The sequence below is a fragment of the Mchenga conophoros genome, linkage group LG22 (genome assembly GCF_057382185.1).
Source record: "Mchenga conophoros isolate Kocher_MC1m ecotype Shallow Benthic linkage group LG22, M_conophoros_male_GT1.1, whole genome shotgun sequence".
NCBI lineage: Eukaryota > Metazoa > Chordata > Actinopteri > Cichliformes > Cichlidae > Mchenga > Mchenga conophoros.
Window position 1 is genome coordinate 33,216,026 of NC_140546.1, and position 72,089 is coordinate 33,288,114.

At 41.1% G+C, this 72,089-nt stretch overlaps 2 protein-coding genes across 2 annotated transcripts; both read left to right on the forward strand.

The window, feature by feature from the left end:
- The first annotated feature begins 13,005 nt into the window (after positions 1-13,005).
- Positions 13,006-53,343, forward strand: fndc5b (fibronectin type III domain containing 5b). Its single transcript, XM_085261836.1, has 7 exons — positions 13,006-13,495; positions 17,112-17,230; positions 23,238-23,436; positions 31,850-31,939; positions 41,278-41,470; positions 44,886-45,236; positions 52,763-53,343. The coding sequence occupies exons 1-5, from the start codon at positions 13,420-13,422 to the stop codon at positions 41,415-41,417; spliced, it is 624 nt and encodes a 207-aa protein (XP_085117962.1). The 5' UTR covers positions 13,006-13,419; the 3' UTR covers positions 41,418-41,470; positions 44,886-45,236; positions 52,763-53,343.
- LOC146549762 (E3 SUMO-protein ligase ZBED1-like) lies at positions 38,654-40,742 on the forward strand. The gene is made up of 2 exons (XM_085261837.1): positions 38,654-39,887; positions 40,051-40,742. The coding sequence occupies exons 1-2, from the start codon at positions 38,821-38,823 to the stop codon at positions 40,724-40,726; spliced, it is 1,743 nt and encodes a 580-aa protein (XP_085117963.1). The 5' UTR covers positions 38,654-38,820; the 3' UTR covers positions 40,727-40,742.
- Positions 53,344-72,089: the final 18,746 nt, after the last annotated feature.

The window sequence follows — 72,089 nt, forward strand, 5'->3', positions numbered from 1 at the left end:
TACCTTTGAGTTAACATTGAAATACATCATCAATAGCCTCGAGAGTATATCCTCAACTAGAATATCTTATAAATAAAAAACATATATTTGATAAATACTGGTGTAATAAACATGAAGATTTTTAAGTCTCTAAAATAAAGGAGCAGACAGGGTATATATATTATGTATATATCGTTACTTTTTTACTTAGGATTTAAGTATAGTAATAAAATAAAGTAACACTGTCACAATACTAAATAATACTGTTGACTAGTATCTTTCCACCACAAAAATCATACTAAAAAAAATCATACTAGTATATTTTTACGTGTTATTCTAAATGTAATGAGCTGACTACACCTGTGTAAGGCACACATCGTTCTTAATGTAACACAGCACCTGTGAACCTTTTAATACCCTGCTTTCTTTTGCTGTTTGCAGCCAGTTGGTGCGCTTTTTGAGCTCGCCCCCTGCTGGTTACATTTCAGAAGTACAATTTTTACGTGATGGAAAACAGCGAGTAATTCTCTTCCATATTCAAAAATACATGAAAAGCTTCTGGGAAGAAAAGATGTGTGTCTGCATGTGTTCCAGATGACTTGTGACAGCATGCAGTTATCCAATCCTCCCACTTCTCACAGAGCCACTGTTGTGAATTAGTAATGACTCCAGCTGGAGTCCCAGAGCTGCTACCTTTTTGATGTCTTGCTGCCAAATACGGGAGTAGAAAGAAGGGGATTATTACGCAACCGCCGCTGACCTCTACATCTGGACGCGCTTCATCAGTGTACAGTGCAGCACTGCGTGGACTGAGGCTGCACTACTGGTCCTCTGTTTTGATCTTCTGTTAATACTCGATGCGTTTTTTGGCAAGGTGCCTTGAGGGTGGTGGCAGTGCCTCCAGGTGGTGTCACGCGGAGCTGCCGTGGGTTTAGGTTGAGCTAATGCACACACGTTCATTTCTGCTCAGCCACGCACTTACGCTGCCCACGTGTCATCTCTTTCGCTGTCCTGCGCTGTCATGAGTAACATCCTCACATTTTTTCTGTGTTATCTCCTCCTCAGGATCACCTCAGTGTTAAAAAAAAAACAACCCACAGATATATAGAGTCATAGCATACATATGCACTTAAATATAAACGCAGTGTAACACACGTGTAGATAAAAAGAAAAAAAAAGATAAGAAGGCAACTTATCTTGCTTTCTTATCTTTATTATCTATATGTGTGAATGTGTGTGTGAATGGGTGGATGACTGGATATGTAAAGCGCTTTGGGGTCCTTAGGGACTAGTAAAGCACTATATAAATACAGGCCATTTACCATTTATCTGACAACACATGAGGACATTAGCAAGAATTTATTGTGGGGTTTTGTTTGTTTTTTTTGATCCAGTTTTAATCTGAATCAGTGTGATGGCCTGTGTCTGATGCTCAGGACACCGCTTTAATAGTCCTTTAGATTAAATACGGTTTATGATGATTGCATGGAATTGCTGGACCTTCTTTACATGTTGTTTCCTTCTGTTTTTCACCCTTAAGCACCAACAAAACCCAACTTTAGAGGATTTTCTGGGTCCTGTTTCCATATTTTAAAATGCACATTAGAACTGCAGTGATCAGGTTACAATAGGAAGAATGTCAGCATAATGAGTTACTGCTAAATTTGCCACAGCAGTAAATATAGAATAATAAAAAATTATCTTAAAAAAACAAAACTATTGTTAACTTTCATTAAAATAGTTCTGTAGTTCACTAAGTTAACCGCCCCCTTGAATCTATTGTCTAACAATGTGGCTCAGGCATCAGCACATTTCTTTCTGACACTTAAAAGCTGCATAAAGCGCAGTTAAATACTCTGGATAAGACAGCTTAGTGACAAAGGGGACCCAGAAGTACTTTGATGTCATCCTTAATCTTTATGTTATACGAATGGTCTTGAGTTGGTAAAGCTGGATTTAGAATCACACATTTGTGTGGCTCCCAGGCTGTGCAGAGAAAAGGATTATGGGAATTCCGTCAATGCAGACACAGGAATGTGTTCATTCTTCTATAAAAAACACACACAAAAAACAGACAATGTATGTAAGCGAACACACACACACACACACACACACACACACACACACACACACACACACACACAAATGCAGAGCTACATATTTGGACATAGACAGAGTGACCCACCTCCTCTCTCTCCTCCCTTTGGATTTTATTACAGGTTAAAATTAGACTATTGGTAAACCTCAAAGTTCACTTTTTTCCCACTGCCATAGCCACACCACATACTTGTGCAAGAGGGTGAATTTCTAAGTTAAAACTACATGGGTACATGACACAGGCCAAGAAATTAGTACTATGTGCCTGATTTCACTCACAAAATGATGCTGATGTGAAAACTTGAGCAGTACCTCACAGGTAGCCACATAATTTGGCAAATCATTCCATTAAAATGCACCAAAAGGCACCAACCCCACAAAATGCAGCCGGCAGATACGTTTCAGTGATTTGAATTGGAGATGGTGAGTGATGGTGACATTAAACTGCAAATTGCTCTGTCAAGCAAAAGTTTCCCCAAAGACTAAATTTTTTATTAAACACCCTTTCTATTCTACCCGTTCTATTTTACTACACTGAGATTGCACTTTGTGTTTTCTGTTCATCGTGCAGTACTGTTGAAAATGTGCTTCTGTGCTTACATCTGTGATTCTATTAAGTTTACAATAGCTAACAAAAGAAATGAATTCTCCCTGATGCTGCTTTGCTTTGTTGGCAATGATACAAGGGCGAAAACCCCCAAAAAACTAATGCAGTCGTTGAGCCAAACCAGTTGTTTTAATTGTTAATTTTAGCTGACTGAGCACAACACATCCAACTGGGCATATTCACAGTTGAGTTACTGGTGGCTTGCACCTTTTGTCCATTTCCATCATTTGACCTAATGGTCAGCCCCACAGTGTGTTCAGCTGAAACCTAAAAACTCAAACGCTTTGTTTTGAAAAGTAAACTTCAGAGTTATGTCAGTAATTGTCGAGCTGCCGGCAATAATACGCAACCCCTGCAGATGAAGATGCAATGGTAATGATTTGTACTCCTGAGCAAGGAGAAATCATACAGATCGTATGATTTCTCCTTGCACCTTAATATGATGGACTGAAAAAGGCTCTCACATCAATACGCTGTTCCCAGCGGCTGCGACATTACTGAAATGCTAATGAAGGAAACGCTCGGTGAATAGTAGGATCATTAAACTGTGTGGAGAGGGAGGAACAGAGTGGAGAGGCAAGGAAAGGAGCCTGATGGTGGGGATGATGATGATGGTGATGATGATGGTGATGTATGGATGTTTCCTAGATATGAAGCCCCAATTTAAGCTGTATTTGCTCAGCTCAATCTGGCAAAGATGCTAAACGTGCCCCCACTCCACCCACCTAATGAGAGGACACTGGCAATAATGTTCAAGCCTGGAGCCAGAAGAGAGACAGAGAGGGAGAAAGAGCACGATGGCATGTGTGTTTGTCTCTCGGAGGAATCAGTGGTGCGTTAGAGATTGGAAAACGGGCCCGTGTAGTGAACAGATGAGAAAATCAAGATTGCTCAGTGTCAGTCTGTGCTGGTGCTCGAGTCTTAAGAGAGAAAGGTGGGGAGGAAGACGAAGGAGTGAGAGTCAGGATGGTGGGAAACTCCCATTCATCAAAAACTCTTCAAATAGTCGGGAATGAATGCTGGAATTGGTTTAAAAGCAGATATGACGACAGCAGAACCAGTACTGATGGATCCCTGGTTCTCGTCTGATAGACAGAGACACACAAACAGACACGCACACACACACACACACACACACACACACACGGTCTCTTACTGAAGTGTGCTGTCAGCATCAGTACCGCAGTTATTCATCAAAGGCTCTCCCCCCCTTCGTCTCACCTCGCCTTCTCTCCTCTTCTTTACACACTTTCACATACATGATGGTGCAAAAAGGGGGCGAGAGGACACCCGTCTCCAATAAGGTTAGCGTGAAAGAGCAAAATAGCATCAGACTGCAAGGTGTTACAGTAGTCAATTTCAAAGTCAGTGAACACGACTGTTTGCTAAGCCCTCCCTACCCCCAAAAAGAGTTATTTTACTGAATTAATATTACATACGTAAAATTGTGAGTGCACTGAAAACTCATCTCTGGCTGACTTTTAGTGTTTCTATATAAGCGAATGAGTTCAACCTTTGGAGGCATCAGTCACACAGACCTAAAGACTCCCTGGCAACCTCCAGCTCCCAGTTGACGACTGGTTGCTGATAGCTGCTAGGTGAAATCAGTTGCAAATAGGTTCTCCCCCAAAAGTCTCTTTGTTAATACATGGTTGCTGCACCTGAAATTTTATCCTAATTTCACTCTTATATTGAAGGATAAGGCCTAAGTCCATGGAGGACCACTATAGAAAACACGAATGCCTCGTTTTTACCAACCCCTAAAAAGGTTTTAGGGTATTCTTCCAAAAGAACTATGTCATCATTTGTGTAAGATGTTACAACCACAGACTGTTTATAAAGGATGTAGTTATCACCCATTTTTTATTAAAGTCTCACCTTGAAGACTGTGTTTTGAAACCGTAAGCAATGAGTGAGGGGAATCAGTTCGAGAAACAGTACACCCTGTCAATCACATGACAATAAAACCAAGAATAAACCAAAACAAGCATGCCCTGCTTTGTCAACTCAGACAATGAACACCATTTTGCATTAAATAACACCTGAAGTTCAGGTGAAGTTATTAAGACTATGAACTTATTAAGTAATGAAGGTACTACAAACTGGTTTCGCCTTTTAAATCTGGAAGCTACATACAGCAAACTTATACTTTGACACCTTTGTACCAGAGTGCAAACATGTTAACACACCAGTTTCCCTCAGAGCTCACCTGTTTTGTGTTTTGTTGAGGCTTAGGGGCATGCTTTGAATGACAGGTGTGCCAAAATAGGCTTCCTCTGATTCGAGCTAATTAACTGGATCGCGCCACAGTATTTGTGGTCATGGAGACTTTAAAAGCATTTGTAATGCAATTATCTGGCTAATACAATGGGCTGCTGTGTGGTACAAACTAGAGATGGACCGATCCGATATTACGTATCGGTATCGGTCCGATACTGACGTAAATTACTGGATCAGAGATCGGAGAGAAATAAAAAAATGTAATCTGACTCTGCTCATAACCGTAGCATGTCGGAGCAGTGTGCTCACATCATAGAGCGGCTGTGTGTATTTGAAGCCTGCTACCAAACCAGCATTTCATCTCTGAGAAGGTTATCCCAGAGATAAGTAAAGCAAGTGTGTAAGTTCATCTCTGAATGTTTGTAAAGCGTTCCTGCGTTAAGCTTAACAACCAATACCTGGAGCGACTGCCTCTTCTTGCTGCTACTTCAATCATGAAACTGCTTAATGATCAGCTGATCGGCTTTTCTGTCACGACTCCGTCTCTCTTGTTTGTTTATTGCCCACTTCGCGCCAGAAAGAGGAAACCAGCGGCTGAACAACAGCAGCACGTTTAAGCTTGATAAGCTGTTGTTAGAATTTATTTAATATTACTTTCTACACCAGGATCTTTTTCTATGCAGCTGACGGCTGGTAACTGTCCAGGGGCGGATCTAGCAAAGTTTAGCCAGGGGGGCCGATAGGGCATGAACAGGGAAGAGGGGGCACAAAGACATACTTTTCTTTCTTATTCTCATTTAAAATGTCTGGCTTTTAATCAATAATTATCTGAATCTTACACCCAAAGTCCATTACTGTATATAATAACTGTTAAGTCTAATATACCCTAGTAAGCTATATTACTTTTTCCTTTGGGAAGATACCATCTGTACAGTCTGCAGTTCTGTTGAAGGAAGATGTTGAATCTATTTAATTATTTTTCAAAAATAATTTCTTTCTGTGCATTTTTTTTCCACACTGCATCAAATTAAAGTTGATTACGTCGATTAAGCATCATGAGGTGGAGGTTTGGGGGGTGGTTCCCTATTTTTTATTTTTTTTTGCTGGGAGTTTGCAACCCTATTAGTTAGGTTGCTTAAGATTTCTGCTAAGTACTCTTTAAAATACCAGAATAGGAAGGATTGAGTAGGTTTACGTTTATTAGATTGATCAGTATTGCTGAACTATGAAATATTTTGGGTGCAGTGTATTTTTTACATACAGGTATAACAGAATAGCTTTAGTGTTGTTGTTTATTTAAACTTGAGTATGAACTTATACAAAATTCAGCAAGATATTAAAAAACAGTTTTATTGATTAAAAAACACTATATCGGATTCATATTGGTATCGGCACATATCCAAATTTATGATATCGGTATCGGACATAAAAAAGTGGTATCGTGCCATCTCTAGTACAAACCACCCAGGAGAGTGAAATTCTAGTAATTTATTAGTCCATTACTTAAGCTGCATCCATAAACTGTACACACTGATCCCTTCGACTGTTGTTATTTAAGCTGGTTAGTGTTAGCTGGTAACTTTGCCCTTTACCCTCTCATCCAGGTATGATCATTTCTGACTCCATTAAAACCACACATGGCTCACCTGGAGTCAGATTGTAGATTCCCAAAACAAGCAGCAGCATGGTGGCTTGTCCATCTTTTATATACAGTCTAGAACCAGCCACCTCACTATGCTCAACATTAACTTAGCTGTTGTGTTAAAGTGGGAAAAACTTATTATGCATACTGCCCCAGAATGCAAAGAAATCCAGAGCTTTGCAGGTCGGTAAGGGCTTTAGTGGGAAAGCCATTTGGCTTGAATAAATCTTTGATGGGGGATTAGAGGGTTGAAGATGCTGATATGAGAGTAGCTATATTTGCTAAAGAGGAATTCCAGGTTGGAGGGGGCTCCTGAGGGGTTCTCCCAGCAAAATGAGTTTAATTCCATAATAATTTCATTTGCCAGAGCATATCCCATTAGAGCCTGAATGAGGAAGGATGATTTAATAATAGACATCAACATTAGTGGTATTATATCCCTGGATACATAGCTAACTGTTCTACAGTTTAATACCAAACAATCAACTATAGTGTGATGTGAGGGTTCAGGGGCTAATTAGATCAGTCTACTGGGCCTAATCTCAGATTAACTGGAAGGCCAAGTTTAGCATTTTTTGAATATAGGGATCGGCAGACATGCAACATTTCAGTCCAGCTCCATTATAGTTACAGTTAAACCTTTGAGTTTGGAAACCCTGCACGAGTTGAAAGTGACTTTAACATGTCGACACAACGTGATCATGCTATCGCACACATGCATGAAATGTGACAGCACCCGAGCCAGCGGCTTCCTGTTAGGTAACACAGGGGCTTCCACCCTCAGCGCTGGGCATCTGTCCTTGCAGGAAGAGAGACATAAAGGGATGCTGAGAAAAGATGCTTACGTCAGGAGCAACCGTGGACTTCTCTTTCTCTCTTTCTTGCTCTCATATGCTTTCTAACTCATCGCGCTCTCTCCCCAGCTTTCCTTGGTTTCTCCTTCTAAGGAGGACAGCCTCTTTAGCTGATGCCGGCACTTCAATCGGAGCCACTTAAGAAAATAAGCTGTTGCCATCTTTGTGCTGCTGGTTGGTGCTACGGTCACATGCTGTAACACTCTCGGGAGGCAGGTGCAGAATTCCTCATAGGAACAGTTTCCTGTCCAAGAATGAACTAAAATGCAGGTTGTTTACCACAAAACAACTGAAGAATTGTATGTGCTCATTATATTTGGTGCATCTCATAATGTCAAGATAAAGCTATATTCACTGAAGTGTAAGCGGCTGACTGAAATTATGATATAATTTATAACTTAGACTAAGATTGTGGCTCAAGAGTTGGGAGTTCGCCTTGTAATCAGAAGGTTGCCGGTTCGAGCCCCGGCTCGGACAGTCTCGGTCAATGTGTCCTTGGGCAAGACACTTCACCCGTTGCCTACTGGTGGTGGTCAGAGGGCCCGGTGGCACCAGTGTCCGGCAACCTCGCCTCTGTCAGTGCGCCCCAGGGTGGCTGTGGCTACAATGTAGAGTGGGAGTGACCGTGTCCCAGTACTGAAAACCACAGTATTAATGAAAGTATTGCCCAAAGGTAATGTTTCCACCTCTCTGCTAGACTGTGAGAATGGCTTTCTTTGGTTCATACTCAGCATTTTCCAAAATACAGGGGGGTTGAGTTGATGCCAAAGACTTTTACTTTAGTTTCATCTGACCACAGCACTTCTCAGAATCATTTAAATGTTCTAACCCTAAGATTGGCCTGTACATGCGCTTTGCAGGTTCCGGAAGATTCCATTATTGCACAGGTACGATCTGATATTGTTGTGTTGGAGTTGTTTCTGGATCAACGGCGGTAATGTTGATCCAAGTTCAACATTTCAAGGAACTAATCACATTGTAGTGATGTCATAGTTTAGCATCTTGGAAACACCATCACACCAAACCATAACCCTAACCCCAGAACTCTAACCCTAACCGTAACCACGATCATATCTTAACCCCAACCCTAATTTTGACCCTAACAGCTCCTTTTTTGGATTTTCTTCCTGAGTGGACATCGGCAAGTATTCTTCTCTAAGTCGCAAAGCTATGACATCGTAACAATGCGACTGGTCAGATGAAATGTTGATCCAGGAACAACACCAAAACGAGAATATCAGATAGAGCACAGCGTATTGTGTTACCAGGGGTGTTCTTGGTAACAGTGGATCCAACTGCCACATGGATACACAGCCGATCTGTAGCTCCCTCAGATGCCTCCCTGGGTAATTTCACAGAAAATCCATTTCTAGCTTTTTTTTGGCTGAAGTATTATTATGATTGTCTCTCTATATTAAAATTAAACTGCCATAAAAATTTGAGAGACTGGTCATTTCTTTGTATGTGAACAAATTTACAAATTCAGCAGGGGATCAAATTATTATTTGCCCATGTGTATTTGAGAGTTTTTACGAAAGGATGCAGAGGATGAATACATGCATAGACTTATTCAAAACGGTTTCATAACATACAGCATGTAAATACCATACAAACACTCTATACATAACAGGTAGAAGTTTACCGCATAAAAACAGAATTCAGAAATATTACAAGGAAAAAATTGAAATGATGAACCTTTTCAATTTCAGTTCAATTCAATTTTATTTATATAGCGCCAGATCACAGCAACAGTCCCCTCAATGCTTGGTAGACCCTACAATAATACATACAAAGAAAAAAACCTCAAAATCATATGACCCCCTATGAGCAAGCACTTTGGTGACAGCGGGAAGGAAAAACTTCCTTTTAACAGGAAGAAACCTCCAGCAGAACCAGGCTCAGGGAGGGGCGGGGTCATCTGCTGTGACCAGTTGGGGAGAGAGAAGAAAGACAGGATAATATTACAAAGAAGAACACATTTTTGTTGCCTTTGGTTCAGGTCAGATCATGTTGGGGAGTGCACTTATCCCCTACTGGGATTGCATAAAATTTACACATGCACCCCACTGTCAGTAGCATCCTCGGGCAAAACAATAACCTACTTATGTGACGTGGTGGAAAGCAGGCTGCATCAGTCCTACATATGACCAACTTCCAAACTTTCCATTTACGGAGAATAGTTAGTTAACAAAAGCTGTATTACCAGTAATTTATTATTGATGGGTTTTTTTGGCAATCCAGAGAGAGTGTAAAAGGCAGTGTACACTTTCAGAGCAACTAAATTCACTTGCAAACACAAAATATGTTTCCGTGTCCCTGCTGTGCTGCCTGCTCGCTCACCTGCAGGGAAGACAGGAGTAAGGTGAATTGCTTTAGTCTCGTGAGCCTTAAAATTGAATTGCATCGCCAAGGAGAGAAGGGCCAAATATTCAAGAATGAGAAGAGATGTGATGATGTCAGCAGCTCTGAGGCAAGCACTTTTTTTTCAGGATAGCAGCATGCATGGATGATGTGCATGTGTTTGTGTGTCATTGTAGAGATGCCTCTATGCTGAGTTGAACAGCCGGATGGGTTCAGGTTGTCATTAAGGGAAAGTTGAGTAAAGCAATGGGCTGAAACTCATTTTTATTATCTCCATATCACACTCTTGACACTTTTCCTTCTGCTTTTTTCCTCTTCCTGACCTCTCCCACCATTATTCCCTCTGCTGGACTTAAATCTTCCTCGCTCACCGTCTGCCTTCACTTTTGTGTTGTTCGAATTTCTTTCAAGTCATTATTTTCCGTCCAATTTCCACCACAATTTCTCACCTCATTTCACTTGAGATCCTTTTTCGTCTTCATTTGCATGGCTCAACCATAAATATTCCTCTGTCCTAAACACATACACACACGCACACACACACACACTACCATACACTGTAATTAAACTCCCCCAGGGGCAGTTTGGGGGTTAGCAGTGAGAAGAGATGAGGAGAAAGTGAGCGATAATGCCACTTCAAAGCGGCTGCAGACTGGCTCATTCCCCTCAAGCTTCAGATGGATTAAGGCCACTTCTAGCCTTTTTTGTACCCCATCAGCTCCACTTGAGTTCAACACAGAGCACCCTCTTCGACAAATGTATCCCGGTACACTCCAAACTCAACAGGCAACGGAAAACAACTCCTCAAGAACAAAAAGTAGGCACAATGAGCCGTACTTTGAGTGCTACACACTAATTGCAAATGTGGGAATAATTTAATGATTTGTTATTTTACTGTGAGGTTGACGTGATTCAGTCCAGATTCAACAAACATTTTTTTATAGCTTATCTAGCAAGCTAAGTAGTGAGATAAAGCTAATTCTCGCTAAGCTAAAATGTTGTATATCCACACAGCTATCTAAGATCATCAAAACACTCTTTAACACCCACTGGACAACTGTTTTTCTCATGTTGTCCAACAAATCGATCATATTAAAGCTTTGTTCCTGCTGCCTGTGTCTGTAAAGTGAAGCCAGCAGTTTTATATAAATCACTGGCAGCTGCAGAAGCACCTTAAATCTGCATTCTTTCTAATGAACAGTAGGGGGCGACGTCTTTGTTTTAAAAAAAGATAAGCTCCAATCAAGTACCAGATCCTACATAGGACAAACAGTTGATAAGATTTGCCTACTAATTAGGCAATATGCTTGGTTTATTGACAACTACATGTGAAGCCATATTCTTTGATAACTGCATGCAGAGACTGCTGAGATTACAAGTTTATTCCAGTTTGCAAAGACGTTTGTATTGTTCATGTTCAGCTCAACGACTCTACACAGGGGGGTCATACTGACAGTAAATGTAATACTATGACTGCAGTGTTGATCTTTACCATCTCCCTCTGATCTCTGGTAAATGATGAAGTATTCCTCTTATTTTAAACCTGACATTAAATCTGCATATGATTTCTTATCATTTCTCCAAACACATTAACCTCTAAAAAGAAGTTCTCCAAAAATAAATCTGTCAGCATCATGCTTCATGAAAACAACTGGCGTGACCACCAGTAAGGTGAAGATTCAAGGGTGGGGTTTTTTTTTTGTCTCTTCTTTTTTTATTTTGCAAGCTGAAACCAGAGGTCACTGGAGGAGACTGTGCTCGTCTGAACCTAAGTTGAGTGATAAAACTGTCAGCGGCACAGCAAAGAGATATGAATGTTGTCATCTTAAATTGTTCTTATAACCTTGAAAGACACTGAAGAGCAAAGAGAAGAAAGGAGAGGAGCAGGGCGTCACATCGGCATCTTCTCCCTGAAGCAAAAGAGACGTTAAAGGGGCGTCTGTTGAGAATGTTAATCATGTATTGATCTGTGTAATCTGTGTCCCTGAGTACCTATACATGAGCACAACGGACAGCATTTTGCCACACTCCAGGAGAAACACTGGCCCAATTTTATTCTTAATAAGGTGCACAAGCTTTGCAGGACCCTTGTGTCCCCTTTATTGACCTACTACTGCATGTTATTCTCTTTAAGAGACCATATAGGATACACAATTAGTAAGATTTTATGTGCCTGCCAGAGCCCTTTCATTTGATTGAGTGGGTATGGGATCAATAGGTCCTTCGATTGCACATAAGAGCCCTTTTACTGACAAATCGCACTCACAATTGATTTCCTGTTTATAGATTCATTCCTATTATTAATTTCTACACATATACAGTTCATGTTTTATTAAACGTTGCATGGGATCACTTTTTCCTTCCTTTAGCTTCTGGAATCCCATTCCAGCTTATGTAATGTTAGGAATCATTAAATGTCTTTAGAAATGTTTTACCTTTGTGTTGCATCATTTGTAAATGATGTACAGAGGATTCTAAATTAACGGTTGTGTCGCAAGGTCTAAGAGAGGCTGAAGCTATGGCATTTAAATGCATTTATTGCACTATCATAGACATCAGTGTTTCTCTTACATCCACAGGAAAGTGAAAGTTTTTAGTGCAGTTTTACTATTGGAAGATCACTGGCACCAGAATTCGGTAAGGCTGTTGGTGCACAAAAGATGATGGGGGGGGGCAAACTAACAATCCTAAACAGCAACAGTGACATCATCACATCACAAATGCATTTTTTTATTTAGATATTGTAACTGTCCATACATTCTCACCCAGCTACTCTTCAGTTAGGGTCAGGCATGAAAAACTACTTATTTGACTTGGGAAATCATAATGTAAGGCATAATATGCATTATGTGTTAAAAACTTAGCTTAAAGTGGTGTTAAGGCAGCAAGGTGACATGGTGGATAGCACTGTTGGCTCACAGCAAGAAGGTCCAGGGTTCAGATCCACTCGGATCCAGTCTCTGTGTGGCCTTTCCAGCGTCCTCTCAGATCCAGATGTATTGATATTGCAATAACACATGTGCACAGATAGAACAGTGAACGTCTGTGCTTTATAAATGATTGATTGGTTAAAGCGTTTCAGACTGCTTCATTAAAAATAGCTGACAACAGGCACGGATATGTTACTTTTTGTCTAAAATGATGATTTCTCTTTGGAGGATTGGTTTGTTTTTCGCAAGTAACTTATAAGCGAGGACTGATGCAAGTGTGTGCGTGTGTTTGTGAGGGAGGGAGAGAGAGAGAGAGAGAGTTATAAGCCGTGGCTGCACGTTGCACTCTGCAGCACTTGCGCACTTCTTCCACCTCTCCGCATACTGAAATCCTCTCTGCGCCGACTTTCCATCACAGCCAGCCTGGAAGTCCGCCGGTGGTCGAAGGGCCGTCGTTGTGAGGTGTCCACCGAGACAACTGAGAACGGCATCGTGCACCACCACCACCCCGTCCCTTTCCCCACCCTCCCCTTAACCCTCCTCCTCTCCTCTGGCCGTTGTTGCGCTTCTGCTGCTGCAGAGTCCAAGTTCAGGTGAGCCCGGTCTCCGGTACAACAAGTACCTCCTCTCTCCGGTACCCTAACCGGGGGATGCTCGCCTCCTCCCGTTAAACGCCATGCTATAAATGGGCCGCACAGGATGTGAAGCCTCACCAGAAGAAGCAGGAGGATGGCTAAACCAGGCTTGTCTGCGGCGGTGCTGCTGCTCCTGCTGGGCTTCCTCTCAGCGTCCTCCGTTAATGCCGGTGAGTTTTACCACAGGTTGATGAGCGATCGTTGCGAGTAAATGTGAGTTGATGCAGCGGGCCGATTAAACACATGTCGTTGTGCTTTTATTTTAGTATTATTTGGCAGCAGCTGACTGATGTCATGCATTTGGTGTGCATTTCATCCCTTTTTGGGAAGCCACCTGACGTGACACACTGCATGTGCGTGCATCAGCTATAGGTGGACACAGTGAGCTTTAGTGATGCCAAAAAAATGGCTGACACAAGTTGGTCTCGCACTGCATCAGAGTGACAGTTTAATCCCAGTTTGTATAAATGTTTCTAGAAAAGTGTCATTCAAAAAAAACCCAGTCTTTGTGGCACCGTGTGATTGGCTCAGTAAGTTCTCAGATGACTGTTAAATTCAAGTAAAGACTAAACGAGCATTAGAGCTTTACATTTTAGTTGACTAACTGACCAATCAGTGGTCATTTTCTCAGATGTGAGTATTTGCCACTTTCTCTTGTGTCAGACAAAACAAGATATTAGTGAGCATCATTTTGGCTCCTGGAATATTTCAGTTGGCATTTTTTCACCATTTTCTGAAAATTCTTCATTGTTTGGGGAGATAATCTCTAGTAGCTGCTTTAAAAATGTGCAGGTTCATCCATCCAGTGTCCTGAAGGGATGTGAAATGTGATTGAGTTACTTCCATGTAAAGCCTCTACGTACAGCAGGTCCAATCCTCCTATATGTTCATGCGTGTGTGGGGTTGGGGGCTGGGGGACTATCTCATCTATCTTGTACGATATCGCATGTTTCTAACCTGCGGCAACACATGTTCATCTCATGCGTAAGATCTTGGTTACACTGCATCCTGATGATAAGCTGATAGATGACAGTCGCGTGAAAAGCCCAAATCTTGGCAATAAGCTCATGTGGGATTTATCTCGGCCTCTAGAGATTTGATATTTTGGCTTCCCGAGGCTGGGAATGGATGTAGTTTTAAGAGGGAATTTTTGTTAATCTGCAGCAAACGCTTTAAGAATGGACGGGAATCCCTCTCTGCCATTGCATTGTTTCTGTGTCTGTGTGAGAACAGGAAGATAAACAGCGAGAAAACGGCCAGTCAAACAGGGAGTCATAGCAATGGATCATGCCCGTACAGTACTTGGGAACACATCACACATTTACTCTGCATCAGCAAACACACACATACACACACATTCACATGCAGCCTTTGGGAGCCACTCAACTGAGTTTGTCGCCTACCAAAAATGAATTTCACCAACATGATGTAACACACTGTACTGTGATGATTGTGTTATCAGCAAGCAGAAAGGGAGGGAAGAAAATAAAGTACATTCTTGTTTTTCCTGTAACAACACTTTTTAACTCCAAGAACAAGTCTCAAGATTGTGTGCTCAATATTTGCAGCGGTTTAATGCAACAGTGTCACATGACTGACGGCGTTTCTCCTGGTAACAATATTTTCAAAGAAAAAGCTTGAAAGGAGCTTGTCCAGTCAGAGCTAAAAAATGGTGCAAATAAAATCAAAAATTGTTTTTCCTGTGCAATTGTGCAACAATGGGCTGACTTCAGCGGGAGGACAGATGGTAGAGCGGCCAGGAGTTATAATAATAATAATAATAATGGATTGGATTTATACAGCGCTTTTCAAGGCACCCAAAGCACTTTACAATGCCACTATTCATTCACTCTCACATTCACACACTGGTGGAGGCAGCTACAGTTGTAGCCACAGCTGCCCTGGGGCAGACTGACAGAAGCGAGGCTGCCATATCGCGCCATCGGCCCCTCTGGCCAACACCAGTAGGCAAGTAGGGTAAAGTGTCTTGCGCAAGGACACAATGACCAGGACAGAGAGGCCAGGGATCAAACCGACGACCTTCCAGTTACAGATGCGATTCCCAACCCCTGAGCCACGGTCGCTCAGGGGTTGGGAATGACCATTAATTTCCTTTTTTAATGGCACGAAATGACAAAAATAGATAGTGAAGTACAAACTGTGCACAGGCCAGAAACAGCTATCCACTGCTGCTGACCATAGACTGTATATAAAAGACAGACATAGCAGTGGCGGCATCACCCATTGATTCCTTGCTCTCTGTTTTTTAAAGTCTTCTGGCTGCCATCGTGTTAGTTTTATTAGAGCCAGAAGTGAAGATATATGAACAAACACTGGTGTTCAGTTCACCGGTTCACCTTTTGAAATGTGTTTGGCTGCAGCAGTAAGACACAGGTTTCACTCAAGTGGTCTCCAGTTCTGGTTTTCACCTCATCTTTTCCACGTTTTACTACCACTCAGCAAGCAGTTGATGAATATTTGCAGACAAATCCTTCATGCAAGTTACAGACAGCCACCACAGTCTGCAAGCAACCAAAGCGATTACAAGGATTTTTTTTGTAAACCCATGGCATGAAGCTCCTGGTGCACAGCTTTTATGCTGATGTTAATATCAGAGGTTTGTAGCTCTGCAATTACAGAGTCAGCAGAGTGTTGGGTCGAGTTGCTGTGGTTCTTAAATATATATGTGCAATAATACTGTGTGCAGTTTATTGTTGAGTATCTTGAACTGGAAGAAATTTCAAAAACGGACTTGTTGGTATCATCCTATTACAGCGAGCTCTTTAGAATAACTTGTGCTAAAGAGGTAGACTGCATGAATGGGTGCTTGACCTTATTCAGCTATGGCCATGGGACTGAAAACACCTGAATTCAGAGATAAAGAGGTGTGGCCAAATATTGGGTATATGCAAATTAGTGCCAACTACCAGACTAATAAGAAGCACAAAATTCTTGAATGGTTTTTACTCCTCATAAACATCCACTAAAATGTCTCCAAAAGACTCAGCAGAAACACAGTGGACAGTTCAGTGACTCCAGTTATAGTTTGCAGGTGTCATTTAATCTATCAAAGATTTTGATTAACTGGAATTTCCGCGTATTCAACAGAATATTTATGTGACAAAATAGATAAATGTCCCTCTCAGTGACAGTTTCATGTGTGTGTGCACATGGGCGTTATCATCCTTGTGTGTACGATGTCAAGGTCTGATTCTGATGTTGCTTTACAAGTCAGGCTCATGGGAAATACAACTCTGTCTGTAATCGTAGAAGACCATGAGTTGGTCTTAACTCTCACATAACCATACACACTTTACTCTCTGCTACCTTCGCAGCTAAGAAATGAAAAATGTTAAGAAAGACTGTAATTTAGTCCGTCAAAGTTAATTTTCTGATTGATAAATGCATCGTGTTTTTGTTTTTTGTTTTTCCTCAAGAGTCATGGTTTAATGAGATATGTGGAGGAGAAAGAAGAGAGGAAAAGTTAAAGATGCGAAAGTGTGCGTGAAAGAAGAACAGAGAGAGAATGGAAAAAGTGTTTTTTCAAGGGAAACACCAGGAGACATGTATGTGCTTTATTAGGGCCGGTATTAATGAAAGGAGAGGGATTAATTTGTAGGAGGTGAAGAGAAGATCTTAAGGAAGGAGAGAGCGAGAGCACAGCGAGAGAGAGAGTGAGAGGGGGGACGATTTGTTCAAGTTGTAGCGTTTATAGTTATAAAGTGTAAAGAATATTTATGGCCTGTCTCTTTTTATTTCTTTCCTCTGGCCGTGCATGTGCGTCAGACACCCTGCTGTCAGCACCGCTCAATGTGACCATCAGAGAACTCGAGGTTAACTCTGCTGTGGTTACGTGGGAAATCTTGGAGGGAGACCCTGTCATCGGATTTGCCATCACCCAACAGGTACCGCTACATGTGTTGTAAAGCCCAGCAGGACTGATATAAATATCAATATTTGGTGATTTAGAGATGCGATTTACCGGCCGATATATTATTTTTTAACTTTCAGCATACGTAACATAAGTAGTTTTCGCTAACGTTTGTTATGTGTAGTTTCTTATAAGCCACTAATAAGGTAATATGACGATGCAGTTTAAAAATAATCTCATTTCATTGTCACAAGCCATGGATTGCGCATTTACATTCTGCCCAGCTATGCTCGCATCAGCTGGTTTGTGTTTGCGTGACAGAGTTACAGAGTGCCCTCTGGTGGACAAACTATGCAACACATATATATTTGCAAATGCCTAATAACGCCCTACATATTGCCGATGCTGATATATTGTTATATAGTATATACAGGGAGTGCAGAATTATTAGGCAAATGAGTATTTTGTCCACATCATCCTCTTCATGCATGTTGTCTTACTCCAAGCTGTATAGGCTCGAAAGCCTACTACCAATTAAGCATATTAGGTGATGTGCATCTCTGGAATGAGAAGGGGTGTGGTCTAATGACATCAACACCCTATATCAGGTGTGCATAATTATTAGGCAATGTCCTTTCCTTTGGCAAAATGGGTCAAAAGAAGGACTTGACAGGCTCAGAAAAGTCAAAAATAGTGTCTCAAAATTGCAAAGCTTCTGAAGCGTGATCATCGAACAATCAAGCGTTTCATTCAAAATAGTCAACAGGGTCGCAAGAAGCATGTGGAAAAACCAAGGCGCAAAATAACTGCCCATGAACTGAGAAAAGTCAAGTGTGCAGCTGCCAAGATGCCACTTGCCACCAGTTTGGCCATATTTCAGAGCTGCAACATCACTGGAGTGCCCAAAAGCACAAGGTGTGCAATACTCAGAGACATGGCCAAGGTAAGAAAGGCTGAAAGACGACCACCACTGAACAAGACACACAAGCTGAAACGTCAAGACTGGGCCAAGAAATATCTCAAGACTGGTTTTTCTAAGGTTTTATGGACTGATGAAATGAGAGTGAGTCTTGATGGGCCAGATGGATGGGCCCGTGGCTGGATGGTAAAGGGCAGAGAGCTCCAGTCCGACTCAGACGCCAGCAAGGTGGAGGTGGAGTACTGGTTTGGGCTGGTATCATCAAAGATGAGCTTGTGGGCCTTTTCGGGTTGAGGATGGAGTCAAGCTCAACTCCCAGTCCTACTGCCAGTTTCTGGAAGACACCTTCTTCAAGCAGTGGTACAGGAAGAAGTCTGCATCCTTCAAGAAAAACATGATTTTCATGCAGGACAATGCTCCATCACACGCGTCCAAGTACTCCACAGCATGGCTGGCAAGAAAGGGTATAAAAGAAGAAAAACTAATGACATGGCCACCTTGTTCACCTGATCTGAACCCCATTGAGAACCTGTGGTCCATCATCAAATGTGAGATTTACAAGGAGGGAAAACAGTACACCTCTCTGAACAGTGTCTGGGAGGCTGTGGTTGCTGCTGCACGCAATGTTGATGGTGAACAGATCAAAACACTGACAGAATCCATGGATGGCAGGCTTTTGAGTGTCCTTGCAAAGAAAGGTGGCTATATTGGTCGCTGATTTGTTTTTGTTTTGTTTTTGAATGTCAGAAATGTATATTTGTGAATGTGGAGATGTTATATTGGTTTCACTGGTAAAAATAAATAATTGAAATGGGTATATATTTGTTTTTTGTTAAGTTGCCTAATAATTATGCACAGTAATAGTCACCTGCACACACAGATATCCCCCTAAAATAGCTAAAACTAAAAACAAACTAAAAACTACTTCCAAAAACATTCAGCTTTGATATTAATGAGTTTTTTGGGTTCATTGCGAACATGGTTGTTGTTCAATAATAAAATTATTCCTCAAAAATACAACTTGCCTAATAATTCTGCACTCCCTGTATGTTGTTCAGGCTCTAATGTGTTGTGTGAGTATGTTATGTGTGGAGAGCGAGTCAAAAATGATGACTTAATCAAACGGAGTACGACTTTTATATAGTGTAGCCCCATTCCTAGAATATCAGTACTCCTGGAATTCTGAGTACTGATTTGGTACTAATACTTTGACTTTGGGTATCTGCTAAATATGCCAGTGATGCACTTGGATCCTGCAGCAGGCCAATGATCTGAAACACACCAGCAACCTCGGAGTCCTCTACCTTTAAATCTGGTTTAAGTCTGACGTCATTAGCCGTGTACAGGTCCAAACTCCTATTCAGGTCCCAAAGTCAAATGAACACTGCGGCATCACTGAAAGTTAAAAACTGTCTAAATTTTTTTATCTTTAATAAAATGATCAGTGTGGCTGCTTTACCAGGTGCAACAATTAAGCTTAACATCCAGACATCCATGAAAACAGAATTTATGAAATTTAGCAGTTAGAAGTTAGCAGAGAGCTAGCTCGCTAGTTTCCACCTAAAAATAATGCATCACGCTCTGACTGAAGGAATTCTGAAGAAATTAAAACGTACAGCTCTGCTATCGCTTCCGACTTAAATGAAAACAGAAAACTAAACAGTAGTGACGTTTGTAGGGTTACATGAAGTTGTGCTACGTGGTGGCTAGCTGCACAGCTGTGGTTAGCATAATATAAACACATTAGCACAGTGAAGCTGGAGGATGAACGCTAACTTTTTTCCACTCGATAAAAGTTAATGTGAGGGTTCCCGAGGGTTAGGGACAAATGCAATCGCATGGCAGGATGCTGTAAACGGACCAAACTTCAGTCAGGAGAACAACTGAGATAATCCATCCACAATACGAGGTTAGTCATTAATATACTGCTGGATTGGCTGGGCTCTAGTTACATTGTAAGGTTTTAAAATGAATAGTGGTAGATCGAGAGAGGCCGACAGTGATCACTGACTTTTTTTAGGGGCTTGGTCAGATTGAATAGAACAAAATACAAAAGCATTAAAACATGTTAAAAACACAACAGCCTTAATAAACGCAGAGTAGTTTGGACCCGGAAGCAGGATTCATACGTCACTTAAAGACCAGGTAGCTTAAGAAAAACAAAATGAATACCTTGGAGTGTCAACGTCTTGACCTGAATCCGATTGAGAGGCTGTGACATGACCCTAAAAAGGCAGTTCATGCTAGAAAACCCTCCACTGTGGCTGCATTACAACAATTCTGCAAAGATGAATGAGCCAAAATTCCTCCACAGATGTAAAAGACTCAATGCCAGTTGTCACAAACGCTTGATTGCAGTTGTTGCTGCTAAGGGTGGCCCAACCAGCTATTAGGTTCAGGGGGCAATCACTTTTTCACACAGATCCATGTAGGTTTGACACAACTGAGGAAGCTCCTCAGTTGTGTCAAACAATTTGAAAACTGTTTCTGGCTTACTCAAAAACGACTGCTTAGGAAAAACAAAACACTATAGGCATCGTAGGCATGAATGAGCCCTGCAAACTGTTCTCCTGCTCCCAAATGGTGTATTGTTGCTACAGTACAGAACAGATTTGAGTAGATTAGACCGTTGTCATCTTGGGTTAAATTGGGCTGGAGCAATTCAGGACCGCATTCTGGTATGGAGTTAAATACAAAATAATGTCAAAAAAGTTCATTTTTCATGCAGCTGATGCCATGGGGACAGTTAAGTCACCACCTGGTTCCACCTGCCCACATAGTTTTCTCTTTTTTGTCACTGTCACTGCATCCATGCTGCAGATGTCAGTAAAGTTGAGTCTGTGGCGCTTCAGCTCTACTCAAGGGAAGCGAGAAAAAGCAGAGTAACTTTTTTTAAAAAATTTAAATGCAATGTGTCAAACAGTTCAACAAACAAACAAACCATTTCTGTGGTAGGTAACGACTGCTCAGCAGGTGACATTTGATGAACTGGAAATGTAAATTTTAATCACACATCAGATCTCTACATGTGATGCTTATTAGGTTATTTCATATTGTGAAATGGCTTTGACAACACATTAAATGATCATTTAAATGTTATTCAGAGGTCATATATCGCTGCTACTTTAACCTCCTAGGACCTGGCGTCCACATATGTGGACATCACATTTTAGGGTTGTCTAGACCAAAATAATACATTTTTCTCTACAAGGGCCTGATATCCACTTACGAGGACATTATACTGCCACTGTTCTATCAAAATATAAAGCGAATGTCCTCATATGTGGATCTCATTTTTCTCAGAAACGAAAATCAGGTTAAAAAAAAATCACGTAATTCTTTGTTTTTACATACCATCAGGTCCCAATCAGCCCAAATAGCAAAGAGAAATTAAAAATGCATGCCGTGGAAGAGTTCGGGTCTTAGGAGGTTAAGTCCAGGATAGCTGCAGAGATGTAAGAGAGTGAGAGAGAATAAAGATGGTGGTAAAAAAATAACCCCCACAAGGAAAAAGCTTTAAAAACCTTATTTGTGGGCAAAGTCTGCAAAACCTTAAATTATTTTTGACAGTTCTAGACATAGGATAGTCTAGACATGCAGTTTTTGACCACAAATGGAGTTCATTTAGCTAACGCTTGAAAATAACAGGACTTAATTTTAAAAGGAGTCATCAGTCTTCTGCTTTATGTTGTAGAACTGAACCCATAAAGAGCAGCATACCTCAGAACAAGCAGCCAGCTAACCACAGCCTGTTCACCAAACAAATCTACTAGAGATCACAGTCCAGTGATTATGTCACTTATTACTAAGCGAGTCATATCCCCACTTTTACTGTTACACCAGAACTTAGGGTTGCACCACCTGCCAAATCACATTTTAACCCCTGTTTGTCACCAATGTCCAATTATTGGATATTCGGATCCCTACTTTAGATATCAATATCAAATAAATACCCATGAATCTGTTTAAAATTATTTTTTAAAAGTATTTGTATTACGACGGGAAAAGTTGCCAGAAGATCATCACATTTGAGGTTTTCTTCACAGTTAAAAAGGTCCAGGGATAGTTGTCTGTACATCTATTGGCTAATGGCTAATTCCATATATAGTGTGAAATATGGCACCTTCAAACCACAGGTTTAACATAAATAAACACCAAAAAAAAAAGCATGTGAAATCCAAAGTCAGAAAATCATAGCTTAAAAAAAATATCAGAAACTTGTATTTGGCCGTATTGCCAAATACAAATCCAACCTTCCCAAATGCACATGTAGATACAACATATGAGGAGAAGCTGGCATGAAGGTGGGTTGCAAAGAAGCTTGCAGATGCACGGCCACTGTGGTCAAGCCAAAGCGACTAATGTGCCATATATGAGATTTTCCAGTTGGTTTAATATTAGAGGGTTCTCTAGGCCAGTTTCTAGTTTAGTTTCTGAGGCCACATTAAGAAACACTTTCAAATGTACTTTTTCAAATGCACCTCTTGTCTACATGAAGTTTTAATGGTTTAAGAAATCTGCTTCTTTAATTGCCTGGTAAACAAAAGTGCCCCCAAGGTGCCTTACTTTTAATCTAGCAGGAGCCAATTGACCTGAGTAAGCAGCCCTAGCTGGATAATAATGTACATTTCTAGCAGAGTGTACACTGCCAGAGAGGCTCTCTCTCTGTCTGTCTCTCTTTCTTTATGCTTAATTACATTGTAAAAAAAAAAAAAAAAAACCCAGAAGGCTTTATTTCAGCATTTTCCTTTCTATTAACCAAGAGAGACGTGTTTGCATTTGCACCACATCAGACCTAACCAGGAAAATTGGACTTTGCCACTAGAAATCTGAACTTGATAAAGCGTGCACCCTGGGAATATTCACTAACAAGAAGAAAGGAAGTATTGCTAAGCCTATTATTTTAAGTGGAAATATATATATATATATATATATATATATATGTGTGTGTGTATATATATATGTGTGTGTGTATATATATATATATATATATATATACGGAAATGTATGGAAATGTCACCCTTTTCATGCCAAAGAATTCACAAGTGGGTACTGGCATATCGGGGGAAAAAACAAATACAAAATGTACACTTCTGCCTTTCTGATCTTTGTGCTTCTGCAGAAGAAGGATGTACGCATGCTGAGGTTCATCCAGGAAGTGAACACCACCACACGCTCCTGTGCATTGTGGGATCTGGATGAGGACACCGAGTACATCGTCCACGTTCAGAGCATTAGCATGGGAGGAAGCAGCCCTCCAAGTCAGCCTGTGCTATTCAGAACGCCAAAAGAGTCCGAGAAGATGGCTTCCAAAAGCCCTGGTGAGAGAGAGAGTAATACTTTTTTAAAAATTTCAGAATCTAGATATTTTAAAGTCTAACCCTGGGTGAAAACTTTACCACTGCCTTGTCCCCAATTTTCTCTTTGCTTGCGTAAAGTTTCCCAAATTTTTCTCGTAGTTTCTCATTCGAATCTGTCCCTTTGAAGTGCTATTCTTCAGACGTTTCTCAGCCAGACATAACCTTCGTATGTGTGCTTTACTTCGACAGCACACGCTACAAACACACTCGTACAAATCAATAATTTTAATTCTGTGCATGCTGGGCTCGCAAATCTATAAAAGCACGCTGAAAAAGCAATCGTGCATCAACATAAGGACACTCGAAGGGAGGAAACCAACATTCTGCTCGACTGTCCTTCCCCTGCTGACGAACATAGATCTAAATCTGCCCGTTCACAGGTAGGAGCACTTAAATAGCAGCTTTTAAACACAGACAATAACGTGGAGGGCTAATCTTCTCTTAATGTTTCATCGCCACAAAAATAGTCTCTTTTTTGACAGTTAAATCCAACAAAACACAGGAATTGCCATCTTTGCTAGAGTCCCTCCCACCTCCTATTCGATGCATTGTTCTCACTCTCAAGCACAGAGGCTGCTGTTATCAGAAGCGCCTTGCACTGCTTCCAATTTTATCATGTCCGACCCAGTTACTGTGCCAAAAGCAGCTGCTTCAGAGGGACACGGCGAATGCTAAATGCTCATCAGCAGCAAAGTGATAAGAGTGGAAACAGGAGACATTAGGGAGCGGTGGATTCCCTGGAAACATCACAGTGAGGGAGCTTGCTGAGGGTCTTGTGAGGCAGGAATGTGTTGATAAGTGGTCTAGAGTATAAAAAATCAAAGAGAAATCTATCTGAACTTATGTAAGCAGTAAAAAAGCAACATATTAGTACATTTTTCACTAGCGCAGACAAAGAGTCATTTTTAAGCCAGCTGATTGTTATATGACTGTTAACATTTAATTTCTTGCTGTTTAACGGCAGCAACAGGGGCAAACTTGAAATTCTTGGTGATTGATGACACAGTAGGTTCTTAATTTCAAGATATGCATGCGGGTAGACGTGGGCAGATTTATCAGCTCTGCGACCACCCATTTTCTGTGGGCGGATTTTGTCCCCTGTAGCTAGGCAGGTAATTAAGTTAAGCTGTGTGAGCTGGCCGCGTCCAGCTGACTATATAATGCTTCCAGCTGACTTCATTTTAAATCGAGACTCATGCAAAAAAGGGTCTCACATACTTTATGGACTTCATGAGCAACTGCATGTCCCTGAATAAACAAAAAGTTATTTTTATCACATGACGTTGCACTTAAATGATATGGAAATGATACTTTTGGCTATTTAACTCATTCACTGCCAGGGTTTTTGAGCATTTTTACTCATTTTTGAAGAGCCACAGAAAACTGTGTGTTATGATCATATAAACGCTGAACCTACCAAAATGAAGAACAGACTCTCTTCTTCCATCCAAAAAAAAAAGCTTGTTTCTACCATTTTCCATTCTTTAGTAATCAGCTGTAGAAGAGAGGTGGGTTCCACCAAAAATGCCTGTTTTGACCACAAAAAGGGAGAAAACGAGCTTTTTGTGAAAAATACATTTCAAGCAGTCTGATGTTCACTGACAAGCTGCCCGAGGTTGTATTCTAGCCCCTCCCATTGAAAAACGTAATTGATGTCTATAGACGTCAATGGCAGTGAATGAGTTAATTGTCATGGTTGGCTGTGTGGCAGGCAGGCAAGCAGGAGTGGTGGATCCAAAATGCAGGACTCAGACACAGAAGTACAACTTAAAGCGCAGCTTTATTGCTGGGAAAACCTCTTACTAAACTAAACTCACCAAAAGACAAACAAAAACGCTGGTGGACTAAAACACTGTATCAGAAACACTGAACTGGAACTGGAGACAAAACACTGGCAACACGGAGGCAAAACACACAGCTTGTTGAGGGTACGACGCAACACTGACTCAGAGAAACACAGGGACTAAATACACTGGGAAGTAACGAGGAGAATGAGACACAGAAGGAGAGCACAGCTGGGGGAAATTAGAACTGACGAGACAAGCAAATCAGGACACATTCACATAAGACACGGACCTTCAAAGTAAAACAGGAAGGATCACACAGAGACGCGAACTTGACACAGTGGAGACAGCAACTAAGAAACACAGAGACATAAACCATAAGGCAGAGGACTCTAAGAACCGAGAGACACAGAGGGGAACTCAAACATGCAGACACAGACTTACACAGAACAGAGGGGACACAGAGAAACGAGAAGGGCAAGGGATCGAAACTAGAAACCATAGAATAACTCACACCAAGTACAATAATACAAAAATCACAAAGAACTAAAACGCTGGGTCAGGAGACCCAGGACCCTGACATTAATAATATCCTGTATATAAAAGATGGACATCGTAACATCACCCATTGGTGTATGGACTCTTTCTTTTTTAGACTCAAGTCATTTTTGAATTCTTGGCCTTTTTTTGAGCTGCAAGTGACCAAAGTTTAAAGACAGGCTGTGCAGCCTTAGTTAGTTATTAGGTAACAATATCTAACGAGCAAAGTGTCCTGTGATTAGATATTCGCTAATTCTTGTTAACTACAGCTGGGCGATATAAGATTTTTTCATATCACGATATGTTTTTTTCATTTCAGGCGATAACTATATCTATCACGATATAAGCCAAATAACTATATTTGTAAGATTTAAATGTGCCGTTGCTCACAAGTAAAATGTGAAATAATCAGCAGCTTGTTTTTATTTAAATATTTATTTCCCATAATAAGTTCAACAGGGTAGATGTACTTAAGGAACATGAGACTTTTTCAGATAAATAAAGGCAAATATTGCAAACTACACAAAAGGCAGCCGCTAAAGCGTTTAAGTTTCAAAATAGAACAAACGAAACAGACTAAATTGTCAATTCCACTTAGAAACAAAATATTAATTCTAAAAATAAATCTTAGTTTGTTTTACAGAAGAACAGACAAAATTGACTAACTTTTGTCAATATCAAATAAACTGAGAACTAAAAGGAAATTCTCAATCTCTCCTTGTTGTATAGCTTAGCTTTTCAAACAGTTTTAACAGTTACTTTAGTCTGACAAAAGCCTAATGACGAATTAGCGCTTCCAGTCAGAGACCGAGGCTACGTCCACACGTACACGGGTATTTTTGAAAACTGAGATTTTCCGTTTTCGTTTTAAAAAATAATCCCGTCCACACATAAAGGCAGAAATGAAGGAAAACGCTGCTATGAACATGACAAAGTAGCAGGTGGCGCTAGATTCCTAACCGTGTAGAAATGTTGGCCAATCAGAAGTCTAGAAGCCTCGGTGGGAAAAAGTAAACAAAGCTGGGGCATAGAAGCAGAAAGAAAGAAAGTGTACTTTATTGGTCCCCGTGGGGAAAATCCCTCTCTGCATTTAACCCATTCACTCAGTGAAGCAGTGGGCAGCCACTGGGCGCCCGGGGAGCAGTGTGTAGGGACGGTACCTTGCTCAGGGGTACCTCAGGGTAGTTGTTCAGGGGAATCGAACCCCCGACCTTCCGATCATGGGGCCACCACTCTACCTACTGAGCTATCCCTGCCCTGAACCAAGTCGTATGTGTGGAGGGACAGTAACTGTGTGTATATGTAAGCATTTAAACACTGCAGAGAGTAGAATTAACGGTAACAGTATTGTAGAAATTCATTTCACCGAAACAATAACGTGGTGCACAGTGTGACATCAAAAAATGCGCACAGCTTTGACGCTGCGTTTTCTCCGTTTTTCTAGTCCACACGTAAATGCAAAAACGGAGTTTTCAAAAATATCCACCCTGGCCGGAGTTTTTAAAAATCTTCGTTTTCAGTGACCAAAAACGGCGTTTACATGTGGACGAAAGGTGCAAACGCATAGAAAACTCTGCGTTTTCAAAAATACCCGGGTACGTGTGGACGTAGCGCATGCACCAGTTTATTGTATTTCCAGACTTGCTTTCGGCACAATTTACAGTGCCGAAAGCTACTCTGTTTTTTGTCAGACTTGAAATAGCCGAAATACCTTCACACTACGGAACTTCTATGGCTCTTCAGTTCGACAATCTCTCCGGCATTGGAACCATCATCTGTTTTCTCTTCGGTAACCTTCGGTCACACTCGGTTGATTTTTCTAGTCGGCACACTCATTTCCTCCATTACCCGGGCGGTACGGTGGCTGGCTGCTTCCCAAACAAATACACATGTGCGGCTTGGCACTTGTGCTGTACGTAACAAGTCATGTGACGTGACGCTGCGGCTGTGATTGGTTTGGCTCTGCGCTACTTAATTTGGATTGGCTGTTCTTTTTTTCTTTTCTTTAAGAGGACAAGAGCGGCGAGGTCTATCGCAATAGTTAAATTTTTCTATCGAGAAAAAGTTATATCGCGATACATATCGTTATCGTTCTATCGCCCAGCTCTATTGTTAACATATGAATACATAAAAATAGAGAAAAAATGCAAAAATTTCAGTCACTAAAAGTGGTCCACAGACGTCTTGGATGATCTGTTAGTAAAGTTAACCAAGACATGTTATTAGTCATATTAAAAATACTTTGAATTCTCTTGAATTAGCTGACCTGTCACTCAAAGCACGCGTGGCCCTACTAATGCATAAATTTGAGCCTTAAGCCTAATAAAGTTTTATACCCTGTGCCGTTGCCTTGAAGAGAAAATTACCCAAAGAAACTGAAACAATGTTTTATACTTGGCTGATAAAATGCTTATTTTGGTTTTTAAGTTCAAGAGAAATTGGCTTGCTTTTAGAGTCTGCCACAAGTGGCCATCCAAGGAACTGCATTTTTTTGCACTGTGTTGGGCCTCGTTTTATTACTAAAGTCTGGCACTTAGCTTAAATAAGTACATAATTAAAAGAAAAGAAAAAAGATCTAAACTAAAATTTTCATAATCTAACTGATTTCACGCCGTTTTAGCATAAAGAGACACTCAAAGCTTGGCAAAACAATCTGATAATCAAAAGGTTAAGGTTGGTAAACCCTCTTTGGACAATTACTGTTTTGAATAGAGTTTTAATTGTTGGTCATAGTGACAAAGATTATGGACTAAATTTAGGGATTTCTCAGAATGGCTACGGCTAATGTCTTCAGCCTTGTTAAAAAATCGAGGTTACAAATCTTAATGGCGATGAACATTTTTGTTATGTTTCAGTGTACGTGAGGTCATGTGTGGCGATGTGTAGCACGAAAGTTTGTCTTGATGTTTAGGGGCTTTGACTTTGATGGAAGTTTCTTGTCTGCCTATAGTGTCCTGCATGTGTGTGTGTTGGTGGAAGCGTTCATTAGCTGCCCTGATTAAATCTCCCAGCCATTACTGCTCTGCTCCCCTTCTAAGCGGGTATTAATCAGCCTGACAGGATTTAGTATCTGTAGGTGCAAAGCAACACAACAGGAAGCCTGCTTGGGTTTCTCTCTGTTCTTCTTCTTCTCTCGTGGAAGTTTTGAATGCACTGACATTTTTTATGTAGCAAAATCTTTTAATTCAATTTAACTTTTCAATTTCAGTTCATTTCAGTGTTATTTATACAGCGTCGAATCACAACAACCACCACCTCAAGGTTCTTTATATTGTAAGGTAGAACCTAAAATGTAATTGTAATGTGTTCTTTTTATGTTGTTTATTACATTTTATAGGCTGCTGAAAAAGCCAAAGGTTTAGTAAATAAATCTTTTTCAGCAGTCTGATTACTGTCAGAACTGTTTTTACATTTAATTTATCTCTGAAATTGTGCTGAGCACCATGTTGCTCTGCAGCAGCAGATTGCTCTGTAACACAGCTGCACTCATTCATGCAGTCTGGAAGCTTCCCACTAAAACCAGTGCCTTCCCATTTAAACTGCAGCAGGTTTGGACTTTTGCCTCAAAATAGAATTTTGAAGTTTTGACTTGACAAAATGATCAATAATATTTTTTTTCTCTTAATGCAGCCAGAATATGTAGTTTCACATGAACGCTACATTCTGTATTTTCTTTGAATATTTTGATCCTACATACAACGGCATTAAGCTAATGCAGAAATTCCACAAACTGCATTTCCTTGAATGCTCAGTTGAGGCTAGCTCCCAAAACAGATTGATAGCTAAAGGCTCTCTTATTAAAATAACCTGCAGAAACAAACATGTTTACATACTGGTATAAAAACCAGTTTGGGTTTTCATAGCTCATTTGTTTAGGGCCTAAGAACTGCATTTTCATGGGCGTGGCCAAGCTAACTCAGGCTGCGAGGAGCATTCCTGCCTTTTGGAAAAATATGCAACTTCTTTTAACCATCTAAAAAATAATGTGGCTTTCTATTAGGGGTAGGGGGAGATATTGATACAGCACAGTATGGCGATAGTTTGTTTGGTGATATTGTATCACTACAGAAAACTAAATATCAGTATTTTATTAGGTAATTCAAATATTCTGGGAACACTATGAACAAGAAGGCTCATCTCATTCACCAGCATTCTGAGATAATGTTAGCCGAGCAAACTTGAATTAAATCTGCTCACCTGCAAAACCATCCAACACAGAATCCGAACGAGGTTGTAGGGACTGACTTCACTCATTGATGTTAAAATCAATCCATAACATTTATGTGAAGTGGGGGGGTTTTCACAGATTATTGGTTGATATTCTGTCTCTCTCCATTAGATTTAAACTTTTATAAAAATGTAGAGACTGTTTTTTTGTAATTGAGCAAACTTACAAATTCAGCAGTGGATCAAAATTAAAAAATGTTCCCACTCAGTCACAGACTGATATCTGACTGACTTATAACAGCATTTGGCAGGTTTTAGTAGAAGAAAAAACTGAAATGAAATAACTTTATCTTATTGGATAAAACAGAAACTGAAAAAGTTTGACTTCATTTACATAATTTGCAGCTGAAAAACATGATAAATTGCAATACTCAGCATATTGCAAAATTCTTAAATAATGTCATATTTTGAGTACTTTGATAATACTTTTTGTGTACTTAACTGTACTAACAGCCTTTCTAAGAAGTCAAAGTTCTAGTTGTGCTGAGTGAAGCTGTATTCATTTGTATGCTACATACCATTAATTAGCAGGTATTTCCTGTAGCCATTAATCTGAAGTAGAGAGCTTACGCCTGACTCTTCATGTCTCAAGGGGCTCGATGGCTGATGCTAATGTTACCAACACTTGCCAAGGGAGCAACCTCAAGGCTGCCGAGTGTTCAGCTCGTCTGTTGGCTGATATCTCCACACCTCTCCTCGTAGCTTTGGGTCTGCCCTCGCAACATAAACATATAATCTGCTCCTAGCAACTTATTAGAGTATAACCTTTCCTCTGCGCAACCCTAGGGACTTAGTTTGAGCTTAGAGGGATCACCATGGAAACAGCAGAGTTTTGAGCAAGCCAGAACACAGAAGTGTCAAAATCATCATCCCCGACTCCAAACGGCAAAACGGTGACCTGAAGAGACCACAAGTGGGGATGAAACGCACCCCTTCCTTAGAGGCCACAGCTGCACTTACCTGTCATAGTTTGAAATTTAAAAAAAAAATAGCGGACAGCTGTGAGCAAATCGAAGACTTCCCAGTAAATAACTAAATTGCAATAAAAGTGATGCTCGTCCTTAAACACGTTCAGATGGTAGCCTGTTTGATGAATTGCTGGTTCTGTCACGTTTTATCACTTCAAAGTGTAATAGAAATCAAACATATCAGTGTCTTGTATTGTCAGCAACGGCTGGTCCATTTGGTTTTATTGCACCGAGGTTTTCTTTGCTGTCAGCTCCATAAAGAGTACTGTACACCTTTAAGATCAGCCCCCTTCAACCAGTGTGTGGTCAGCACTTCCTTTGGGGATATGCACATCAACTTAGGATGCAAGCCCAGACAAAGTATTGACAGTGATGTCTTTATTCAGTTTTTTTTCATGTTTTTTACCCTTTAGATAACAGACTGACCCAGGGGAAGCAGGCTGGGGAAGAAGGTGGAGGAAGGAAGGCTGCTTGACTAAGGGTATATGGGAGGTAGCATAAGGCCTTGTGTTGGCAGCAGGGAGGAAGCGGTTGTAGTCCAAACTGTGTTCAAACCTTTAACCCACTGATTGGTTTTAAGCTGCGGCTGCCAGAGTGCTGTCAGCAAGAGGAACACAGTGAGTGATGGGGTAGGGATCCTGCTTACTCTGTCTCTGCGGACCTCTGCTCTCACTTAGCTTTAATTACACTGACCAGAGTGGGGAATTTACACCAGTCAGCCTCTCTGCTCTCTTGTCACCCTGCTTGATTCTTTTATCTTTCCCTGCAGATTTTCAGAGTATGTGGGACGATGAATCGCAGCATCCTCACCGACGCTCTGTTGACTGTGCTCACGTTTCTGTGTTCTCTCTCCAGACGAGGTGACGATGGAGGAGGTCGGCGATGCTGCCCAGCTGAGGGCGGGAGAACTCATCATCATCGTAGTGGTGCTCGTCATGTGGGCAGGTAATATTTCTGTTCAGTGATGCACATTTGTCACCACGGACCTCGTAGGAATCCACTGTCTTTGGGCAAATGTTCCTGTTAAGAGAAACAGTGGCTGCGGTATCATCCCTCTGTAATGAGTGCCAGACGCCTGCAGGGCCTTCGAGATGATGTAAAGATAGCTAGTGTGAATTTGGGCGCCAACGCATCAAATCCAAGTCTCAGTTTGATAAACTCATCAACAGGAAACAACTGCAAAAAATAAGCTAAAGGCTTATCAGCATACAAGCAGCTCTTATAGGAAAATGCGTATCGAAGATGTGTTTATGTAAAGCAACATACATACTTCCTTTATTATGTTATAAATGGTGCTGGTACATAGCAAGTCTCCTGTTATTATCAAACCTGACTGCTTCCTTAATATTCCCATGACATGGATAATGCACGTAAGATGGACGGTACTTATTTATGGTACCTTTCTATTCAGTAAGTGTTTCTTATTACAAGTCTCAATCATTTAAACACAAATTCACACACATTCAATTCAATTCAATTTTATTTATACAGCGCCAAATCACAACAACAGCCACCTCAAGGTGCTTTATATTGTACAGTAGACCCTACGATAATAGATACAGAGAAAAACCCAACAAGCATATGACCCCCTATGAGCAAGCACATTGGCGATAGTGGGAAAGAAAAACTTCCTTTTAGCAGGAAGAAACATCCGGCAAAACCAGGCTCAGGGAGGGGCGGGGCCATCTGCTGCAACCACTGGGGAGTAGTGATGGGATTTCCGGCTCTTTTTAGAGAATCGGCTCTTTCGGCTCTGCTCACTAAAAAGAGCCGACTCTTTTGGCTCCCAACCTGCTCTTCAGGTTGTTTTGTTGTTTTAATTAATTTATTATTAACGACAATATAAAATTATACACAAAAGGAATTACTAATGCAAAAAATGTGGTTTTATTTACACTCAACAAAAATATAAACGCAACACCTTTGTTACTGCTCCCATTCCCCATGGGATGGACGTAGAGACCTAAAATTCATTCCAGATACACAATATAACTATCCCTCCCAAACAGTGGTCACAAATCAGTCCAAATGTGTGGTAGTGGGCACATCTGCTATATTGAGATAATCCATCCCACCTCACAGGTGTGCCACATCAGGATGCTGATCTGACATCATGAGTAGTGCACAGGTGTACCTCAGACTGCCCACAACAAAAGGCCACCCTGGAATGTGCAGTTTTTTGCGCTATTGGGGGTCTGGGGACCCAGAACCGGTCAGTATCTGGTGTGACCACCATTTGCCTCATGCAGTACAACACATCGTCGCATGGAGTCTATCAGATTGTCAATTGTGGCCTGTGGAATGTTGGTCCACTCCACTTCAATGGCTGTGCGAGGTTGTTGGATATTCGTGGGAACTGGTACACGCTGTCGTATACGCCGGTCAAGCACATCCCGAACATGCTCAATGGGTGACATGTCCGGTGAGTATGCTGGCCATGCAAGAACTGGGACATTCTCAGCTGCCATCTGCCCTGAACAATGTGAACCATGATTCATCCGTGAAGCGCACACCTCTCCAACGTGCCAGACACCATCGAATGTGAGCATTTGCCCACACAAGTCTGTTACGGCGACGAGCTGGAGTCAGGTCAAGACCCCGATGAGGACGACGGGCATGCAGTTGAGCGTCCCTGAGACGGTTTCTGACAGTTTGTGCAGAAATTGTTTGGTTGTGCAAACCAATTGTTCCAGCAGCTGTCTGGGTGGCTGGTCTCAGACGATCTTGGAGGTGAACCTGCTGGATGTGGAGGTCCTGGGCTGGTGTGGTTACACGAGGTCTGCGGTTGTGAGGCCGGTTGGATGTGCTGCCATATTCTCTGAAACGCCTGTGGTGACGGCTTGTGGTTGAGAAATGAACATTCAATGCACGGGCGACAGATCTGGTTGACATTCCTGCTGTCAGCATGCCAATTGCACGCTCCCTCATTGCTTGTGGCATCTGTGGCATTTTGCTGTGAGTCAAAACTGCACATTCCAGGGTGGCCTTTTGTTGTGGGCAGTCTGAGGTACACCTGTGCACTACTCATGATGTCAGATCAGCATCCTGATGTGGCACACCTGTGAGGTGGGATGGATTATCTCAATATAGCAGATGTGCCCACTACCACACATTTGGACTGATTTGTGACCACTGTTTGGGAGGGATGGTTATATTGTGTATCTGGAATGAATTTTAGGTCTCTACGTCCATCCCATGGGGAATGGGAGCAGTAACAAAGGTGTTGCGTTTATATTTTTGTTGAGTGTATATATGTTTATATATAAATATATGCGGTGGCCCCTTGAGACAAAGCACGTACAAACTCCAAAACACATTTCTAGCGTTAACTGAACTTCCAAAACAGAGCTACCTAGATCACTTAAATTACACAATTGAAAGCATATGTGTATTGTTTGTGTATTTATACACAAGCACTCATATATATATTCAAATAATTCAAAAAAATGTTCATTTACCTGTTACTACCACACACCAAATCCGGTCGTTGGTACTTCCTGGCTTGTGTAGCCACTAGGTAACAAAAGCTTTTACGTGTTTTGGAGTTTTTACGTGTTTTGAAAGCAAAGCACAAGGCTCGCGTGCAGAGTGAAGAGAGTGCGAAAGTGCGAGAGAGAGGGTGAGAGAAAGGAGCCAATAAGGAGTCGGCTCACGTCGTTCTCTTCAAAGAGTCGGCTCTAAGAGCCGTTTCGTTTGCAACCGACACATCACTACTGTGGAGAGACCGGTCTCCCCAACCAGTCACTGTATTCCAGTGGATACAATGGTGTGTGTCAGGATTTATTACTGGATACGTTGGCACGAGGACTGTAGGAGTCAGGGATTGATTTCTAGCAATCTATAACCACCCGTCTGTAAAACATTGTCCAGTAACAAGACTAAACTTACAGCCCTGCTAGCAGCTCTGTGATGATGCTAACCTTAATGCTGCTTCAAGCTAAATGCTAACATTAGGATTCTACCATATTTACCATTTTCTCCATTTTGTTTTGACCTTGCTTCTATGCTAAATGCTAAATGTAAAGCACTGATGGTTCTGCTAGATTACATGTCAAAAGATCTTTGACATTGTGACGGTGAGACAGTTTGCTTGAAATCAGTTGAAATCATCATGTGAGAAGGAAAATTCTGTTTGTCAACTAAACCTTAAGAAAGGTTCATCTTGGAACCATGAGTACGAGGGTTGCGTCAGGAAGGATATCCTCCATAAAGCCCTGTCAAATCAAACATCTGGATCAGTCTGCTGCGGTGAGCCATTGGAAAGATAAGGGAAATAATAATAATGACTAAAAACATCAATGTGTTGCTAGTTTGACTCTGGAAACTCTGGAATAGCCGGTTGTAGTTAGGTAGAGCAACTCAGATCATAACCTCAACAGGAAATTACACAGCTGACATCTTTCTTCTCTTTACTCTCAGACTGCAAGCTTACTTATGATCCCTGCAGGCTTAGTCTGCTAGGCATTCCCATGATGCATTGAGTATTTCTTATTCACTCTTTTTTACTTTCCTGGTGTTTTTATCACTCATTTTAATTCATTTTCATCTCTGGCTCTCTTGCATGTGTGCATTTTCCCCCTCACCCCACTGGTCACTACTGGGGTTTCTTCCTGTTAAAAGGGAGTTTTTCCTTCTCACTGTCACAGAGTGCTTTCTCATATGGGGATCATCTGATTGTTGGGGGTTTCCTCTTTAATATTTGTAGGATCTTTATCTTACATTAAAAAAGTGCTTTGAGGTGACAGCTGTTGCCATTCAGCACTGTATGAATTGAATGGATTTGAATATCTGTCTTCTGCAAACAATCTGTAATCTGTGTGCAACTCTCCACTCAGTGTCAGAACCAAAAAATAAATATATAAATAAAACTCATCCTGTTATCACTATTGAGCAGAGTTACATAAACTAGTGTAATGTATCTGTCTGTTAAAGGGGCAAAGATTCATCCTCTGGGGATTACCCACACAGTCCCATAAACCAGCGGTCCCCAACCTCTGGGCCACAGACCGTACTGGTCTGTGAGAGTTGAGGCTCGAGTGTGAAATTTATGGTTTTCAGGGTTTTTCATCGTTAACTCTGTTTCCCTGGTTCTTTTCCTGTGTTGTAATTGTGCGTCTTATATTGAAAGAAATATTTACGCGTTACCATAGCAACCAGAGCGCATTAAGGGGCAGAGAGGAGGATGTTACTCTCAATATTGTTGGTGCATTTCAGGAGGACGCTGCTAATAAAGTTACACAATTACACAGTGAATTTGTGTTTATTATTATATTTACAAAATACCACAGTTTTTGTCTCGGTCATATCATTTTATTTAGTTGTATTTATCCGCAACACCGGTCCGTGAAAATATATCTGACATCAAACTGGTCCATGGACCAAAAAAGGTTGTGGACCGCTGACATATACGACCATAGTCAGTTGTACTTCCTACCAGCTGCAGAAACTCTGACTCATTCTTTATAGCGAGCTGTTGCTCAATAACAGCGGACTTTACATTGAAATGAATTTTATATCACAGTTCACTTTTTCACTCAAGGTTAAGTGCTTTGCTGTGGAAAAAGTAGACTAAATTACACATCCACATACAAGAATTGTTACTTCTTCTTCTAGTTATTAGTTGTATGATGCGTCTCAACACTGTTTCACACATGCAGCTATAAATATCGCTTCCTAACCCACTTCACCAAGTGCAATGATATACAAATATGGCCCAAATACTGTATAAGGTATATACAGTACACACAGTACTCTGCAGGAGACCTGGATCTCCACTGCCTATTAGCCGTGAGAGGACATGAGACGTGGATTCAAAGACAGTTGGGAGATAGAAAAGAGAGAAAAACTGAGTCAATCGAGTTTTGAGAAAAGAGGAAAAAAAGAAAAAACGAGGGCATAGTGGAAAAAAAACTGAAAGTGAAGGAGGCGAATTATGTTTTTCACTTTTTAATTGGGCGTGTGGGGAATGCTTGGGGGATATCACAGCAAGATATCCCATCTCACTCTTTGGTATTGCAGTGATCAGATGAGCGGAGGCTGACATAAGCAGAACCACTGAGGCTGGAGCCCATTCAGGCCTGGATTGCACCCTCCACGTGCTCCCCCACCTTCATGAATTATTCCCTTTCTCCTTTTCTCCGCGCTTGTTCGCTATCTGCCGTCGCATCTGTAACTCCTCTGCCATGTTTTTAATCTCCCTGACTTGAAGGCAAGCTCCATGTGGCTATCTCAACATCACTTTCATATCACCATCTGCTCATTTCACGCTGCCTGTGTCTCTGTTTCTCTCAGCCCCATTTGAATGGCTTTATTGACACATCAGTAGCATGTATCATATCTTGCAGCTGCTGAAAGAAAAATATTTTCATGTTTTCACGTTTTGGTTTAAATCGGGCTATTTTATCAGCTTGTCAGCAAAGTTTCTAACAAACTGTTTTACAAGAGGTGATCAATGTCTAACTGAGTGACTAAAACAAGACTTTTTCTGTCTTATAACTATTTATCTGTTACTTAATTACTTTGGTGTAGTATGAATGGTCTTTATCAGTAGGAAAAGCACTAAACGTATTAAAATACATTTTAAAAGTCCAACATTTACACTCTCCGTCACATTTTCTAAAGCTGTCCAGTGGGCCAGATTGGAGTCTTTGCTGGGCTGACGTCTGACACCCTTTCGCAGTCTTTATCATCAGGGATAATATTAAATGACCCAATATGAATTGTAGCACTGAAGTTTTTCTCAGCATTAGCCAGTGGAGCTGTGTTTGCCATATAACAAGAATAAGGCTCTTAATGTATCTACAGCAGAAACAGGAGTCAAGAGTAATACAAGGGAATGTGCTCATTTAAAAAATAAAAATAAAAAGCTGTAGCTCTTTCAGATTAATTTCATCTATTATGGCGAGAAGCAAGTGTGGAAAAGCATGAAATAATACCATGCTGGATTGATTGGAAGGAGGATGTTCTTGGACAAGAAATCAGGCAACACACAGAGTAATGTATTTTTTTCTGCTCTTTGCACCTTTCTGGTTAACATCCAGATTCACATTTAGAAATGATTGCCTGGTGTTCATGCCTCTCTGAATGTGGTAAGCACGAGAGGCGCCGTAGCCTACAGCTTCCTAGTGCTGTTATTAGCGTCTTCTGCCACTAAAGTATAGCAGACCCATGGGACGCTCCCCTAAGTATGCAGAACATTTCATTGCAGTGCATTTTAAACCTCTTATGGAAAAGGCAGAGAACTTCATGGAGTTATGATTTTACATGCACCCACCTGCCTAAGACTTTGTGGCATCCATATAAAGCAGCAGTGGGGTTTTTTTTTATTACAAAAATATGATTTGAATTATGAGATCGCACTGCCACTCAATAATTTTTGGCAAACAAAATGTGTAAAGTGATCTCCCTCAGTCCCACAGCATCTCCTCCTTTCATCCAGATCCAGTTTTGCTTTCTCTTGTTGCTAATGTTTTGGGTTTTTCTCCCTCCAAATTTGGGTTATATTTAACTACGTTCATAAACTTTGTTAAGTGTATGAAAAATTAGATTTGGTTATGTATAGATACTAAATATATATATATATTAGTGCTGTCAAAATTATCGCGTTAATTGTTAAGATCAACGCGAAATGTTTAATGCATTAAAAAAATTTAACGCTGATTTTGTTTTTTTATTAATTTCCTGTAATCTAAGACCTTTAAATTCATGAGCACCTCTGGAGGAGGGGGCAACAGTGTGCTATGCTGGCGTTTGGCCTGACAGAAATGATTAGAAGAAGAAGTGACACCATGCTACTATCTAGCTAACACTAGCTAACACACGCAAGCATGGACGAGGGCGGACTTTTGGGTGGAAAGTTTCTCTTTAAGAAGTTGCCTGATGGCTTGTTGGACAAAACGAGAGTAATATGCACAATTTGCAAAGCTGAATTCAAGTACCACAGAAGCAGTTCATCACTGGCGTATCACCTGAGAGCAAAACACCCAACTGAATCCACCTCTACGGGACCTCGCCAGTCTACGCTTCAGGAGTATGGTGCTTGTGGACGAATAACAAAAAATGTGAGAGAAAAGGTAACCAATTCCTTGGTTGTTTGGATAGCTAAAAACTGCCGACCAGTTAGCATAGTAGAAGATGATGGACTGAGAGAAGTCATTCGTGCTGCATCAGGAGATGTGTGTTACAATCTGCCCTCGAGAGGAACCATTGTGTCGAGACTGCACACTTTGTATGGGGACCAGAGGGCTCAGCAGTCCAGCAAGCTTGTGCAAGTAAGGAATGTCGCTCTCACCGGAGACCACTGGACTTCGGTGAACAACGATAATTACTTGGGGGTCATGGCGCATTTTATTGATAACGACTGGACTATGCAATCGTTTGCACTAACAGTGAGTAAAACTGAAGAGAGACACTATGCTGAGGCGTGTGCTGACCATTTTCTGAATGTTGCAAACGAATGGAAAATCAAGGACAAGGTAACCACGCTTGGCACCGACAGTGCTCGTAACATGGTTGCAGCCGCCAGACTACTTCCATTTGAACACATGCCCTGCATGGCCCACATTCTGCAAAGAACGGTCACAGTTTCTCTTAATGACAGCGCATTTGAAAGGGCTCTGGCCAAATGTCGCAAGATTGTTGGACATTTTAAGCATAGTCCAGCAAACGCTCAGGAATTAAAGGCACAGCAAGCTGCACATGGACATCAAACAGAACCGCTTGTTCAGGACGTTCCAACAAGATGGAACTCCACCCTAGAGATGATCAAGCGGATCCAGAGAAACAAATTTGGGCTGACCACCATCCTGACTCAACAAAACAGCAAGGTGACTATGTTGACTGACCAGGAGCTTGACAGACTGCAAAAGCTGGAGGAACTACTGGAACCTTGCAGGTAAATCATTTTGTTTCTCATGATTGTGTGTCTATCTTTGCATTCTAGCTTTGTTTTCAAGTATGTTCTCCACCTCCACCTCTCTGTGTATTTTCATATGTGGTATTTATGTTTGTCTCTGTGTGATTAATAGAAAAATACAGACTTGATCTTTCTATTGCAGATATGTTACCGAACTGCTGGGAGGAGAGCGGTATGTCTCTTGTTCCATGGTGTTGCCAGCCTTGTGTCATTTGTTCAGGATTATGGAGCCCTCAGATGATGACCCAGTCTACGTTTTGAGGTTTAAGAAGATTTTTACCACAGACCTAGCTCAGCGGAGGGACAGCAGCAATCTCACATGGCTGAAGATCGCTACTGCCCTTGATCCCAGGTTTAAAGACCTTAAATGCCTTTCCAAAGATGAAAGAAGAGAGGTGTGGGCATCAGTACATGACCTTCTGATGTCAGAGACGGATGCACACCAACCATCTGCTCAGACAACAGAGGAACCCTCACCAAAGAAGAGCAAGATGTCCATCTGCTTGCTGGGTTCTCCTGATTCAGATACAGAGGAAGAGGAAGATGCTATAGACTGCTGTCTGAATCTGTACAAAGCAGAGCCCAAAATTGACATAGGAGAGTGTCCACTACAGTGGTGGTTAAAGAGAGAAGGAGCACATGCCAGGCTGGCACCTATTGCACGCAAGTACCTGTCAACCCCTGCAACCACAGTGCCTTGTGAGAGATTATTCTCACTCTCAGGTCACATCATTCAAAAGAAGCGTGCTTCTTTGTCATCAGACAATGTAAACAGAATAGTCTGCCTCAGTAACTGGCTGAGTGCAAAGAAGGACTAATCCAGATTGCTCCTTTGAAGTGAAAAATGTTCAACATTCTGGGTTTTCAGCCGTGTCTTTTTGTGTTTTAAATACTGAGTTTTGTGCACCCTTTATTGTTATGATATTCACTTTAACCTGTAGGCCTGGGTTCAGTCACTGTTGATGGACTTAAAGGTTTTATGTAAGTTTTCACTGTGTTAAAGATTGATGAAAACCATTAAAATTCTCTTTGAATTTCAGCATACATTCTTTGTGTTTATTCTGCATTTACTTCATTGTGTTGCATAAATGTCTGTTACAATCTTAAAATATAAAGAATGAAAAAATGTAATTGGAGCCAGGCTATTAATAAAGTAATTGAGATTAATCGCAATTAATAACAGAAAATTGTGAGATTAGTTAGTTATTTTTTTTAATCTATTGACAGCACTAATATATATATATATATATATATATATATATATATATATATACATACACACACACACACACACACGTAAGGTATAAAATCATATAAATGTTACTGCTATTATTTTACCAGAAAATTACGATGTACATTTGTCTCTCAGGTGTGATCGCCCTGTTTTGTCGTCAGTATGACATCATTAAGGATAACGAGCCCAACAACAACAAGGACAAAGCCAAGAACTCCTCAGAGTGCAGTACCCCAGAGCACCCGCAGGGGGGGTTACTGCGAAGCAATGTCTAAGATCAGCCCTGCGTCACCTTCTGCAATAACCAACTCCTTAAACCTCAGGACAGGTGAGAGACTAGAATTTTTTTTTACTATTATCTGCAAACGATCCCATCGTACGTCATACCTCAGGGATAGCTCAGTAGGTAGAGTGGTGGCCCCATGATCGGAAGGTCGGGGGTTCAACTCCACTGAATGGCTACCCCGAGGTACCCCTGAGCAAGGTACCGTCCCTACACACTGCTCCCCGGGCGCTGCATTGGTGGCTGCCCACTGCTTCACTGGGTGAATGGGTTAAATGCAGAAGAACTATTTCCCTATGGGGACTAACACATACACACATTATATTATTATATATATTATTACATACCTCAGAAATACCCGTCTTATTGTGTTTTTATGATGCATTTATGTCTTTTTGAGGCAGCAACCTTAATTAAGTTACGATATCAATGTTTTCTCTTTGACTGACCATTTATTGATCCCCTTTGCTGATGTGTCATTGTATCATTGTGTTTTATTTTGGTTGTGGGCGTAGATGGTATGTAAAGATGGATGTAGTCACTGCAGCAGGTAGATCCTGACTGAGTTATCAGGAAGCTGATATTAGCGAACGGTCAATCAGTTGAAACAAACCTTTGGAACAACAAACCTAAAGAGACACTTAAAATCACCTTTACCCAGATGAACATGGATCGTTTTCAATGAGCAAACAGAGAAAATGTGAAAGCTAAAGCTAAGCTATTCAAAATTTGCTAGCCACAAGCTATCAGCCTCAGTATGAGCAAAGAATAAGATAGAGTGGTTTATAAACATACTGGAAAATGTAACCTTACATTTTTTTTAGTTATATGAATCTGTTGCAGCTGCTTGCTTTGGTAAGGTAAAACATATCAGATGAAGGCAGATGTGCAGCAACTCATTTTCAGCTAATAATTCCAATAGCAGAGCACTTTGTCTTCAGGTCTTTGGTAAGAGAAGGTCCAGTAAAAAATGTAATAATTTATTCTTTTTGCATCAGAGAAAAGTTCATTTTAAAAAAAAATCGGAAAAGTAGAAACAGCCTTTGATCATTTTATGAGTGATGTTGCATAGCTTGTCCGCTAAAGGGAGCTCTGCAACTTCCCTGTCGGCTGTTTGGAAAGCCACAAACAACAACCAACTAACCTGATCAGAGTCAAGAACGACGTAAATTAGTAAAAATAGAACAACGCATTATAATTTTTTAAAAAGTTGTTTATGTTTTATGTGTCTGAAAGGAAAAAAATAGCCAATATATAATAATATTGGGCTTTTAAAATCACCAAATATTGGTGTTGTTATCGGTCTTGCAAATCCCATATCCTTCAGGCTCTAGTGACATCAATCACCAATGTTGGGCAAGTTACTTTGAAAAGGTAATTAATTATAGTTACTAGTTACTTCTTCAAAAAAGTAACTGAGTTAGTAACTGAGTTGCACGATTCTAAAAGTAATCAATTACTTGAAAAGTAACTAATGCGTTACTTTAGAAAAAAATGTAACCCTCTGGGGTGCAGGGTGTAATTGGCCATTTTTAACTACTTTTGATTTTCCCTCCACATTTCACCTTTAAAAACTATTTACTTTGCCTTGCTTGGCATCATTCTTTTCAGCACAACCTCACGTGTCTGAATTTACAGTCATGTTTTCATTTTGACATACTGTATTAACACAATTGTTCTAAAATCAGACAAAAAAAACATAAAATCCGAGTAGAAAAAGTTATATGTTCTATCGTAACAACAACAAACATGTTTATTGAATCATATTTCATAACTTCCATCCATCCATCCATCCTCATCCTCTGCATTACTGCAGCTGCAGCCCTGATCCGTCTGTCGATCTCCGGCTCCCTTCTCCCATCACTCGCGAACAAGACCCCGAGATACTTGAACTCCTCCACTTGGGGCAGAAACTCATCCCCGACCCGGAGTGGGCACTCCACCCTTTCATAACTTTAAATGCAAATATAAATTGTCAATTTTAAAAATCATGTGGAGAAGTTTTGCAAACAACAAAGTTATTTGCAGCTATTTACCTTTTACCCCTTCTTTAAATAACCATTTCAAACTATTTACATAACAATCAGCTGTTCTGCATTAAATAAGATGCCACACAAATTATTTGTGCCACTCCAAAAAACTCATTTTCTCTGTCCCCTATAAAGGAGAACATCACAGCCTGATACTTGCAGGCCTGACAGCAGCAGGTGTATCACGCCTCTTGTTTTCATTCAGCAGTCGCGTCATTGTTGTGACACACAACGCAAAACTATCCACAACACTACACACTAACTACACAAGACAACACATTAACTACACACTACAAAAACGCTAAACGTTACAAATCTCTTTTTCTGCTTTCTATCTCTCTCTCTCTCTCTCTCTCTCACTCCTAAAACTTCCACCTCTTCCTAAACAACCAAATGTCATGTTACCATATCATCTTTTGATTGGTCAACATGGTGCCAATCAGGAACCATGCCCGTTCCACCAACACGAATGGGCTGTTTTTTGTTTTGTTTTGTTTCTTGTTTTTTTGCTCATAAGCAGAGAGTGCTTGTTAGCACTGTACTTAAACAGTAAATGTGACGAAATTATTGAGGAAAAAACCCTGCGTATATATTGTTTATCATGACTCTGGTTTATCAGCACAATTTAAAAACTGTTTGTTGTTGCTTTGTCTTTAAGTGGTCATGTAATTGGCTTACCACGACTACTTTATTCTTCCTCAGCGAAACAGCAGCACTCATGTGATTGTTTTGCCCCTTTAGCTCCAGGTGTTGTGCCAAAAAGTGATTACCGTCCGCGGGAGCGCGCGCAGCTGCTTAAAGCTGTTGCGCCCAGATTACTTACGTAGACAGCTACTTAAGATGCGGCAAGCTGAACACAGCTTCAGCCGTCTGTTTGTTGGAAAATAGTAACGCGACCGCACCGCATTTTCTTGTTAGTAACGGTAACAGCGTTGTAACAATAGAAATAGTAATTAGTTAGATTACTCGTTACTGATAAAATTAATGCCGTTAGTAACACCGTTACTTGTTATTATTCCCATCACTGTCAATCACTAAGAAGCAAGGCTGCTTTATGAAGCCATCGACACGCTTTTGCTGTGGTCTGACTGAGAGACAAGGCCATACTGGACTTTTATCAGTTGGCGACTTGTCAGTAAAAAACACAGGCTTACTCTAAACTCATACCCTGCTTTTTTAGTGGTTATGGGGACAGTTATTTAAAAAAAACAAGATCGTGCTCTATTCAGCAAAATCCAAAACTAGTGATTAAGACCATAAACTCATTAACTAATTGGTGACTTGGGTCATATTGCAAGCGAGCAAAAAGCAAATTTTGAGTGCAATTATCCACACAAGAAAGTACATTTTGAAAATGGCACAAAACAAACATCATCCAGACTAATCTTCAGCCTTTTGGTGTTTAAGTAAAATGACTCTTTTTCTTTCAGATCCTGAAACCAACGGAAAGCCATTCTCAGAAAATATACTCAAGAACAGATAATCCATTACAGAAACTCTTCTTGACACAATGGAGAGCTCTGCAGCTACAACAGGCACAAATGTGAACTTGCAAAATGAAAAGCTGCAAAACAGTGAAAGAGGAAACACCAGATGATAAAACTCCTTTCACTTTTGTAGCAACCCAAAAATGGATCGCGGCTGATGCAGACACGAGATATTAAATGGCTGTCGGTCAAGCTCTTCTTGACGAGAACTGCTTAACCCGTATGTTCCAGTTACTCCACATCGGTGGCATCCAATCCCAGGAGTGGATCATTAAACATGAATGTCAGCTTCAGGTTTGTATCATCGGTCAGAGATGGCAGAAGTGCAGACTGCCACACACGAATAGCTGGTCCAGGAACCAGTCGGCACACAACAAAACAAGCTAAAGACTTTCTCTTTTTCTATGTCTGTCCATCTGCATCACCTCCTTTCTGTCTTTATAACAGCCCTCTGTGTAGCAGCTCATCTCTCTCCCTGTCTCTCTGTGTCAATGTCTCAATGATAAGCACATTGCTGTTTGGTGCTTCTCCTGTCGTGATTGTTTTAGCCCTTACAATCCCAGTCCTGATTATGGAATGATTATATTGTTGGGTCGGAAGTATTAAAAAACGCACAGTTATTTGTTTTTAAGGTTAGATTTAGGAGTTTTCCTTCTCGCTTAAAGGGACTCTTAAGTCCAGCTTGTTAATTTGGGGATAAAAGATCAGGACAACGTGAAAAACCATGCATGTGCACAGTTGCAGCCAATTTGTTACCACTTTGATTGACTGACGATGACTGAAAACCTGGATAGTGATATAATCTATGTGCTACTAAGTGTATTTTTCAGTTGTTACAATAACTAAAAATACAACTTAAACATGTGTCATTATCTTTAATACTCTTGACAGTTGAACAGTTCAAATTCATATTCATGTCTAATGTAACAACCAAACTAATCAGTTTTATGTGGCCCAACGACGGAAGGATTAAGTTTTTGTATTGATCCGATACCAATTAATACATAACAGGTATTACCAATACTAATACTGCTACTCTTGACCTATGAAGGCAGCTTATGTAGGGCAGAGCAGTGTGTCAGGATTTATGAGATGAATTGTTAATTTGCAAATTTTAAACACTAAATCATCATAATTTTTACTTTCCGTAATAATTAGTTAACACAACGAAACACAACCTTCAGCTTTTCATGTATTTTCAAAATGAATTTTTTGGAGATCTGGAGTGTAAATGTGCCTGTCTCTAAAGCACCGTGGGTCAACTTCTGCTGTTAAAATGGGCTATAGGATATGAATAAAATAGACATGACAGTCAACACAAAAAAGGGAAGACACTTTTCATAGTGTGTGTTTAAAGTATTTTTTTTTATTTCCCAAAAAAGTTATTGGGCTCCATATTGAACTTAGATGACGGAATCAAAGTATTGATCGTATCACACTAGTATAAGTGGGTGGATCCAACCGCCTCGACTCAAGATTCCAGCAGGGTATTTTATGCAGGAAGGAGTTAATTAACATGTAAAAAAAAATCATTAAAAAAAGACCAAAATCAACAATCAATTAGTCCTGCTACAAAGTATGTCTAACCATAGCCTTTTATAATTAGCTTTGGGGAGGGTGTGGCTCAGGAGGTAGAGCGGGTCATCTACCAATCAGAAGGTTGGTGGTTTATTCCTGTGTCTGTGTGTTGAAGTAACATTGGGCAATATGCATCCATCGTGTGCGTGAATGTTAGATGAAGGCACTTGTCTAAGACTTGTCTAACAAGATCTAGAAAAAAGAGTCACTGGGTGAATGAGGCTTGCGGTTACAACCGATGTCAGAGTTAAAAGAGCGCTATTTAATAGCAGTCGCCAACCTTTTTTGCGTAGGGTATGAATAACCCTATTCATAACACACTGGAAAAGACCCAGGGAAACCGAATTAATGATAAAGACGATAAAAAATATCGATAAAAACTGATAAAAACCCTGAAAACAATCAATTTCACACCTGAGCCTCAACTCTCGTGGCCCATTACGAAACGCCTCACAGACTATTACCAGTCCGTGGCCCAGGGGTTGGGGACCACTGCTATATAAGTACCAGGCCATTTACCACCAGTGTGTACTTAACAGCAGCTGAAAGTAGTCCCCAAAATATATAATCTGCTAATTCCTGATTAGGCAACATTTGTGGGTAAAAAAAATCATAATTGCCCAGATGTTCCATGTTTAAAAACAGAAAGTAGATGTGTTTATGGCAGTTCTAAAGGTTTATGTCTTCAGTCGGAGCAGATGGATGAAAAGTGAGCGCTGCGGGCAGATTAGCGAACAGATTGTTGGTTTTAGTCTTTTCTCGGGATTTGCAGACAAAAACATATATGTAAAATAAGAAGAAGCTAATTCTCAAAAGCAAAAACAAATGGAGATTATATTTGAAGTCAAGGGAAATCATAATTTGCTACCTAAGCTTTTAAGCAGATGTGGATACAATATTAATAAATGAGAAATCCAGTGTACATTTTCATAGTGTTACTATTCCAAGGGATACAGAAGAAGGAGCGAAACACATCATCTGGCTAAAGATAAAGGCTTCTTTTTATTTTAAAGTTTCCTGTTGAATTATATTGTATTATCTGCACAAATATATTGGACAGCAGCCCCTTTACACCGATGCTCTCTAGTTGAGTTCCCTCAAAAAGTCGACAGAAAAATGCTGCGAAGCTGAACTCAGCAGAGTTGCATCCTTATTAGAGATAATGAGTGAATGTCTGAATGCCTCGCTGGTTGAGATGGCTGCTAAAAAGGAGCACGTATACGCACATATACGATTTAAATACTGCCGCGTGCTGAGAGAGAGCAGGGCTTTGCGTTCTCATCAAAATCAATTCTGACAAGGCCTCGCCCTGCCATCCATTTTTCACCCTCTCCCTACTTTATCGGCCTTTCTTTTTTCTTCCTCTGTCCCCAGCCACCTTTATCCACCTACATTCTCCCCCATTTATGACTTCACCCTCACTTTCAATCCCTCTGTCACAATACTCTTTTCCTCATATATCACATCACCCTTCCTTGTTTCTACCCTTCACCAGTCTCGTCCTCGCTCTTCTTTCCTCTCCCCTGATTCTCATTATATCCACTTTCAGGCTCCCGTTAGCTGCCTTCTCCCTCTTGGCATCAGCTCTGCTCTCTCTCATTCATTCGGCGCCGGCCCACTGCCTATCCCTCGCTTGCTCTTCTGCCCATTTATCACCTTTTTGTCTCAGACTGGCTGAGATGGACACTTTACCTGGTAAACAAGTGAAAAAAAAATAGACTAAAGGGAGGAAGAAAATGAGAGATTCAGTGAAGGAGAACTCTTGAGGAAAGGGAAAAATAAGATAAATAGAGGAATTTTTCACTGATAAGCACATTTAAGTATAGCTTAAGAAGCCCTTTTTACACAGTTTGGGGCTTTTCTAAAACAAACAAACAAAAAAATGTATTTACTCTAATAACTGTTAGCATGTCTGGTTAACTAGCTAACTAGACAGTCCTATTCTAAACCAGCATTGTGTTTATGCAGCATTTCTGACATTGTGGATGCTAGCATTTCATAGTTGCTAATTAGCTAGCCTGCACTCTTTATTGGATTTGAGTGAACAGCACCAGCCGCTAAACGTACCAAGCACATTGGTTAGTCTTTATCCTTAAAGCCTTTTTGTCTTTTGATGTGAGAATGGTTTGAATGTAATAGTAAGGCCTTTAATATTTCTTTATTAATACTATATAACTTCTAGTATATACCAGACCAGTCCTCTGAAAACCACAAGTCTTTAGGCATGAAAACAGTATAGGCATATAGCCAGTGTTGCCAACTCCTCAGTAAGGAAAATTGCTACTGGTGGTCCTAAAAGTTGCTAGAAGTCGCTAAATGACATCATCGCCTAATTGCATAATTGGTCATGCTCATGTAATTGTAACTGAGCCATAGGAGAGAGAAATAACATCGTGGAAGAGACATAAAATTAGTAAAAAAAAAAAACAAAAAAAACATCCTAAATACATTTAGAATATATTTAGAACTACAAATTAAATTTCTTTTAGCAATTATTGTTTTTTTAATGTCCCAAATCCAACCCTCCTCCTTTATCCAGGCTTGGGACCAGTCAAAAATGACTCTGGCAGAGTTACTTCTTTTGTGTGTGTGTTTTTAAGTAGTTTTGTGATCCACAAAAAGTAACAGTTAAAGAAGAACTGACTGCATTACAGTCATGGCAAGAGCAGCGGCTTCGCTCATGTGTGATTCATTTGCAGTTTGGACGTGTAGGGGTGAACATGTCCTGCTCTGACAGCAGATGGGGGTGACTCCTGTATGAGGACTACCTGCTGCCAAAGGCACGGTGCCCACGGCAGCACCCACTGCTTGTTGAGAGTAAGATCGATACGTGCTTTCACGTCAAAAAAATCATCATTAGTCTTCCTAATAACGCCAGCAAAAGTCGCCAGATTTGTTGCTAGTTGCTTTTTAGAAAAAATGTCGCTAATGGGGTCTGAAAACTCACTAAATATAGCGACAAAGTCACTAAGTTGGTAATACTATAGCCTTCAAGGCAAGGTTTTAATTGGAGCTAACTTTAGCTTCATTAGCTTGATAGCTATAGCAAATGTTGTATGCTAGCATTCGCTGTTTTTCAGGAGCCAAACTCAGCAGCCACTGGTTAGAATCCAGTGAACTGGTCACTCTTGAATGAGAAACCGTTGTCATCTAAATTTGCAGAATGGTTCAAAATAATTAACAATAATATCAAATGGTTGTACAGGGAAGACAAGTGTAGCTCAACAGAGGAAAGGTTTATTGAATGCACATTGGAAAGGTGTTCCAAATGAAAGAAGGAAAAATCCACAAAAGTAATTTAACAGCAGCTATAAAATCTCGTCTTTGCTGATCTTTGGTGTTTAATTTATATGCCTGTGATACTGAGGCATTAGGCTTTACACTTTTGATCACAGAAAGCATTGAAACATTGGTTACTCTTTAATGTGGGATGAAGATAAAAAAAATCAACAAATTCATTCACATATCAGTTTCTTAAACTATATTGATGTAAAACAAGCGTGTCTACAGAGCAGAGGGATTTAAGAAATTACTTCGAATGAATAATAATTTAGTAGAGTATAGGGACAAACTGTCTGACATTAAAGAAACGAAATTAAGTGGTACAAAGGCAAACATTCAAAGAGAAGACTGGTGATTTTGGGGAGCATATGATACTTGAGGCGATGACAGAAGTAGGGCACCATGACCAGCACTGTAGAGCACAGCAGAATTAAAGAACAAGCATGTCAAACAAAATAGACTCCAGGGAAGTGAATGTCAGGCTTTTTCAAAGAGCAGTGTAGCTGGTCTTTTAGAAACTTGTGTTAGACTTGCTGTTGTTGCTCTGTCTGCACATGTGGACAAAGAGGAAAGCAGAGAAAGGTTTCAGTCAGCAAATCTGGAAGTATTTTTAAAAAGCCCTCTTGTTTCCCATTTGACATCTTTTTTAAAAGGTCTGCTAAAACTGCAAAAAAGAGGACAGGAAGGATATTCCTGTTGTGCTGGTGGTAACCTGACCATGCTTGTAGACCTCTCTATTATTCTAATATTTTCTCTAAGACATTCTGTGGAAAGATTGATTCTGCTGAAGTAAAACATTGTTTGTCCGTGTACATGCCGTCATGTGAACGGAGGAATCTGCGCTTTGTGTTAACATCTTTCGCAGAAGTTATTTACCTGCTCTTTAATTGTTTCTTGTTTAAACTGATTGGTGGTAATCAAAATGATTTTGTGAGCGTTTAGCTGAGATTCTGATGTCATACATGTCTATATCTAAATGACAGACCTAGTGGCACAGCCTGTGAAACCCTCTGACCCTGGTATCAGGGGCACTAGGGTTCAACGGGTTAAGCTAAACTAATGATTGGTTTTAGAACTGAAGAAGTCCAGTCACCTTGTTTTCAAGATCCCAAGACAGTGTTGGGCCATATTCCAGTCAGCACACTGCTTTCTATGTTGAACAAACCAGGCTAACGCAGGTGAATCCTCTCTAAAGTCATCAATAATTAAGTTGGTGCCCACTTGATGTGCTTTTCATTTGATTCACCCTCTCCTAAGCAAGGCAGTATGTGCACCGAGATAAGATCAGGCTTTGTAAAAACCAGCTGGTGCAGTCAGCCCCAGATCACTGCACATATCCCCAATTTTACTCGAAAACTAGTGCTACAGCTCTGGTAGAAGTAATTAAGTACCAGTGAGGTTTGTAGGCGAGCTTAAACATGAGAGCATCATCTTGTCTACAGACTAGACCCCAAGGAAACATAGAGTATAAAATGTGGACATACTGTAATGTCACGCATTGATTTGCAAAGTCCCTTCTTCTACTGAGCATTTTCATTGCAGTCTTGGTGTTTTGAAACCAGCTATGGTGAGAAAGAAGCAGGTCTGACTGTGAAACTGCATGCTCATTGGCCAGCTTATTGTTGACAAGTTATTAGCCAATGAACATACTCTGAAACAAGATTTATAAAAATGACCTTGTTTTTGTTCATTATGGCCCAAAATGAGTAACCACAAGCACAGCAGAGAACATGTCCAGAGGTCAAGCTCGATGGGACCAGGAGTCTTTTTTGGTGTCCCCCCCCCGATGGCCATTAAACAAAGCAAATATTTAAGGCATGTCGTATTGGCTTTACTTTTCAGACCTGGGAAGCTACGCCCATCTTTTATACTGTTTGACAAAATAGCAAAACTGACAAAAACTATTATAATGCAAATTAAACAAATCTAAATCTGCTCTTCTTTTTAACATCGCTTTTTTATTTCACTTGTAATACGTTCCTCTTTGTGATCATTGAGAAAAAAACTGAAACTTTTAACAATACTTGATTTTAACATTAGATTAATTTGACATAATGACATTTTTTTATTCCATTTACGAGCAGCTATTACTGCAAATGAAACCATAAATGTCCAAAAATATGATGAAATCCTTCTTTTATTTTGAATGCACAGATCCAAATTGATATTAGTTTTGACTCATGAAGAAATAAAGAATTAAGCTATTTGAAAGTACTGACTGTTTGATATTCATGTCACGTACGTGACGTGGGAACTTTCCCCTAATCAGGGTGCACAGGGGTAAACACTAAATGTAATCTGAGTGTGATAAAAGTACAAATATACTTAGTGACTGTGCAGATACCGAAGCTGAAGTGGTCATTTTCATAGCGGTCGAATCCAAGCACACATAGAAGCACACTCACTCATCCACCACGTCTATTCTCCAACTGGCTGCAGTCCAAACTGACACATGGGGAGAGAAGCAGCAGAAGGTAGGCCTGTCCCAAACAGCTCAGTCTCTGTCTATCTGAGGCTGCAGGAAGCCACTGAACAGCTGCTCAAGGTGAACGTCCAATGAGGCATGTGCAAATATGAAGCTCGAGACTGGGAGAGAGACCTAAAGACAGAGACCGAGTGAGGCACACACACAGAGGGGAGGATGAGTCAGAGAATCAGAGGGAATAGGCTCATGAGTGACAGACGCAGAGGGGCAGGAAAGATCATTATACCCGATAGGGTTCGCTAAATCGAACCTCCGATTTCAGTCACGGCGACATGTTTGAATCTTAACAGGGGTGTCTTTTGTTTGCAGCGTGACAAGAGTCTCAATTTGGATTTGAATGTGTCATCATGGACAGAAACTGCTCTAGCGAAATTGTAAAAAAACAAAAAAACAATTGCACCACAGAAAATCTGACAACTTATCACATTGGCCAAACAGCATCCGATCCACTCACCAGTTCTTTTTGTGTCCATAGGTGTCCTGAAAGCAGCTATACTTGCAGCAGAGGACTTTTAAGTGCTCATTCACACTCGCAGCCTCCCTCCTTTGTACGTCATAAACCCAGATATAACTATGTAATTTAAATCATTGTGACATGATGAATATCTGTGAGCTTCTCAGTAACCCCGGCCTTAAATCCAACTCCTGTTCATCTTCAACCCGAAGCCTATGGCTAAAAAAGAGCCAATTCCCACTTGTTTGCCTGTACTGTAGACTGGATGACTGAATACTGAGAACCTTGAATAAGGCCCTACATAGTGTAGAGAAGAATAGGGCCGTTTACTTATGGCATATATTGTTCATTATGTCAAAGCAAATAACCAAGAAGCATGGATTTACAGCAGAATAATGTGAGTCTGTGTTTTATGTACACCATGTCTGTTGAACTATTTTGATGTTAATGGGATAAAACCTGTTCATGAGGGCTAGCATGACTCTGCTATTGTTCACACCCATGGTATATATATATATATATATAAATATACTATTTCTATGAAAATATAAATGTCTAATTATGTATCAACACGGAAAAGAAATAAAATATTTTCAAAGCACCATGTATGTGTCATCTTGTTTGCTGCACTCGCTGTACATCTGTAATAATTATACGTTTATACAAAATGGTAACTATTTACAGCTTTTGATTCATTCACTTGATCAGTTCACTTTTATTTATTTTATTTATCACTGTATATACCTCCAGTCCAAAATAACAATCATCTTGAGACCCTTTAATATTGTAGGGCCTTTACCTTACAGTATAGAGTTCTTGGTGAAAGTGGGGAGAAAGAACTCCATTTAGACAGGAAGACATTTTGACAGAACCAGTGCAGTAGTGGAATATGGATATTTGGGAAGTAAAAGAAATGAAACAAGCATCCCACTGGTCATGTAGCTATTTTTGAGTGCCCTTATTTTATTCTTGGATCTACTACAGTAGCTTAGCATGAATCACACAGTTTAAAATAATCCTTATTGACCTGGGACTAGGCCTTAGCCCAACCTCTGTCCGAAACAAAGCATTTTAGTAACAGTACTTTCTCCCAGGCCAACTTTCTTGTGACTGGCTGCTCTTCCAAACAAAAGGTTTAAAGAGCAGGTGGGTGGGGCTTCTGTGCTCACAGTCAGACTTGGTTGTTTTGGATTCCATGGAAACCATGCATTCCATGACACAAATTAAGGAAAACTATTAAAGTTTTATACACACACACACACACACACACACACACACACACACACACACATATATATATATGTGTGTGTATATATACATATATATCATTTTTAGCATTTTGAGACGTCAAAATTCTGATGCAATTCAGTTTAAAAAGGGCACTCTATTCAGTAAGAAGCCCTGCCGCTTTTACTTGCTTGTATTCATGCTGTGAAGAAGAAAAAGGTATTGAACCAAGCCTAACACTAGCCATCACCAGCACTAGAAAAGTGGAGCCATCAATACCGAGACATCATGGATTCTAAGCTGCTGCCACTTTTCGCAGTAAGGCTGAAAAGCAGAATATGACATAGTTAAGAAATAATTTTCTGGATTTAACATATTTAAATTTAAACAAGCTTCATTTTTTTTGCCTCCGAAGTTCAAAGCTTGTTTCCTCCTCTGTGAGAGAAGAAGCTGTTGGATGCACTGTGATTTATTTTGTGACTAAGTTGAAAAGTAGATGTGACAGTCTTCTATCCTGAGCTCCATCCTTGACAGCAGCAGAGTGAAATAATCCCCAGTATCCACTGTGCCTGGCCCCAGGTTTGTACCAAATTAGTCTAAGTTAATCTCATTAAGTGTATAACATAAATTTAAAAAATACGTCAATGCAAAGATGTTGAAATATATTAGTACCCGGCAGTTTTTTCGCACTTGGAGAGGGAAAGACTAACAAATGCTTAAAAAAGGTACTGTTTTGGGGATTTTTTTTTTTTTTTTTTTTTTAAACAGTCCATAAATTTAAGCTTTCACCCTTACGGGGCAGCATTTTGCCAGCAATGTAGTGAGATGCATACTGGATTTAACATTTCATACTTCTTTTAGGTTTCCACCCGTTACCTCAAGCCACTTTGCCGGGATCATCGTTGAACTTGAAGTGGCTCATTGCACCATCTTGTGGTATTACATCAAAGTACAGCCTGGCCCTGTTCAGTTTCAGTTGATTTCTCAGCAACATCATACACAGATTTTTTTCAACAGGTTCTCATCCCAACACATACCGACGCTATGTGACAAATCGTCAGTATGTTACGTGTTCGAAGGCATGAGAGCCATTTATACGTGTAAATGTGTTTTATGTTCTGATTGTGAATAACTTTGGAAAACACCGTCTGATAGGCTTAAGGTTATGGTTAAGGTTGGGGTTAGGGCTGGAATGGACGGCTGGAGCGTGTGTTACTGCCGTGAGTGGCATTCTATTGGATTCAACTGAGAATTCCGAGCATGTTATAAAGACGCCGAAGGGTACCTTTCTCGTTACTATGAGACGCCTCAGGTCGGTATGTTACGTAATGGGAATGAGAATGCTCTGATTTTTTTTTGGGACATAAAGTCAAGGTGATTGTTTCTTCACAATCCTTTGATAGCTTTAGCTATTTTTAAAAGGTTTTAAACTATTTTTAAACTTTTTTTAAAATTAATATGTTTTACTGTTGCAACGCGCGTTGCATCTTCTTATCTGGTGCGCGTCTTTTATTTTGACAGCGAATGCGCACCTGCGGACCACTTATGTGCACCCCTGCATATAACATGTGTCCAATATATTAGGATCAAATTTATTTAGTTTTATAGGGGAGACATATGCTCCTCCTTGAATCGCTACCTTATCGTGGTGGAGGGGTTTGTGTGTCCCAGGGATACCAGGGGCTATGTTGTCTGGGGGGGCTTTTGCCCCCTGGTAGGGTCTCCCATGGCAAATTGGTCCTGGGTGAGGGACCAGACAACGAGCGATTCAGAAGACCCTTATGAAAAGAATATCGAGGGAACAGTTTACCCTGCCCGGGATAGGGTTACTGGGGCCCCGCTCTGGAGCCAGGCCCAGGGAGGGTCTGGTGAAGCGCCTTGAGGCGACTTTTGTTGTGATTTGGCGCTATATAAATAAAATTGAATTGAATTGGTGGCCGGGCCTTAGTCCATGGGGCCCGGCCGGGCACAGCCTGAAGAGGAGACATGGGCCCATCCTCCCGCAGGCCCACCACCCGCAGGAGGCGCCATAGGGGTCGGGTGCATTGTGTGCCGGGTGGCGGCCAGGAGCGGAGGCCCTGGCGGACTGACCCCCAGCTGCCAAGACTGGCAATAGAGACATGGAATGTCACCTCTCTGCTGGGAAAGGAGCCTGAGTTAGTGCGTGAGGTTGAGAGGTACCGGCTAGATATAGTCGGGCTCACTTCTACGCATGGCTTGGGCTCTGGAACCAGTCTCCTGGAGAGGGGCTGGACTCTGTCTCAGTCTGGAGTTGCCCCTGGTGAGAGGCGGCGGGCTGGGGTGGGTATTTTAATATCCCCTCGGCTTGCTGCCGGTACGTTGGGGTTTTTCCCGGTGGATGAGAGGGTTTGTTCCCTGCACCTTAGGGTCGGGGAACGGGTCCTGCGCTTACGCGCCGAGTGGCAGTTCGGAGTACCCAGCCTTCTTAGAGTCCCTGGGGAGGGGGGGGGGGGGGTGCTGGAAGGTGCTCCACCTGGAGACTCTGTTGTCCTGCTGGGAGACTTCAATGCTCACGTGGGTAACGACAGCGAGACCTGGAGGGGCGTGATTGGGAGGAACGGCCTCCCTGATCTGAACCCGAGCGGTGCTTTGTTATTGGACTTCTGTGCTAATCACAGTTTGGCCATAACGAACACCCTGTTCGAACATAAGAGTGTCCATAAGTGCACGTGGCACCAGGACGCTCTAGACCGTAGGTCGATGATCGATTTTGTAATCGTATCACCAGACCTGCGACCATATGTTCTGGACACTCGGGTAAAGAGAGGGGCTGAGCTATCAACTGATCACCACCTGGTGGTGAGTTGGATCAGGTGGCAGGGGAGGACGCTCGACAGACCTGGTGCACCTAAACACGTAGTGAGGGTGTGCTAGGAACGTCTAGCAGAGGCCCCAGTCCGCGAGATCTTTAACGCACACCTCCGGCAGAGCTTCAACAGCATTCCGAGGGAGACTGGGGACATTGAGTCCGAATGGACCATGTTCAGCGTCTCCATTGCCGAAGCTGCTGCATTGAGCTGCGGCCGCTAGGTGGTTGGTGCCTGCCGTGGTGGTAATCCCCGAACCAAATGGTGGACACCAGAGGTGAAGGGAGCCACCAGGCTGAAGAAGGAGTCCTATCGGGCTTGGTTAGCCTGTGGGACTCCGGAGGCAGCCGACAGGTATCGGACAGGCCAAGCGGAATGCGGCTCGGGCAGTGGCTGAAGCAAAAACTCGGGTGTGGGAGGAGTTCGGAGAGGCCATGGAAAAAGACTTTCGGACTGCCTCGAAGAGATTCTGGCAAACCGTCAGGCGTCTCAGGAGGGGAAAGCGGTGCTCTACCTGCACTGTGTAAAGTGCTGGCGGAGCGCTGCTGACGTCGACTGAGAAAATTGTCAGGCGGTGGAAGGAATACTTCAAGGACCTCCTTAATCCCACTGACACGTCTTCCGAGGAGGAAGCAGAGTCTGGGGATGAGGGGAATGACCCGCCAATTTCCGGGGGCGAGGTCACTGAGGCAGTTAAACAACTCCTTGGTGGCAGAGCCCCTGGTGTTGATGAGGTCCGGCCCGAGTTCCTGAAGGCTCTGGACGTTGTAGGGCTGTCCTGGTTGACACGCCTCTGCAATGTTGCGTGGAGATCAGGGGCAGTACCTGTGGACTGGCAGACCGGGGTGGTGGTCCCCATCTTTAAGAAGGGGGACCGGAGGGTGTGTTCCAACTAGAGCAGGGCGATATGGCCAAAAATATTTATCATGATATATATTTGAAAATTTGCGATAACGATATAACTGACGATATAATTGATGCGAGACAAAATACAACTCCACAACATTACTAGCGCAAAAAGACAACCTTCCATTTATTTTCACTTAATCAAGAAGCTGGTTTTTATGTACATTAAAGCTTTATAAAAATTTAACAGTGCAAATGCAAATTCCTTGCTGAAAGTTTAACCAAAAGGCATTTCCAGTAGAAATGGGCTGACATATCCTGAGCATAACCATGTATAATATCCACTGAAGTTAAAAAGAGGTGCTTTGCAACATTAAACTGCAGTGTGCAGTACGTATTTTTCGGACCATAAGGTGCACAGGATTATAGGGCACATTAAGCGAAACAAAGCAGTCAGATAAATCAAACTTTATTAAACTCATTCTTCTTGCTTCCTTCACTTCTGTACCATTGATTCATTAATGTTGAATTCTCTGGCAGCTGCTCTATTCCCATGTTGTTGCAGTATATTAAAGACTAACCTCGTATTGTGGATGGATTATCTCAGTTGTTCTCCTGACTGAAGCTTGGTCCGTTTACAGCATCCTTCCATGCGATTGCATTTGTCTCTAACCATGAGGAACCTTCACGTTAACTTTTATAAGTGGAAAAGTGTTAGTGTTCGTCCTCCAGCTTCACTGTTTATGTTATGCTAACATAGCTGTGTCGCTAGCGATCACGTAGCACATCATTATATACCAGCTAGCCCAACTTCAGTAACCCTACAAACGTCACTGCTGTTTAGTTTCCTGTCTTCATTTATGTTGGAAGCGATAGCAGAGCTGTACGTTGGATTTTTTTCAGAAATCTCTCAGTCAGAACATGCAATATCATGCTTAGGTAACTAGCGAAACTAGCGAGCTAACTTCCGCTAGCTTCCTGCTAACTTCTAACTAGGGTTGCCAACCGTCCCTTAAAAAACGGAATCGTCCCGTATTTAGAAACAAAAGTACACGTCCCGTATTGAGCTTATAAGGGACGCACTTTGTCCCGTAATACAGTGAGAATCAAAAGTAGTCTATAACTTTTAATGGAATTAACGCTTTGTTTGAAAACATAATTCCCAGCCCCTCTCCTGCTTTGTGACCAATGAGCTGACAGCACACTTATGACAATTCGAGTATGACAATTCAGATTACCGCTCATCTCATTTTTTCAGTCACGTTATTCAGCTCCTGCTCAAACTGTATGATTGACTCGCAGGGGTTAGAAGTTCATAGGCCACGATGCAGGGTCTCACACTATACCGCCCGATGCTCTGATGCGACCTGAGTGCTCACACTGTGCCTCCATAAAATGAAGGTTATAACAGAAAATCTGTTGCTCGCTCTCTCCCTCTCTGTCTTTCACTCACACAGACACGCACACCACCACCATCAACTTTGCTAAATTGCTAATGAAAAACATTGATCAGGCAGCTGTGATTGAGCAGCAATGTAGATCCAACTATTTTCACGGTTGTTGTGGTCGTGATAATTTTGTGATGCCACATCGAAAAGGCTCGGATGAGCTTTCCAAAGTTCTACAAGTTGTGCCTCCATCGCTTGTGTCCAGATCACACGCTGCACTGCCGTGCTGCGCCGTCTTTTTCACCGACATTTACGTGTTTGCGCGTGAGCAGTGTGAGCGGCTGTGTCACCACAGCCGCTTCTCGTTACCCCACGTATACTAAACGATGCACGATGAAGGCCAAAATCGGGCCGATCACCAAATCGCCCGAAGGACCTCAACAGCTACAGGCCGGTGGCTCTGACATCGCACCTGATGAAGACCCTGGAGCGGTTGGTCCTGGCTCAGCTTCGGCGCCTAACAAGCTCATCACTGGACCCACTTCAGTTTGCCTACCAGCCTGGCATTGGAGCGGATGATGCCGTCATTCACCTCCTACATCGTTCCCTCTCTCACCTGGAGACCGCTGGGAGCACTGTGAGAATCATGTTCTTTGATTTCTCCAGTGCCTTCAACACCATTCTTCCCTCGGTTCTGAAGGACAAGCTGGAGAACTCTGGAGTGGACCATCACCTCACTACCTGGATTTTGGACTACCTCACCGACCGACCACAGTATGTGAGGACTCAGGGCTGTGTGTCGGACAGGGTCGTCTGCAGTACGGGGGCCCCACAGGGAACGGTTCTGGCTCCGTTCCTCTTCACCATCTACACTGCAGACTTCTCCCACAATTCCACCCAGTGCTTCCTGCAGAAGTTCTCTGATGACTCTGCAATAGTAGGCCTCATCACTGATGGGGATGACAAGGAGTACAGAGGACTGACTCAAGACTTTGTGGACTGGTGCCAGCTGAACTACCTCCAGATCAGTGCCAGTAAAACCAAGGAGCTGGTGGTAGACTTCCGCAGGCACAAGCATTCTCCACTGCAACCACTGAACATCCAAGGTATGGACATTGAGGCTGTGGACAGCTACAGGTACCTTGGTGTTCATCTGAACAACAGACTGGACTGGACTCATAACTCAGACGCCCTCTACAGGAAAGGGCAGAGCAGGCTGTACCTGCTGCGGAGACTCAGGTCGTTTGGGGTGGAGGGCCCACTCCTGAAGACCTTCTATGACTCTGTGGTGGCTTCTGCTATCTTTTATGGTGTGGTCTGCTGGGGCGGCAGCATCTCTGCTGGGGACAGGAAGAGACTGAACAGGGTGATCCGAAGGGCCAGCTCTGTTCTAGGATGCCCTCTGGACCCAGTGGAGGTGGTGAGTGACAGGAGAATGGCGGCTAAGCTGTCATCCCTGTTGGACAACATCTCCCACCCCATGCAGCAGACTGTGACAGCACTGAGCAGCTCCTTCAGTGGGAGACTGCGGCACCCACGGTGTGGGACGGAGAGATTTCGCAGGTCTTTCCTCCCCACTGCTGTCAGACTCCACAACAAAGACTTTAACTGAACAAACACACACATCCACACATGTGCAATAACACTAAGTGCAATAATCTTTTCTGGCATCGTTGTATTTTTACTCAGTTGTATATAGCATTCGTATTCTATTTTTATCTTATTGTATATTTTTATTCTATTTTATTCTACTGTATATAGTATATTATTTTATTCTATTCTGTACAGCTGTGTACTGTATTTATTCTTATTGTATTCTAATTTTTGCGTCATAACTTTTGCACTGTCCACTTCCTGCTGTGACAAAACAAATTTCCCACGTGTGGGACTAATAAAGGTTATCTTATCTTATCTTATCTTATCTTATCGGTCGCATGACTCAAAAATCGTCTCAAAATGGGCCAAAAATCGCACAGTGTAAGCCCAGCATTAGAGCAGAAATGCTTGTTCCCTTCACAGAAAGAAAAAAAGGCTGCAAAAGTACTGGGAGGAATGGGAAAAGGAAAACACCTGGCTGGAAAAGTGCACGATAACACCTTTAAAGCGCACTGCACTGTGTGCCGGCGCACTTTTTCCATAGGCATGCTTCTAATGGTGGGCACATGAAGAACATGAGGGGCGTGAAAGCTCGGGGAACCCTTAACCAATTTCTTGTCCACCAGGCCACGGCAGAAGCAGATATGGTATGTAAACACTGGTTTGTTTTTTTAAACCCTCTGGTTAAGGTTAATATGGACATGTGCAGTGAATATCAGTGCTATGTGGCCAGAAGTGTGATAATATAATTTATTTTGTGTAGGGCTGCCACAAACGATTATTTTGATAGTCGACTAGTCACCGATTATTTTTGCGATTAGTCGACTAATCAGATCATCATCCATTGGACGTACAGCGTACAGCTTATTGCACCGGCAGCATCTGGTCTTATATAACTATCATTAGCTTACAGCTTGAAGTGTTTGTGCTAACTAAAAATAAAGACAAGATGGTAGTTTATTAATTTTTAATGAAATTTGCTGATTGTTTCGGTGAAGTTTAATAAACTCCTTGCTTTCTAAAATATAACAGGACACCGGAGTATATTCTCCAGCGTCTCACACTTCTGATAATCAGCTGTCTGCTTGACAGTTTTAGCTGTGCAAAAAACTATAACTTTAATCTCAGCCAAACCGATTTACTCAGGAACAAATAAAATACTAAAGAAAGCCAAACAATCTAATTAATCATCTTTAATAACCTCTCTTTCTAGTTCTCCAATTTTAGAGTCCAATTCATTTGTTGTCTGTCTGAATTTATTAAATTTAGGACTGGTGAAGCTTATCATTTGTCCTCTAATATATGCTTTAAATGCTTCCCATTTGGTGGTTGCATTGGTTTGATTTTTATTTATTGAGAAGTAGAGATCAATGTGTTCTCCTATAAATTTTATAAAGTCAGAATCTTATAACCATTTAGGATGTGAGCGCCAGTTAAAAGAGTGTCTGTTCACTTGTACCACATTATAAAATAGCGAGACTGGGGCATGATCTGACAGAACAATACAATTGTAAATACAGTCAGTTACACTAGGTAACAAAGATGAGGAGATAAGAAAAAAATCTATTCGAATGTGGGTTTTAAATGTTGAAGAGTAGCATGAGTATTCCCTTTTGGTAGGATTCTGACTCCTCCCGGGGTCACAGAGATTCAAATCTTTTATATATTGAAGTAGTTTCTTTCTTGTTTGAGAATGTGAGGTATCTGTCCCTGACGAGCGATCAATCTTCGGGTGATGATTTACTGTTTTTACTCTAAATGATGTCAGTGAGAGTAGACATCTCTATTTAGTCACTCTGATTTAAAACCTGTTGGTTATGAGGGGCAGCCAATCAGACAAAAATTTTATTGAAAGGGTGTCTAGCCTGAGAGGGAACATTCTTAAAGAGCTTGTTTCAGAAGGAGGCTGCACCGAGGCCAGGCAATACAATAAATAAGAATGATATTGGTCCACTTTAAACTGTAGAGAGCTTCACCCAACACACTACTTTATTTCCTTAAGATGCGTGAAGAGTTCCACAAATGGACCCTGAGTTAAAATAATCAGTATCTTAATGATCAAACTGTATCATATCCATTAAACAGCAGGCAGGTGACACTTCATTCCAGCCTTGATGTGATCTTAATGAAAGATCGGCCCAATATATCAGAGCTTTTGGAAAAGCAGATGTTATCGCTCTGAATGCTAATGAAGGGTGTGGGTGGCCAAAGTTGGCCTCCAGCATATGGGGTGTGACAAGGTTAGATTGCAATGGATGTGGCCCAGGCCTTCAAACTCAAGGCTGGTTTACTGGGCTGGATCTTCAGTCGCCATGCATCAATATAACAACCCAGGAACACTCACACACACACACACACACACACACACCCAACTATCCAGGGCATCATGCGGAACTCGAAACATAAATTAGACTGAGGCTACAGAGAGTTGCACACGACTGCAGGTGTTCACACACACACACACACACACACACACACACACACACACACACACACACACACACACACACACACACACACACACACACACACACACACACACACACACACACACCTGCTAATGGTTGCTGTGTCAAATAAAACGGCGATATTTGCTTTATAATGAATGGGGTAAACAGCGGTGGCAGATGACGACTGCAAAGATTGTCAGAGGAGGCCGGTGGAGCCTAATGATGCGGTCGGTGCCTGGCTTGGATGGCTGAAGCTTGGATGGTGTCTGTCTGATGTGCCACGGATGTCAAAGATGAAGACAAGGACGCGAAGAGGGACACACATTCATTCTTTATCTGTGGCACCCCCACCCTATCACTGCTGCTTCCCTTTGCAGCCACTGAAGTCGACTGACAGAGGGAAAAAGGAGGTGAAATTCAAATCAGTTTCTAACCCGTGGACTACAGCAAGCAGGTCCCCTCATGGATGAAATTTATCAGATATGCGAATTAAAATACGAATCAATTGCAGCCACTGTAGATTAATTTTCTCCAAAGCTATGGATTAGTTTGTGTAAATGTTTACTCGATGTTTTGCCAGCTTTACTGCAGTGCTTGTCTCAGCTATTCAATTACACTGAGCACACACTCTGTGAAGTTATTTGTGTGCGTGCGTATGACATAACCACCGTATACCCTCGTTGACTGCTGCAAAGTCTGTTTACCCGTTAGATTTTACTGTTGAGTATAAACTAGCAACTTGTATTCAACATGCTTATGACCATCGTCCAGTCTAGTCCCTCTTGCAGCGTGTTTGCACTTGCATGTTTCCATCAGCGTGTGTGATTGAAAAAGGGAAAAGGCCATGGCGAGCAGCATGACAGTTAAACAAACTGACATTTAGGGAAATACTCTTAATTGCTTTCTTTCAGAGAATGAGAGGACGGGGTGCTCGGTGCATGCTCGGTATGAAGCTGGGGTTAGGGTAACAGGGAGACATGGTGCTCAAACAATCCTGAATAGAAATCTTTTTGGAAAATTGCAGCTTTTTTTAAAACTTTATTTTGTTTTAAAGTTTGCACATTTTATGATCTGTTTTTATTAGATTTGAATGGTGATTTTATCCTGTCCACTATCTTTAATCTTGCGAACACAACCATTTTAGGCTTTAATGACTTTAGACACCTACAGCTATGAGATGATAGAGAGGCCTCAGCTAAGCAAGTGATATTCATAAACAGAGACAAAGGATATGCGCTGTACAGACCTTCAGAAAGTAAATGATGTTTAGTGTGCAACAAGAATTTCATTCATTGCTATTTTCAAGTCAAAATAGAACTTTAGTGGAGGTCTCTCTGGACATGCTGGTAGGCAAGAAGTGAAGCAGCTGATGGTGGTGAGAAGTGACCGTCAGGGGAGAGCAGAAACAACCTGACCACTACCGGCACGCTTTAGCGCCGGAGGTTTTCGCAAAGCTTGTATTTTGGTATTTCTGTTGATCCATACAATAAATTTGCATGTTAGCTAATTTATTTAGATTTAATATTTTTTGTAGGGTTTTGAGCTAAATGTGGAAAGATGTTGCTGTTAATTTCAGCATGTTTCAGTTTACAAATGGCACCCTATATAGTCTGTCTGTTTACTTTTTAAATTTTTCAAAATCTGAATCACACATTGACCGTTTAAGTTAAAATCCACTGTGGTGGTGTGCAGGCATTGTTGTTCAAAAACATATGGATTTAACTGTATCTAGCTATTAACAGATATGAATGCTATCAGCCTTGCCCTTGTGAATAAAACCATTTGTTTCTAACAATCAGCAAGTTTAACCTCCACAGCAACAGAGGTTAAATCAGGGTAAAATCAATACAAGGTTAAAGAATTATTATTCATGTAATATTCACTGCTGGTTTGTTTTGGAAGAGAACAGTCAAAAAACCCTCCAACAAGCTCCTCTGTCCTAATGTTCAGTTAGTCTACAGCTGTGTAGCTCATTTTCAAAGCTCAGCATGCTAAAATACCCAACTTGGTGTAGCTTCGCACCTAAAAGATATGATATCAAACTTTTCATCTCACTCTAGGCAAAACAAAAAAGTGCTTATATATATTATCTTCCTCTCTACCTTAGAGGAGAAGAAGTACCTTTTTGCAGGCAATTTGTTCTGTGTTTTTCCCCCTTAAGGAATGCACTGAGGTTTATACCAGAAACCTTAAAAGCAGAGCAATGGAGGAAAAACAGGTAAGGTACCTGAATCTTAGATGAGTACTTCCTTTTAGAAGGTTTTCCCTGGTGTAGTATTCTTCAGAAAATGTAATAAACTGTAATATTCACTTGAATGTATATATATATATATATATATATATATATAGACACACACACACACACACACACACAGTGGGGCAAAAAAGTATTTAGTCAGCCACTGATTGTGCAAGTTCCCCCACTTAAAATGATGACAGAGGTCAGTAATTTGCACCAGAGGTACACTTCAACTGTGAGAGACAGAATGTGAAAAAAAAAATCCATGAATTCACATGGTAGGATTTGTCAAGAATTTATTCGTAAATTAGGGTGGAAAATAAGTATTTGGTCACCTCAAACAAGGAAGATCTCTGGCTCTCACAGACCTGTAACGTCTTCTGTAAGAAGCTTTTCTGTCCCCCACTCGTTACCTGTATGAATGGCACCTGTTTGAACTCATCATCTGTATAAAAGACACCTGTCCACAGCCTCAAACAGTCAGACTCCAAACTCCGCCATGGCCAAGACCAAAGAGCTTTCGAAGGACACCAGGAAAAGTATTGTGGACCTGCACCAGACTGGGAAGAGTGAATCTACAATAGGTAAGCAGCTTGGTGTGAAAAAAATCAACTGTGGGAGCAATCATCAGAAAATGGAAGACATACAAGACCACTGATAATCTCCCTCGATCTGGGGCTCCACGCAAGATCTCATCCCGTGGGGTCAAAATGATCATGAGAACGGTGAGCAAAGATCCCAGAACCACACGGGGGGACCTGGTGAATGACCTGCAGAGAGCTGGGACCAAAGTAACAAAGGTCACCATCAGTAACACACTACAACGGCAGGGAATCAAATCCCGCAGTGCCAGACGTTTTCCGCTGGCTGAAGCCAGTGCATGTCCAGGCCCGTCTGAAGTTTGCCAGAGAGCACATGGATGATACAGCAGAGGATTGGGAGAATGTCATGTGGTCAGATGAAACCAAAGTAGAACTTTTTGGTATAAACTCAACTCGTCGTGTTTGGAGGAAGAAGAATACTGAGTTGCATCCCAAGAACACCATACCTACTGTGAAGCATGGGGGTGGAAACATCATGCTATGGGGCTGTTTTTCTGCCAAGGGGACAGGACGACTGATCCGTGTTAAGGACAGAATGAATGGGGCCATGTATCGTGAGATTTTGAGCCAAAACCTCCTTCCATCAGTGAGAACTTTGAAGATGAAACGAGGCTGGGTCTTCCAACATGACAATGATCCAAAACACACCGCCCGGGCAACAAAGGAGTGGCTCCGTAAGAAGCATTTGAAAGTCCCGGAGTGGCCTAGCCAGTCTCCAGACCTCAACCCCATAGAAAATCTGTGGCGGGAGTTGAAAGTCCGTGTTGCTCGGCGACAGCCCCAAAACATCACTGCTCTCGAGAAGATCTGCATGGAGGAATGGGCCAAAATACCAGCTACTGTGTGTGCAAACCTGGTAAAGACCTATAGTAAACGTTTGACCTCTGTTATTGCCAACAAAGGTTATGTTACAAAGTATTGAGTTGTATTTTTGTTATTGACCAAATACTTATTTTCCACCCTGATTTACGAATAAATTCTTTACAAATCCTACCATGTGGATTCATGGATTTTTTTTTCACATTCTGTCTCTCACAGTTGAAGTGTACCTCTGGTGCAAATTACTGACCTCTGTCATCATTTTAGGTGGGGGAACTTGCACAATCGGTGGCTGACTAAATACTTTTTTGCCCCACTGTATATATATATATATATATCAGGAAGAAGGAAGAAGGAACACGAGAAGCTGGAGAAATACCAAGGGCTCAGAGAAGAGCTTGAGAGGATGTGGAGGGTGAAGGTAACGGTGGTCCCCGTGGTAATCGGAGCACTAGGTGCGGTGACTCCCAAGCTAGGCGAGTGGCTCCAGCAGATCCCGGGAACAACATCGGAGATCTCTGTCCAGAAGAGCGCAGTCCTGGGAACAGCTAAGATACTGCGCAGGACCCTCAAGCTCCCAGGCCTCTGGTAGAGGACCCGAGCTTGAAGGATAAACCGCCCGCAGGGGCGTGCTGGGTGTTAAAGTATATATATATAATTATTATTATTATTATTTTATTTTTATTTTTTTTTACACAAAAAGTAAAATCTTCCCATTTTACTGTCCGTTGAGTTTTCTCTAAATATATGTCATATACCACAGTTTTTATCCACCTTGACCTTGATGCCCAAAGGCTCGCTGAGTCTTTAGCCGTTATTGCCTTTTAACTGTTCGTGCTTACAGTACCTGTCCCTTTTTTTTTTCTTTTTTTTTTTTGAGGGAGAGGCAACTTTTGCCTGGATTTTTTTTTCCCCTTTCTCCACTGTGCACGCTTTCATCAAACTTACAGAGAGCGGAGACAGAGAGCTGGAGCTCCCTTTGAGGAAAGACTGTTAAATAATGCAGGTGGTTAAGTAAGCTTGTCGGGACGAATTGTAAAAAAGCCCCTGCTTCACTGAGCCACAGCCTGTTAGAGAGAGAAAGGGGGGAGACCGCGTGACTTTCAGCCCTCCAGAGTCCTCTTCACACATGGGTCGAATACAGAACGTGGCAAGGAACGTGTGTGTGTGTGATGGGGCAGCCAGACAGGTCCCGGTGTCCTCTCTCCCTGATATCATGTCCACTTGCTTGTGGTTTATAGATCAATCTGACACAAAGCATCCTTTCCTCTTTATGACAAGCCCTCTCAGAGCTCATAAAGTTGCATTTATTGACCTACGCTGTCACTTTGAATCGAGGACAACAGGGCGGGCTTATTAAACAGAATTAGACATCATTGTGTGGCAGTGGAGAGCACAAATGATTGTCTTGGTCCAGAGCTGAAGATGTGACCAGCATTAGATGCTGCTAAGAATTCAAAGAGCAGTCATCTCAAGTGTACTGCGTGGGATTGATTTCATTTGACAGGGCTGCCCCCTGCTGCCCGTGCATTGACTCACACTTTCATTCAAGAGGTCCTTCCTTATAGTATGATTCTGTAGCTGTTCCAAAGGCTTCTCTATGGTTGTGTCCAGATTTTAGTATCAATCCAATACCAAGTAAATACAGAGCAAGCATTGCTGATACCAATACTAGTACGGATACTTTTAACCTGTAAAGGCAGCTTATGTAGGGGAGAGCAGTGTGTCAAAATGTGATGAATCATCGTCAGTATGGAAATTCTAAAAAACTTTTGATGACCACTAAATCACTTTGATTTTTACTTTCCACAGTAATTAGTTAATACAACAAAAGACATCTTTTGTTTAAATGGCTATGGATCAGGGTTTTAATAGTTTTGCCATTTTCATTAGTTTTTATTTTTATTTAGTTTTGACTTCAGATTTTCAATTTTATATCAGTTTTAATTAGTTTTTACCAATTGTTTGCTAGTTTAGTTTTTATTTTTTTGAAAATCCTTAGTTTCAGTTATAGTTTTAGCTGTGTTTGCAATAATTAAGTGTAACAAAAGGTCAACAGGTCGCCTGTCTGTCGCAGGGCTAACACGCAGAGACAGACAACTCACATTTCCACCAATGGGTTCTCAGTTTTGGGGAGTAACGGAATACATGTACCGCCGTTACGTATTTAAAATACAAAATATGAGTAACTATTCCGTTACAGTTACCGTTTAAAAAGGTGGTATTTAGAATACAGTTACTTTGTTGAAATAAATTGATTACAGGACGGTACTTTCCTGTTGCATATTGTGGCGGGTCAGGACTGTTTGGGTTTTGTTTGACAGCTATGTTCTGTTGTTCCAGGCGGCAGCGTTACGGTTGCCATGGTTACAGGGTGACTCTCTCTCTGCGTGTTTCCTGGGTGTGAGAGCGCCTTTTTGTTGTTGTTGTGCTAAGCTAATAGGCAGAATGCTACAGATATAGCTCTAAAGAATGTAGCATCATAGGCAGTGTAGTCCGTGCTGCAGGGAGAATGGACTGCCATACCCGTTATGTGTCTGTGAGCGAGGGAGGGAAAAAAAAGGAAAAGTACAAGCTGTCAACGAGCAGAAACGAGAGCTGGAAGCATGTAAATATAATAATAATCACTGCAGCCAACAAGAGTGCCTGACGAGCCCAGTTGTAAGTAAGCTATTAAGACTCGACTGTATACCGTGTTCGTGTTTTCCTCCAAAAACAATAAGTTCCGTTGGAGCAGCCTTTCAACGCCTCTCTCTGTCTCTCGCAAGCAAAGTTGACCCACACAACAAAGTAAAGCTATTTTTCGGCTACGGAACCCACGGTATTAGCCAGAGGTCCCTTTACTACGGTTCGGAGCCGCGGACCTTCAGTAATAGTAATAAATCACACAGCAATAGTACATTCATGTAGTTGTAAACAGCATGATAATATATTAAGTAATCCAAAGTATTCAGAATACATTACTCTCATTGAGTAACGTAACGGAATACGTTACAAAATACATTTTGGGGCATGTATTCTGTAATCTGTAGTGGAATACATTTTAAAAGTAACCTTCCCAACACTGTGGGTTCTTTAAATAAATAAATAAATAAATAACGGCAGATGAACAACCATTGATAACTGGTGTCAAGCCAGCCTCCAATTCGAGACTTGCAGTCAAGCCAGCCTCCAGTTTGTTTTACGTTCCCTGTGTATTCAAAGTATTACGGGAATGGATGTGGAAACCGGATTTCAAAATAAAAGCCAACTTCGAGTGAATTAACAGATATGTTAAGAACATAATAACATATAATTTAGGCTTTTTTTTTTTTTACAAACTCTAATGTTAGATCTATATGACACAGCCTTGTACCCTAATTGTGCCCTGTCACTATCAAGGCCATCTTATTTTGGATTTCAAAGTAAAAGCCCTGTGAATCTTCATTTTTGAACTACTCTTTCAATGACTTAATAATGCTCTTAAAAGCAAAAGTCGTATTTCCAAATACTATTTGAACTTTATATCAACACTTTCCAACCACAGTCTTTTTACAGTGATACCATATCAATATCAAGTCAGTCTGATTTTGCCTTTCATAGTAATGGCCCTTTGAAATTGTCCATAATTGACTTAATCTTCTAACGATTCAAAATGCTCTAAAATGAAAAATTCTTGTTTCCACAGGGTAATTCCACCTTAGATCAACAGTATACAGCCCCACAGTGATACCATATCAATATCAAGTCATTCTGATTATGCCTTCCAAAATAAAAGCCTTTTTAAATTGTCCATAATTGACCTAACTTTCAGTGATTTCAAAATGTTTTAAAATGGAAATTTCCTGTTTCCACAGGGTAATTCCACTCCAGATCAACAGTATACAACCTCACGATGTTACCATATCAATATCAAGACATTCTGATATTGCTTTAAAAAATAAAAGCATTTTCAAACTGCCCATATCTGAGTTGCTCCTGGAACAATTTCAAAATGCTCTAAAATGGCACATTCCTGTTTACACAGGGTAATTCCACTTTAGATCAACAGTATACAGCCCCACAGTGATACCATATCAATATCAAGTCATTCTGATTTTGCTCTCAAAAATAAAAGCCTTTTCAAATTGTCCATAATTGACCTGACTTTCAGTGATTTCAAAATGCTCTAAAAAGGAAAATTCCTGTTTCCACAGGGTAATTCCACCTTAGATCAACAGTATACAGCCCCACAGTGATACCATATCAATATCAAGTCATTCTGATTATGCCTTCCAAAATAAAAGCCTTTTTAAATTGTCCATAATTGACCTAACTTTCAGTGATTTCAAAATGCTCTAAAATGGAAATTTCCTGTTTCCACAGGGTAATTCCACCTTAGATCAACAGTATACAGCCCCACAGTGATACCATATCAATATCAAGTCATTCTGATTATGCCTTCCAAAATAAATGCCCTTTCAAATTGAGCATATACAACCTACTTTTTTGACGATTTCAAAATGTTCTTAAACAGAATTTTGCTGTTTCCACAGGATAATTTCACTTTAGTTCAACAGTATACAACCTCACGATGTTACCATATCAATATCAAGTCATTCTGGAAAGATGTCATTCTAAATAAAGAAATTACAAAACAGCTTGCAAACCAACCATGACATCTTTCCACAGACTTAAAATATAAACGTACTATCAATTACAACCTAGTGGCAATTTCAGCTTCCTTTTACATCATCTTTATGATTCAATTCTGTCATAATCAATTGAGTCTGATTTTGCTTTTCAAAATGAAAACCCAATATGTGTTGAAACAGCAATTTTCATTTTTAAAACATTCTGAAATAATTGAAAGAGTATATCACATATGGACAAATTCGACGGGCCAATAATTTGAAAGGCGAAATCAGACCAACATGAAATTTACATGGTTTTACTGTCGGGTTGGATACTGTTGATCTAAAGTGGAATTATCCTGTGGAAACAGCATCTTTCAATTTAAGAGCATTTTGAAATCGTTAAACGAGTAGGTCGTCTACGGGCAATTTGAAAATACTTTTATTTTGGAAGGCAAAATCAGAGTGACTTGATCTTAACATCGTATCTCTGTGGGGTTGTATACTGTTGATTTAAAGTGAAATTATTCTGTGGAAACAGAAAATTTCCTTTTTAGAGCATTCCGAAATCACTGAAAGTTAGGTAAGTTATTGGCATTTTCAACAGGCCATTATTTTGGAAGGCAAAATCAGAATGACTTGAAATTGAAGTAGTACCATGGTGTGGATGTACACTTTTGATCTAACATGGATTCATCCTGTGGAAAGAGCAAGTTTCATTTTTAGAGCGTTCTGAATTCTTTAAAAGAGTAGGTCGTATC

Bases quoted from the DNA above. Each gene is read 5' to 3' on its own strand.
- fndc5b (XM_085261836.1), top strand. From the start codon at position 13,420: ATGGCTAAACCAGGCTTGTCTGCGGCGGTGCTGCTGCTCCTGCTGGGC. The intron at 13,496-17,111 runs GTGAGTTTTACC...CATGTGCGTCAG, and splicing joins AGCGTCCTCCGTTAATGCCG to ACACCCTGCTGTCAGCACCG. The intron at 17,231-23,237 runs GTACCGCTACAT...GTGCTTCTGCAG, and splicing joins GATTTGCCATCACCCAACAG to AAGAAGGATGTACGCATGCT.
- LOC146549762 (XM_085261837.1), top strand. From the start codon at position 38,821: ATGGACGAGGGCGGACTTTTGGGTGGAAAGTTTCTCTTTAAGAAGTTG. The intron at 39,888-40,050 runs GTAAATCATTTT...TTTCTATTGCAG, and splicing joins GAACTACTGGAACCTTGCAG to ATATGTTACCGAACTGCTGG.